At 45.3% G+C, this 72,089-nt stretch overlaps 1 protein-coding gene and 1 long non-coding RNA gene across 3 annotated transcripts in view; both read right to left on the minus strand.

Moving 5' to 3' along the window:
* Nucleotides 1–27,382: 27,382 nt before the first annotated feature.
* Nucleotides 27,383–35,286, minus strand: LOC108503235. Its single transcript, XR_001876771.1, has 4 exons — nucleotides 35,057–35,286; nucleotides 31,864–32,049; nucleotides 30,121–30,200; nucleotides 27,383–28,072 (listed from the first exon to the last, which is right to left on the minus strand). It is a non-coding gene; the product is annotated as an uncharacterized LOC108503235 (long non-coding RNA).
* A 28,833-nt stretch (nucleotides 35,287–64,119) lies between these two features.
* EDEM1 (ER degradation enhancing alpha-mannosidase like protein 1) overlaps nucleotides 64,120–72,089 on the minus strand; it is a 12,907-nt gene continuing 4,937 nt past the window's right edge. For both annotated transcript variants that reach the window (XM_017827112.1, XM_017827113.1), the window contains exons 5-12: nucleotides 72,056–72,089; nucleotides 71,393–71,567; nucleotides 70,723–70,843; nucleotides 70,130–70,300; nucleotides 69,455–69,528; nucleotides 68,671–68,767; nucleotides 67,747–67,932; nucleotides 64,120–66,825 (exon numbers count right to left, since the gene is read on the minus strand). The exon at nucleotides 72,056–72,089 is cut by the window's right edge and continues 150 nt beyond it. In XM_017827112.1, the coding sequence (XP_017682601.1) occupies nucleotides 66,736–66,825; nucleotides 67,747–67,932; nucleotides 68,671–68,767; nucleotides 69,455–69,528; nucleotides 70,130–70,300; nucleotides 70,723–70,843; nucleotides 71,393–71,567; nucleotides 72,056–72,089 (948 nt within the window). In that variant the 3' untranslated portion in view covers nucleotides 64,120–66,735. The remainder of the gene's footprint in view (nucleotides 66,826–67,746; nucleotides 67,933–68,670; nucleotides 68,768–69,454; nucleotides 69,529–70,129; nucleotides 70,301–70,722; nucleotides 70,844–71,392; nucleotides 71,568–72,055) is intronic.

Genomic DNA, 72,089 nt, shown 5'->3' on the forward strand with positions numbered 1-72,089 from the left:
ACAAACCTAAAGTGACACGAGCTTCCCAGTGGGATGGTTTGTCTACACTTAAAAGGTGTATTTTTGGGCACTCTGTTAAATCCCCTTTAGTTCCATACAGAATTATTTTGCTGCCATAAATTGCATTCATTGAAATGCAAGGTACAGCGTTGCTGTCCCCACGCTGCAATAAATACACAAATTCCAGTTAAGAGTTCTCCCACACTGGGAGAACCTTTAAGCCTGGACCAAACTTCAGTACTTTTCTATTTATCAGATTTTTGTCCACAACACGTTAACCCCTGACCATTTCAGAAACATGGATATTTTTATGTTCATTATCTATTACTATCCCTACTTCTACACACAAAGAGAATGGAGGAACAGAGGAATAAATGACATGATGATAAAGGATCAAATATTACAGTGTAAGCTGTAATATTTGGGCAACTGAAAAAAAAAAGTCTCTAATTAATTTAGCACTAATTTAAAAATTAAATCCGAAAACAATTCCCTAGTAATGGACTATTTCTAATTAATTACCTTGCATCCTATAAAGATTTTTTTGAACCTCCCAGGTATTGTTCATTTTACTGGTGTTATTTTTGTAGTAACTCATTTATCTCAGTAAATTAAACCATTAGGAAGCAGTGCTGACCTTCACCTCTCAACCACACGTGTAGCCAAGTGTGTGTTAGTGCAAACTGAGGCACAGGAGGGAGCCAAGGGTTTTATGAGCCAGGATTTGAGTTTTCCATACAGTGGTTTGTGGACTTTTGAGATTTCCTACTAACTTATTTACACAGCAGAGCAGTGCCTGTCTCTGCAGAGCTGGGATTAAAACCTGCTGTTTGTGTCAGAGAAACTCAGAGAAGGCAACAAAACACCACAAGTTTCTACAGCTCAATTTGACTCCAACTTACAGGTTGGGAACTGTTGGATGATCTCATGTCTGACAGAGGGACCATGTGAAGTCAGAGAGATGAAATATCTAAGCAAGATTTTGTATGAATTAAATGTCTCAGAAAGAGCTCTGTTCCCTGGCAGGGATGTAACAAAGCCTGAAAATCAGCCAAAAATCCTGATAAAAGTACCACAAACACCTCGGGGTACTCAACAGATTTCAGTGGGGCTGTTCATGGGGATAATATCTCTTTGCCAGAAAGGTAAAAAGCACAGTTGGTGGAGATTCTGGCTGGTTGTTTTCTGATCTCATCCCACAGCTCCAGGGGACGGGTCATTCTGACTCACATCATTTTTAATTGGTTTTCTAAATGTCAGCTTGGTCCAGGCTAAGAAATTCAGCATCTCAGCAGTGTCCTGTGGCACATTTATCATCAGAGTGCTCCCAGCACTCAACCAGGGCAGGATTTAATCCAGCACGAAGGGTCTGGTGAAGGGACACATCTGAAATTCCTGCTGGGGCCACTCCTGCACAGGGGTTCTCCACATCCATCCCACTCTGTGCCACCCCTGCCCAAGGGTGGCAACCACCTCCAGCTGGTTCATTCTGGCACTGCCACAGGTTCTCCAGAAATGCACCCAGCACGTCCCCTCCACGCAAACTTCCTGAGAGACGTCCAGGCCCCTTTTGCCATGGAAACAGTTTGAGGGATTTCCCTCACTGATAACTTCCTTGAGAATAATTTCCTCATGACAAAAGGAGGCTCCAGAAATTATTTTGTGAGGCAACTGTTAACCAGTTACAGCAGGATTATTTTTCTCCCAATGTGCAGATTTTGGGGGAAAATATCTTTCATATCAAATCTCGAGAGATGCAATCCCTGTGATTTCCCTGAAGGAAGAGCAGGTGCTAAACCAACAATGGGTATCCCACTGAGCCAGGAGAATTCCTATCCAGCCATGAATTTGCATAGGATAACTGGGAGTACTGGTGAGTAACAATGAGGAAAATTTCTTTCTAAGAAGCACAGTTAAAAGGGCTCCAGTGCTGTCTCAGTAGGCCAGAGCCTCATCTCTCATTTGAGGCAACATGAGTAGCATTGAACCACATTTTCTAATTAGGGACAACCGGAATTCTTAATTGCATTTAGTTGCCAGCAGTTTGCCCATCTCCCTGCATATCCAGGACTAAAAAATGGGGAATTATCCTTGATATTACTTTTAGGCAATGGAGCTGTTCATTCTTCTAGACAGCAAGGATTTACCCCTTTCAGCTACATCATCTGGGAATCTTTTGGGTCCCTTCCAACTCAGTATGTTCTATAATTTTTGGCTTAATTCCATCCCTGGAAGAGCTCGACTCCAGATTCCCATCTCCATCAAAAGGCACGTGCATGCACACAAACCTCAGGGGACTTGGGTTTATAGCAAAGGAACTAGAGAATAAAAAAGTTCCAGAACAAGAGGAGTTATGTTCTTTAGACTCACACAACACACCAGGAATTTTATAGACATGTGTCTCAAACAATCTAATGTAGGAGATCCATAAAGATGCCGAGTTCAGCTCCACTGACACATCACATCAGATACAGAAGAGAATAAACAAGTCAGAGTAAGCTCCTTTATGATACCTGCAGAATCTTCCCTTTCTTTTCAATTACTTTTTCTCTTCTAAAAGATATAACCAGGTTTTTTGCTTGTTTTTTACTTTTGAAGGATTTTCCCTTCTTTAACTTGTTTATAATTAAAAGGTGTGCAAAGTGCCAGGAGATTATTTGTTCTTTCACAAGGGATTTAAAGAACTATCACAATAAATCAATACAAGGGTCAGTATAAAAGCAGGGAGAGACAAGAGTGCTGTCAATATGAAACAGCAGTGAACTGTAAAAATGAGAATTAGGGTGCTGAGCTGTTTGTCAGGCATGTGAGAGATGGCACAGCAAGCAAGAAATTTATATAGAATCACAGACTGGTTTGAGTTGGGAGGGACTTTAAAGTTTATTTATTCCTGCCATGGGCAGGGACACCTTCCACTAGCCCAGGGTGCTCCAAGCCCCATCCAGCCTGGCCTTGGACACTTCCAGGGATGGGAATCCACAACTTCTCTGGACAACTTGTTCCAGTGCCTCACCACCCTCACAGGGAACAATTTCTTTTGTATCTCTAACCTAAATTTCCCCCTTCCAGTGATACTCAAGACACCCTTGTACCAGACAGAAGCCAGAATTCCCTGCAGTAAAATATCCCAGCAGTAGTTCCCAAGCATGGGATAAGGGCAGAGCTGACATCCCGGTTTTCCTCCAGCTCAGTTCAAACCTACAAGGAGTTCCCAAGCCAGGAAAGAACCACTACTGTGTGCTACAAACAGCACAGTAGGATTGCTGAAAACACACCTGGTATGGGAAAATGGATCCATTGCTTTCCCCACAGCCTGTGCAGGAATCCACTTCTCCTCAGTTTTCCCAGTACCACAGGAATTACAGGGGGACAGTCCCTGCACAGGTCAGAGCCTGGCAGCACATGGGGCTGTGTGACCTCCCCAGTCAACTCCCAACAAGTGACAGGGGGTAAATCCTCTGTATCATTATTGTCACCTGCATTGCAGGGGCACCAAGAGACCACAATTGAAACCAAAGCTCCATTGCTGGAGACTTAATAGGTATTTCTGTATCCATACTACAAGAAAAAAAACAAACAAACAAACAACCCTGTTTCAAAGAGTTTACAACCTAAATGTGCAAATAAAGGAAATAGCAGCAACCATTTCACAGAGAGTTGGAAAAGAAAGTCCAGAAATTTGAAATCTAAGTGTGCAGTTCACTGGATTTCACCTGGAGTGCTCTGACCACTTCCTGAGGACACTGACACACAGCTGGGAACTAAACCCCCTCCCAGTCCCAGACTGCAGATGCTGAGCAGCAGATGAGACTTTACCAGAGGACTTGGAAAGCCCAAAGGAATTGTGAACAAGCAAAACTGAAATTCCTTTCCCAATCTGCAATATTCCACTGAATGATAATTAAGCAAAAAACCTCCTCCCATCCTTCTTTCCCATATTTTCCGCTACAGCCACGAAAAGCAATTTATTCAAACTGCACCTTCTCCATAGCACACAACCACCTTATTTTCTTCAACTTCTATTTTTGGGAGGGAATCTTCAGCAAGCCTATAAATAAAGGCAGGTAGTTCTAAGAAGCAGGGCTGGACTTTTCCAGTCCTGACATATAACATTGTTCCAGGACAATTCCCCCTGAGGGCCACACAAAAGGGCCCCCAAAACAGGACACCTACTTGTGCCAGGCTGTGCAGGGCAGGGTTGAGGCTTTCAGAACCACACAGCTGTGAGTAATACATTTAATAAATCTGCTGCTTTCAGACTCAGTGCAAGGTCTGGCTTAACAATGGGCTGTATTTCAGAGTTACTCAGCTGAGTCTCTGCACGCTCCCACCCCACCCACAGCTCCCAGTCCCCCCAAGGACCACTCTACTGCTGCTCTTCTCACAGATGAATTCACTGAGAGCCAGTGAAGTGATTTCCCGTGTGCTTCCCAGGGCAGGGGTGTGCTCAGGTCTCCAGCCAGGACTTTGCCTCACATGGCTTCACCTCACAGGTCTTCACCACATCCTCATGCAGCCTCCAGGTCTCAGCATCAGGCAGAGGATGCTGGAAGACCCCTCAGCCCCACCTGAGCGGGGTAAAATCAGGCAGCAAGGCCAAATATAGTGAGTGTTGCAGCAGATCAGCTGTGCCCAAGTTCCAGCTGCCCACAGGGTTTGGTCACAGATGAGAAACTCTGGAAAAGGACACATTTTGGTGACAGGGCACATTGTCACGAGTGTCAGAGCATTTGGGTGTGTGCAGGTCCCTCTGGGCCTCGAGGGCTTTGTGTTCAGCTTGTCAGGCTCCTCTCTTGGCTCATGATCAGTGGGAACATCAGATAGGCTGTGGGAAATCCAGGCAACCAGCTCCCTCCTCATCTGCAGGAGGCTGAGTAACTGCACACTCAGAGTTTCTTGGGGTTGTACTTCCACCAAAGGAGAACATCTCCACTGATTTAGACTGTTCACAGATCACATTTGAGCAGATCTCACTGATCACAGCATCAAAAGATGGGAAGAAAATTCACTCAATAAACATCAGAAACATTCACCAAAGCCATTCACAGCACACAGGATGGAAACAACTCACTCCATCAGTCCCTCCTAAATGACTCATCATTCCACCAAGAGCCCTGGTTCCCTAAGTCACTCCAGAGGGAAGTGTGTTAGTTTAGTTAGATCTGCTTGCAAATATACAAGTCAGTGGCACTGGAAGTGCTGTAAGAATTTATCCCTTTGGAACACTATGTAAATGAGCAGATTCAGATGCACATCTACAGTATTTAAATTATCCCCCTCCTGTCTGTGGCAACAACTTTACAACAGTGCCTTTGGAACAGGTTTAGATTTATATGGACTTGCTGCTCAATGCTTCAGATCCATTTTCTGAACAGTTCTTCTCCTGTGACAGCAATCCCACATTTTGCTCTTGGCATTTATCACCTTTCCTGTCCCTTGATGCAAAGGAGGAAGAAGTGGCAAGAACAACAGAGGGTTCAGAAGCTTCTCTGCTGCCAGAAAAGGCTGATTTTATTGCCACAGGATCCTCCACCCCCAAATCCTAAAGATCCTGGGAGTGTCAAATTGCTTTATGTTGTACCACATACAATGCTGAACCAGCTGCACTTGGAATAACAGATGATTCCAGGCAGGAGCAGCAGGAAGGCCCCCAGAAAGAGCAGCTCAGAAGAAATAGGAGAAGATTCAGTGAGAGACTCTGTTCAAATTTTGCCTTTCCCAAGACTTAAAAGACAAATGTAAATCACTCCACAAAAATTAATTCCATTCCTCTGCAGTTCACAGGTTATCCCATATTATTTTTCAAAGTTCTTGAGAGAAAGCATCACACACTATTCAGACATGCATAATTCAGCAATAGCTGATGCTTAACAGAATCTTCCATTTCATTCTTTACTCACAATTAGACTTTACACTTATTACTGTGGCCCTCAATTACCAACACAGTTTAACATCATACCTGAAAGAATTTTAGAGACATTTTATCTCCTGGTGCAGCCCCCGAAAAAAGTCCATAATTGCTTGTCACTCAAAGAAAATTAAAAATCATTTTGGAAAGGATACGAATTGAATTGCAATTAATATTTTTTTTTACATTCAAGGAGGAGCCCTGTGTGTTTGAGGGGCCTTCAGCAGAGAGAAGGACAAGAGCTGTTCTGTGTATGAATCTTATGTCATGAATTAGTTACATGAATTTAGATGTTAAATTTTGCCCTCATATGGCCCCCATATGACCTGTACCTAACCATGCTGCAATTCCCCCCAGTTTCATCTCAATGAAGCTGTTCTCTGCTTGTAGAAGCTCCAGCAGCCAATACAAGTAATGAATTAATACATGTGGTAGCCACTCATCCCATCCCTTCCCAGCTGCTGAAATCCTCCTGGAAGCCACAGAGCACTGAATATCATTTCCCTGATGTCACTGGCACAAAATCACAGCAAAACTAATTCATCCTAAAGGATGTGGCTTTTCAGGCATGTCAGGGGAGCCTTCTTGTACTAATAAAAGCAAAACCCAGTGAAAACCCCCAGCTTTAATGCCTGTCTACCTTTCTTTTTTTTTTTCTTTAAAAGGTTAAATCCAGAAGAAACCACTCTTTTTTTTTCTCATAGAACATCTGGCCCTGTAATCCATAAAATATTTTCCTGAAATATTAATATATTGGGTTTCAGAGGGAAATATTTTTGTAATTGAAGTGGTCAATTTTTTTAGTGAAAGTGTTTATATTTTAAAGTGATTTTCATACGTGTTCAGGAATAAAACAGACAGACCATCTAGTTTAAGGCACTCAGTGATTGCAGAAATTAATGCCATGGCATAGCATTGCCTTTGCACTCTCAGCCCCACCCACTTGTGCATCTCATTTCCATGTCTTTAATTGCATCATCTGCCTTTCCCCACGTGTTTCTGCCTCCCTGAGCACATGGGTTGAATCCTTTCTTCTAAATGAGCATGTATTTAATATTTCGGGTTTGCCTCGTTCTGCAGTGTGTGTCTGAGCCTTATCTCCTGCCTCTGTCCAAACACTGCTCCAGAGAAAGAATTTTTCATTTCCTTTGGGCTTTTCTCGGCTGTTTGGCGCTATCTGAACGCTCCACAACATTAATTAAACTGACAAGGTAAGGCAGCAGAATTATCTCCACTCCACACACGGGGTGCTGAGGCAGAGAGGAGTTCAAGTCAAAAGTAAAGCTGGCCATAAACTCCACAAAAATATTGTGGTTGAAATACAAGCTACAAAAGGGAGTGTTGCCTTTACATGGAAGTGTGCAACAAGGACCTGGGCAAGCAGGGGGAAGGCAGTAAAAGCCAGTCAGCCCAGCCTGAACACAGAAAAGAGAAATTCTGTTTAGTAAACATCTTTGGATTTACAGTTCCAGCCTCAAAACTTGGAGTTTGGCTCATTTGCAATAAAAATTAACCTCTCCTGCTGGATGTTCGTGCAGGGCTTTGCTACACAAACACATGAAAGGGATTTGAAGAGAACCAGCTCAAAAAAAGCAACATTAAGGGATCTAAACTAAAGGTTTCTAAACCCCAGTGTTGGTAAAGAAGCAAACTTCACTCTCTGTAAGCTCAGGTCATTCAGGGATCCCTCAGGCCCTGAGGAGGCTCCACTCCAGAGCTCTGATGCCTCCACAGGACCAACATTCTCCAGCTCTTCAGTGCTTTTCATCACCAGAATGAAGAGTCTGATTTAACCTTCCCAGCCCTGCAGCAATGGAGGGATTGGCAGATGTATCACCTGACAGGTCTGTGACAGACCCCAATATCAGAGCAAAGGAAAAGCAAATTTATGTGCAAATTGCAAATTTTCAGAAGTCTGAATCTTCACCCTGAGTGGGCAAGAACCACGCAGAGAATAACCTGTAGGACCTACAAAAATAAAGCCAAACGTGACTCCTGAGGTGGGGTTGCATTTCTTTCCAGGTACAAACAGCCCCTGAGTATTATCACAAATTATTCAGGTCTGTTATCAAACATGATTCTGCTCCTTCTGGATACAATGAGAGTCTCCTCACATAAAAATTCATTGAAACAAGAGAATCTAATCAAAGTAACCCAAATGAGGGGTAAGTGTAGGTGTGTGGTTGTGTTATGCAAGTAACAGATATTTCTGGATGCTGCAATAACTGTGATTTTCACTTGACAGGACAGAGCTACATGAGTCTGTCCTGGAACGTGCCTGGGACACGGTCCCAGAAAATACACTTTCTCCACGTAATTTGTAGACTTTTAAAAGCCAACATCTCCAAAAATAAATGACAAACATGAAGACAAAATCCTTAGAATATTTGCAGAAAGCGATGGTTTAAGGACTCAATCTGCCAAAGAAATGTCATAACAATTTCTCAGAAAATATTATCACCTTATTATCCAAAACCTTCTAATCAGCTCCAGAATCCTCTGCTTCTTTCCCTCTCTACAGCTGCTTTAAAAAGTAGTAAGTTCCTGATTACAGGGATGTGCCTCAACTAAACCCCTTAACAGCGTGTCAAGTGTATAAATATTTTAACAGCTAGTGGCAAATTCCACAGCCACACATGTCTATTTATTAATTTCAATCACCCAGGCCAGGGAGGTATGAGAAGGGCACTGTCATTTAGGGCTGTAATTAATCATCCTGGACACTTCATTGTCAGGGCCCATAAATCAAGAAGCAAGTGTTTCTCCCACTCGAGTGATATGTAACCAGCATTAACAGAGTGACAAAAATCTAATGCTGTCAGGAACTGAGAGATATTTTATCTACCTTTGACACAGGGCTGTTTCACACGAGTGCCCTCCACCTCGGAATTTATTTTCTGGATGTAGAGCACATACTTTAAAAATATGAACAGGGGATAACAACAAGGCTGAGGCAACAAGTTGCCAAATGCCAAGATAAAAAGTTTCTGAAATGAAAGAGAAAAATCTTACACATCAATAAAAGGCAAAAAAAAAAACCCTGTTAAAAATAAGTTGGGACAAATCACTGTTTGCAGGACAGTGTGAGGCAATTCCTAAATTGTCACACAGTTGGAAACCAGCCCCTGGTTTAACTCCATGTGTGCCTATGTTAAGTAATCATGGGTCATTGAGAAAAACATGCAGGGACAAACTAGGCTCAAAGCAGTGCTAAAAAATATGAAGAACTAAATCTCCTTTCCAAAAAAATCTTCCATGAGTCCACAGAATATGTCCATGGTCAGGATATTCTCAGGTGCTCCCCAGTTCCTGGCAGAGCTCACATCATTCCCCTGCTGTGACACTGCCTGTTCCCACTCTTAGACTTCATATGTGCTTTTCACATGAGGAACATGAAATATGAACTATTAAAGCTTCGAATCTTCCCTCTTTTAAAAGACTACGTTGAAGTGTAGATATACAGGAGGATTTATTATCTATAATATTTGCATGGAGCTGCCACAAACACACTAGAAGAGAAACCCGAAACTTCCAGGTAGAGCCAGGCTTGGGAAAAATCTCATTTGGAGAGATACAAGTCCTGCACTAACAGCTAATCTCAAACTCATTCAAAAGCTTGAAATACTTAAAAAAAAAAATTCACATTAGGTTCTGGAAATAGCAGTCAGTTCCATTCTATTTGACAGTTCTTCCACCTCCAGCTACACCACACGCTTCTGGGATTATTGAAAGCACCTCCTATCACAAATACTGACATTCAGCACAACACAAATTATTTGGGTATTATCCTGACCCACAGGTAGGAGCTGGACCACTTTTAAGGCTGTTGCTGGGATCTAAAGCACCTGAGAGGGAGAAAACTGCCCTGGCAGGGGAGAAAACTCAGACACTTGGGAATTTTTTACCAGGGTCAAGCCAAGCTCAGCCCAGCTGAGATAAAAATCACCTGACACTACACACAGTTTTGAGGCTCCCACTGAGAGCTTTAATCTTCTACATCTTTGAGATCTCAGCACTTAAATTCCATCAGTAACAATTCAACCTGTAGCTTATTTCTTTGCCTACTTATTCTCAGACTACACATTCCATGGCCAGAATCAAACCTCAATATACTGATTGCAATCTACCACAGGAAAATGACTAATAAAAATTCCTTATTTAATCACACAATTCTATCACCAACATGTAGAGCAGAAAATAGATGTACAACTGTATTACTGCCTGTAAGTGCTAAGGTGGAATTTTGCCCACAGGCAATAACTGTAAACCCGGGTCTGAGATAATCCCTTTGTAAAACACTGAGCATAAACCACATGCTTTTAGGTTTTGATGGAAGCATTCTTCTCCAAAGCACAATTTACATTTAAATTGATATTGTAGGGAATCAAATACCAAAAGTAAGTGTCAAGGTTTTCTTCTTCACTGAGTTGTTTCCTAATTAGATTCCAATGTTTTGTCTAACCATTTCATACTCTTATTTTGTTCTGAAAACTACAAAAAAATATCCTTTAATTATTCATGATCTCTAACTTCTGGGAAGTGCCTCAAATTGCTTTTGTTAAGAAAATAAGAACAGGCTGTTTACATTTAATAGAAAACGAAGCATAAAAAACTCAACTGATGGAACAGTTCTGATAAAACCCAGCACAAACACACGGATCCCACATCATTTATCCCTCTCCTGGACTTCTCGGTCCAGAGGGAACAGAGCACTCAGGACCCTGTTCCCTGGGAATGTGGTGCTGGAGTCAGTGACCCACCTGCCTTTGCCTGGTTATGTTCCCTTAACACCAACCCTAATAATTTCTTTGAATTCCATAATGAGACACTCTGGACTCCCAGCAGAGGATAAGGACAACAACTACAACATTTAAGGAATTTCTGACCATCTAAACAAAAAAAAAAAGCTTATACAGCAATAAAGTAACAGTTCCCTAAAGGAGAACCTTCTAAATAAATTATACAACTAATGAGGCTGAAGAACATCAATAACCTGGATAAATCTGGTGCTTGGGAAGAGCAGCAAAGTGCCCATCACACTTTGGTTTCAAGGCATTTTTGGCAGGGTTGGTAGGGAACAAGTATCTACTTAATTCTGTCCTTTGATAGCTCAAAGAATTTGTTGCCATGGGTTGTTATAGATACACACTGAACAAATCAATATCTCAAATGGCAGAGAAAACTGTTTAGTGGTTTCCTACCAGCATTTTTGTTTGCTCTGACAAAAAAACATTGTCAGAACAAAGTTAAGTGAGTAACTTTTTTGCAGTTAATGTAGAGAAACAATTAAGATTTCACACAGAGGCTGCACACAGTCCCTGATGGCTGCACTTGAAAATTGCTCCAGCTAACAAAGCACTTTATACCACAGCCCAAATTCCTTCATTTCTGTCCCAAGTACCACAAATGAGCAGGAATCAGACAGTTCGCCCTCACCAAGCTCAGCTGCAGCTCCAGGCTATTTCAAAGCCAGATGTGTTAAGATCTCCCAGACTGATCAGGTTCATTTTTAATTCAGAAAAATCTACTTCTGCACCTGGGTTTTCTCTCCTATTATGCTTCTAAAAGAACTTAAGGCTGCATAGTTTCTGCCAACTTACTCTGCCAAGTGCATGCTGCTGTAAGTCCCTTCCAGCTGATAACATTGCACAGGGAAATTTCACTCATCACATCTCCTTGGAGTTAAATGTGCTGCTAATTTGTGAAATATTCTGCCTGACCTGTCAAGTCAGCTGAATAGTTCCATGACCTTTCTTCTTCTTAGCATGATAACTAGTTCAAAATCATTTATTCCACTTCATTAAAACCAAAGGTTAATCTGGAAAACAATAGTTGGTGGGGTTTACATTGGATCAAGCATTGCCTCCTCAAAAAACAGCAGAAGTCAAAATGTTGTTTATCACTAAATTATCATCTCCCATCTCCAGGGTCATCAGCTGTGAAGGTACAACACAGTCCAAATTTAACCCACCCTAAAAGCCACCAGATATTGCACAACCTCAATCAGCCACTGAACCTGATTCAGCTGTTCTAGTCCAAAAACACAAAGTTATCTTCCCAAAAATTCCAACTCTCAGAAAGCAAAAGGAGCAGTAAAATAATGATGACAGATTCCAAGAAAACATAACAGACTCAGCAAGCTACTAAATACAGTTTATAAATTAAGAATATAAAGCTGAAAGGAATAAAAATAATTTACTTTTATTGGCACAAGGAAAACATTCCCCTTAACCAAAAAGGCATAGCTGGGCATAGCTTAGTTTTATACAAATATATATATATATATATCTGTAAGAAGCTTTAATTTGGGGGACATCTGTATTTTTTATTAGCCCAAATTCCTACATATTTTTACCAAATTATTAAAACCCTATATAATAGATAATATTAGTAAAGAAAAAAGTTTTAGGATGTCTTTGCCTTCTCTTCCCTGAAGAGTGAACCACAAGCACACACCTCTTAGCAGGGTGACAAAGTAGTTGTTAAACCTCAGGCTGTGATAGAAGAAGACTTAAAGTGCATAGAAGTTAAATGTTGTTCAGTTCAGGTTGGATAAAATTCACCTCTGGCATTTGGTAACAGGCAGACACAACCCAAGCCCTGAGAAATTACCTTTGGGAGCTCCTGAAGACTGGACAAGGTCCTTGGCTGCAGGAGAAGAGCAAAGCAGGTCCCATCCAGGCAGGAAAGCAGCAGCAGGAGGCAGGAAGGCTTATATAGGTCTGCCCCCACAGCTGGAAGGGCTGGGAGCAATCCCTGGGGACAATCAGGGTAATGTGGGACAGCTGGCATTGTTTGGGCAAGAGCAAACCCACCCAAACCCTCTGCAGGAGGGCACCAGGGTCAGTGCAGAGCAGCCTCAGGTGTGGGAAGGATCTTGCCCCTGTCCCACCTGGATCCCCCATCCCAGGACACCGAGCTGGTGGTGCAGGGAGACAGGAACCAGCAGCAGTGCCAGCCAGGGCTGTCCATCACACACACCCAGCAAGGAGGGTCTGCCCAGCACCCAGTGCCACCCAACCTCCCCACTGGTGAGCTGGGGGAGGGACCACAGTGTGCTGAGCTCTCTGTCAGCGAGCTCAGAGTGCCAACAAACACATGGAGACTGCGGGATTCCAAGTGACCCTGACAAACCCCAAAACCAGCCTGGAGGGGCAGAAAAAACCAGCACCCAAAAGGATGGGATTCAAGCAAAACACCTACAGGACTGCAAAATCTGGGGCTCATTTAGGACAGTATTCCTGGGCATGACAGAGGCATAACATGACAGAGGGAGCAGGAAAAGAGACTTAGAGCTTAGTTTTAATAAGCCTTAGTGCTGGCTTTGGCAGACCAGCCTTCTGCTAACGCTGATCACACACCTGCTGGTCTGGACAGCCCTGAGACTGTCACCAGCAGCACTCCTTCCCACACGGGCTGGTTCCCATGTGACATATCTGAGGTCATGCAGGAGCCTGAAACAACCAAAATTTTCCTCCTGTCCCCCTCCATCCCCAAAGCTGTTGGCTGAACTCACTGAACCCACTCTGCCTCCCAGGAAGGCAGCTGAGCAGTCACTGCCAGCATTAATGATGCCTTGATTAGCCAGCCCTGCCCTGCGGGATTCCTGCTGCTCCTCAGGAAAAGTTTGCCTTAATAAACACTTCCCATGACAGTTAAGAATGAGAAATCATACATCTCTTCTCCCTCAGCCTCACACATGCATTGATTCTAAACTATGGTTTATAAAGACTGAGCGTTGTGGTTAGAAATCCCATTTAGCATGAGTCAGTGACGAAGTGGGCACCATTATAATAAAAATTGTACCAGGCACGTGGCTTACTCATGGAGCAAATATTTTTATTCCATTTTCTTGGACATTATAGTCACACCCTTAAAACACTGAGTGAGTATTTCTCTGCCAGCACTGTCCTAGAGACTGCTGAGAATCCTCTGCTGCTTGAAATGGTGGCTGTTCATTGACTTGTATAAAATAATTGGCACCATAATTTTATACCTGTCAAAAATGCAATATCCAGCATTGACTAATTGCTATTTGGTGTGCTCAGAAAGGTATAAAATCAATTTAACCACCACAGAAATCAACACATTCTTTTGTGAAGCTGCAGCACAGAAAACATAATTATGTTTACTTCCACCAGTCTTCATTTTCAGTCTTTGGGGGAAGCAGATTTCTTATATCGTATATAATCTTATAACAATTTTGAGACCAATCTTGTAAAGATTGGGGAGAGCCCTGGAAACCCGTTGGCTTCTCCATGAGTTTATGCTTTGCATGACTTTGGAAACTGTGGAACCTCTCAGAACCCCCAGTGACTCCCATTTTCCTCTCCTGGCCTTTGCATCTTCATCTAAATCAATGAACATAAAAAACTGTGAGGCTTTTTAGGCTTTGTACTGTGAGTATGTGGCAAGGTGTGTGAAACATAAAAAATACTGTGAAATACTCCATATTCCTCGAGCCTCACATTAACCAGCCTCATTCTTTGGCATGTACAGAGCATGAAATAATGTTATTTTCTGCTTGCTGTTACCACGCTCTAACACTGCTCCCACTGAAACAAGCAACACAACCTCTCCTCTGAAAATGTTTTCCACTTTTATCAGACCCTGGAAAGAAATGAATGAAGCTGGAAGTGCTCCCATCAAATTTCATGTCTGTGTATTTCAGAAAACAATGCATCTGTCCTAATTTTACAGCATGTTTGGGCAGAGTGTTTTCTTCTGTGAAAATAACCTTTCCAGCGCTGGGGTTTATTGGCAATTGAAGTGGGTTCTTGTAGATGCAATAAAGGCAATGAAAAAAACAGTTCCAGGCTGAAATAAAAAGGGGTTTAGCAACAGGTATCTGCAGAGAACAGTTGTGCTGAGCAACTCTGCCAGCACCAATTTCCCAGCTTGCAATAATTGATCTGCAATAAAACAAACAAGCAGAGGCTCTAATGATCTGATGGCTGAGGAAAATAAATGTCATGTACATTCAGAAATAAATTTGTACATTCTTAAATTGGTTTCTGCATCTGCTACATCAATGAGCAATCACATGCCCAGCAGGAGTTTAAGTTGGCATCAGTGATGCCAACCCAGAGATTGGTGGTTCCATACATCTCCAAGATTGAGTCCAACTGTTCCCCAGCACTGCCAAGGCCACCACTGACCCCTGCCCCCAGTGCCACATCCACAGGGCTGTTAAACCCCTCCTGGGAGGGTGAACTCCAGTGGAAGGGCTCAAACACACCTTGGCAACGGAGGCCAAATAATGCAGAACAGAATTGCCTTGCCCAGACCACCGTCAGCAGCGGTCCCACATTTTTGGAGGCATCCCCTCTTCCAGAGGGACTGGTGTCCAAGAAGAAAACCACATCCTTTTCTGCTCTTTGATGTAACACAAAGCAATCTCCTCTCTTTGTATTTGCTGTCTTAAGACATTTAAGCAATTAATCTCTAACATGACAGAGGCAGCATGAAAACAGACTTAGAGCTTAGCTTTAATAAGCACTAATACAGTTATGCTGGGTTTGGCAGACCAGCCTTCTCCTAACACTTGGCTTCCCAGATTACACCCGTGGGAATTAATGATCTGCCACCAGCCCTGCCTGTGTTCTAATGAAGCAGTTAGTCAAGAACCAGTAAAGTCAGGTGGAAGAAGCTGCCTCTTCCCATTTCCAATAAAGCCTTTATCCCTATTTGGCTAACAAATTAAATTAGTTGAGAGGAAAAATTTAATTACTGTCACGCACCATCTTCGTATCTGTGATCAAATAAGTGTGTCTGTGAGGTCTGTAGTCCCGTGCTCTACTGAAATGAGAGAGAAGAAAGATAAACCTGGCTGAATACAAGGAGAGATTCATAATTATTTTTTTCTCCAAGAAAAAAAAATATTGGGGAAAAAGTTTTATTTCTTTCATTTAGATAAAAGATATATTTTTAGCAGTGTGATGGCAGCATTGCCATGTCATGTCCGAATCAGAGGAACACAAATATATCTTCCAATACACTGTCCTTGAGCCAAGTCCCCCTGCCATGGGCAGGGACACCTTCCACCAGCCCAGGTTGCTCCAAGCCCTGTCCAACCTGGCCTTGGACACTCCCAGGGATCCAGGGGCAGCCACAGCTCCTCTGGGCAACCTGTGCCAGGGCCTCATCTTGGTGAGAAGGGCCAGTGATTGAAGAGTTTGGCTTCCCCAGGACGCACAATCCCCACTTGCAGAACAACATCAGCTGCTTTGGGTGCTGCCCCTGTGGAGTTCATCCCACCCACTGCCACGGTAATGCAATTAAAGAGACTAAACCAGAAATGAAGTATTTACTGCCTTAACAGTGTACTGCAAGGAGAGAGCTTCTAAAATATATCTTCATTTGATCACAGGAATATAAATGCTCTGAACTTCTCACTAGCTTTAATATGCTCATGTACAACACCAAAATGCAGGTGACTGGCACTCCGGTGTAACATGATTGTATGAGAAAATCAGAATTATCTCAGTACACTCTATTGACTGTACTTTAAAATACATTATCCTTTTCTTTACAGTGAAGGGAGGATTTTGCACTCTTTTGTGCCTTTTTCTCAGCAAGCTCGCTTAAAAAACAAACATCCAAACCTTTAATTTCTTGGTCTATAATCCTGTGAAAATATTTTTCCTTAAATCTGGTTTTCAATCATATCCCTTAGACAGTCCCTGAAATCTCAGTCCAGACTTGTTCCCTGTGCTACTGGGATATATATGGAGCAGAAATGTATCCATGCCTGGAAGACCTCGTAGTTTAAGCAGATGTGACACTCTATTATTAACTTCCCTGCAATTGAAATCTGAGCTGTTGAACTGTGCTGGAGCAAATAACAGCACTTTGCTGCCAGGCAGCACCCCCAGATCAGCTCAGCACGGAAACACTTCGCTCCTCTCAGTCACGGGCGGTAACACCTCTGCAAACACTGACAAATTAGCACCTTCCTTACAAAGTCTAGGAACGAGTTTAAGGGCAATGCTGAGCTAAATTCGCTTGTCACCATAGCCCAGAGAGTGGTGGAGGTGGGTGATGTCCTTACCCTGTGGAAAGGGAGAGAGCCACGGGTACTCTGGAATTTGCATCCCCTCCCACCTGTCCTGGTGGGAATGGGGACCTTCTCCCCAGCTGGGTGTCACCTTTGTGTACCAGCAAACAGCCCTCAAGTCTTTGTGGCCATGGTTAAACCAGACCAGGTGATAAACTCCACCTGTCCAGCTTGGTTTATTTGGATAATCAATTTTTCAACCAATAATTTGGCAGCAGATCTCCATGGCCCGTGCACGAGGCCTTTCAGGAAAGGGGGGAGAATAGAAGGGCAATGGAATGACAGTGCTGATAATTTAGACTGGAGCTGCCAACCTACAACATATGAATGAACACAATGTTCCTGCCTCCTCTTGCCATCAGCAGGAGCTCACCAACCCCTGGCATCCCGGGCACAGCCATTGGCATGGAATGCTGGCCAGGGATGGTGACCCACCTGAGCAGAAGGTCTGTGTGTCACCAAGCCAAGTCACAGGGGGAAGGTGAGTAGAGTGTTCTACAAAGCACGGGCTCTCCCAGCAGCAGAGGGAGGGAGGGGTGGCAGGGTGGGCAGCACAGGTTTGCTCCATGCTTTGAAAACAAAACACTCAGCACCCACAGAGATCCCATCACATCCCGCTCCTGCAGCTTCCCAACTCCCATTATGGTTAAACTTCTCATGAATTATTGTCTATGGTCCACTGCACTCAAAATCTGCAGTGTTTCTCTCTACCTGACTACTCCCAGTCAGATCATACATCAAATAAATGCCCAGGGACAATTCAAACCCCATCAGCCTCCAAGAAACTCTGGGGGTTTTTTTCATCTATAACAGCCAGACATCTCTGAAAGTTGGAAAAAGTTAAGCAGTTCTCAGCACTTTTCCTGCTCTGCTGCTAAGGATTTCTTTCTCTTTTTCTCCCAGTACTGATGTTTTCATCCCTCAGATCCTCTCTGTGGGAGGAGGAGCTGTTCCAGGTGGTGGAGCAGAACTGATGTACAACAGAGGAGACACTTGGTGTGGTCCCTTCTGAAGCCTGAAAATTCATTTCTTTGCTTTCTTCATTATTTGTACAGGAAATGAAAAGGGTTGACTAAGATCTGTGGGCTCTTCACATCACTGGTAACCCAGACATCACCATCCATGTGCCTTGAGAACTAAAATAAGCAGCAATCAGGGGCTTTCTCCCTCCTAGGCAATTGGGAGTTTGGTACATAGGAGTTTTTCTCCTGGATATTTTCAATACTTTGCTATAAATGAGTTAACCAAGGACCCTTTTGTTCCTAATCTCACATGTTAACTTCCCTCTGGAAAACTCCAAGAAGCACCTAAAGACTCCAGTGTGCAGTGGGTGCACGTCAGCACTGGAGCCTCCAAAGCTTTTCCTCTGAGCTGTGGTCAGTCAAACACTGAGCTTTTGGGCACTAAAAGTCAAAATGTGCTCTTTACTCTTCAACAGAGTCCGGAAAACCCTGTTCCCATTTACATCTGTGATGATCAGCTCACTTGGACACTGAAAATCAAAGACAGTCGAGTGCAGATGTGGCAGGTCCTGCTGCACCCCCACGGCTCGGCACCTGTTCCAGAGCTTTCCTGATGGTCCCTGTTGTTCCAGCCATGCTCTGAATTAGGAATTTCCCCACGGACCTTTTTCTATGGCATCAATCCTGGCATTATCTGGGTGTTTCATGTGCCTTTATTACATTTATCTGCACAAGAACTCTGTGTGGTAAGGTAATATTATTATCACTATCAAAGCCCAGAATAAAGATCAACCCCCCCACCCCCAAAGCTGGCTGATATGTCCAAGCTCTGAGCACATTTTCAGGGTATTTATAATTTCCTGGCACAGCACAGAGTGCTGTAACTGGCCCTGGTGTGGTGGAGAGGACCGAGGTAAACGCAGACTCTCGGCATCAGGATATTTTTCCTTAGAGCCAACAGCAAAAATTACAGAGAACAGTTCTAAATGAGCTTCCATTCCACCAGTTCCTGGGGGAAACAAACAGTCCAAACCCATCTGTTTTCTAAAAACACCTCTCCCACCTTAAACAAACAGCAGTTAATCCCGACAGGACAGCAAACACTCGGTGTTTACGCACCGGCAGAAGTGAAGCAGTAGGAAAAAAATGGAATTTTTAATATTCTCCTCTACCTCCAGCAGCAAGAGCACAGCAATATATTTTTCAAAACTGCTTCTTTGTGAATATGCATGAAACACGTGTAGCTGTGTGGAACAGGCTCTTCTTTCAACGGGAAACTCATTTTTCACACACAAAAGGGAAAAAAACCAGTGTTATTTATTTCTTTGAGTAGACACAGCACGTGTTGTTGTCTTTTAAATTCAGGCAGAGGATATTGCCAAGCAGTTAACTTTAAAATCCTTAAATTCAGTTAACCCTATCAAAGGTCATAGTTCACAGAATGGGTCAAGTTGGAAGGGATCACAGTGGGGATCTTGTGCAACCTCCCTGCTCTGGAAGGGTCATCCCAGAGCACACTGGACAGAACTGTGTCCAGAGGGTTCTTAAATATCCCAAGTGAGGGAGACTCCACACACACCCTCTCTGGGCAATCCATTCCAGTGCCTGGTCACCGGCACAGGAAAGAAGGTTTTCCTCATATTCAGGTGGAATTTCATGTGCCTCCATTGCCTCGTCTTATTTTGTGGTTCCCACAAAGCCAAACAGCAATCCAGGAAACCAAAGAGTAATTGCAAATCTAAAAGTTAGGGCCAAATACTAATAAAAAACACACAACTTAAGAAGTAGGCCTTTTTCTCCCAGAACCTTCACCTTTAAATCTCACCCACCTGTGTCCTGCCCAGTCCCTCTGCACCGGGCACCGGGTCTCTTGCCCGCTCGGGAGGAATGGGAGCCCAAACCATAGGAGTGGGAGAGAGGAACCAGCTCAAATCCTCCCACTGCAGCTCCTGGGGGTCATTCAGGCAGTCACAGGTTAAGGATAGAATTTCTCTGTGCAGTGTCACCTGGTTCCTTCAGCTCCTGGCTGTTCACAGGCACAGCTGCCCCAGGAAGGTGCCCCAAACACAGCCCAGCCTCGGCTGTGCTGGTGTCACCAAGGGGAGTGACACCAGGACAGGTGACTCTTGTTCCTGCCAGGGATCTGCTCCATCAGCTGGGTAACACCAGCAGCTCTGCTCCAGACTCGTTCTGGGGTGAGAGACTTCACCCTGTGATTTATAACAGTCATTACAGCCAAAGCAAATAGTTGCCTGGATACATACGGAAAAAATCCCATATCCATCGCAGCTCAATTATCCACTGTGCCTAAAGCACTCTGCCTTTCTGGCATTTTTCTTGTCCCCCTCCTCAAGAGTCCTGCATGTAGAATTCCACAAGTTGCTTATTACTTGTACATTGTCATAGTGAACCAAACCTGAGGTTTTCCTTTTTCTTATTGTTCCTGCTGCTGAAAAATGTTGCTTTGGTTGTTTGTTTGGTTTTTTTAATTGAAACAAAAGTTTATAATAAATTGCAGGTCACCAGAACTCAGAAATTCAGATCTAAAACCTTTTACCTGTCACAGTACTGGACTCCCTGAAGATTTCTCCATCCTCTGCATTTGGGATTCCAGACCAATCCTTACACACAAAGGCTCCTAAATCCTCACCACTGAAGTCTCCAAGAATCCTGAAGTTTTAATGTCTTCAACTTCTGCCTTTTCAGCCTCAAAAAAGATCTGTGCCACAGACCAGCTCCAAATCAGCCATAACTTACTGGATACCTTCAAGGCTCCTCCTCTCCATGCACCTCCTCATCCTTATCATCCCCCTCCAATACAAGTAGTGTCCTTCAGGTCCCCAAAAGATAAAGGTGGTGGATTCTCCTCATCACAAGAATTTCTGGAAAGGAAGGAGAGCTCAGGAGGACAAACTACCTGTTTTAGGGGTGTATGAGCTGTTTTCCTGAAAACTCTGTTGTGTTGTCACATACCTAAAAGAGCAAACAAAAATCAAACAAGCAGGACATCAGTTTCAATGAACATGTTTTTAATGTCTTCTAATTTCAAGCAGGTGATTTAGCAGGAACTTATTTAGGAGAAAGGGCCTTTAAATTTTTCGCTTCACAGTGAAATGCATGGCCTTGATTTTCAGCTGGAATTGATGTAATGAGGGCAATGAATGGTGGCTTTTCAGAAATCACCTCAGAAACTCCGGGAAATTACTTACTGGAAACACTTCAGCCATTGTACTTTATCATATAAAGAGCTGTTCATGCAATTTTTAAATTCCATTTCATTTAACCAGTCACCTCTGAGAGGTGCCCTGAGCCCTCACTGCCCGCTGGGGAGGAGCAGTGAAACCCAGGGGTGATGCTCTGTCACCTCCCTGCACACAACCAGGGACTGCTTCAGTCACAGAGGCACTTTGGCATTTGGCAACCACGAGGCAAAACCAAAACTCTGCCTTGATGTGGTTAAAACACCAGGTTTGCCCATGCCACGCTCCCACAGAGCAGGGCAGGCAAGGTACACACCAACCACCAACCTGGACAGCAGCACCTGAAAGAGAGTCCTCCCACCCCAGAGACCATGTATTTATAATCAAGTGATGTATTTATGATCAATATAGAACTGAGTTCCCTGTAACACACACTAACCAGCAGCACCACCAGTGGGGAGTGGATTTTTTGGAGGTGAGAGGTTTCAGGCTGGTGACAAAACCCTCCTAGATCACAGAATTACAGAATGGTTTGGGCTGGAAGAGACCTTAAAGACCATCTCATTGCAACCCCCTGCCATAAGAGAAAACTTCCACATCTGCAGAAATCAAATCATACCTTTGGGATCTTGTATGGCCTCCCAAATAATCCTGTTCCTCGGAAGGAAAACTAAACACTAATAATGCTAAATTACAAACTTTAGGCAAGCAAACCAGAAACTTTTTGAAAGGGTGTTTGACATTGTTATTTAAACCTTATTATTCATTTGTTAAGGAAGATGTTCAGTCGCTCTGTTCTTTGTAGGGAACAAACATTCCATCATTGTTTCTGCTCCTCAGATGGAGAAACGACATGTGGCAGTTGTAAAGATTAATTTGTGCTACATCTCAGCGCTGCTGCCGGCTGCTCCTCGGGGAGGGCAGGGAGGGGAGAGGGATGTGGGGGGGGAAAACATCCTGAAACATTCCAGTAAATTAATTAACAATGGAATGCGAAAATCTAATTAAGAAACCATCAGCTCTGAATCTCATTTGTGCTGATACTTCCATGCAGTGCATTAGGAGATCTCCAGTGAGTGGGGCCATGCAGGATCACACCCCTGGTGTCCCCTCTCATGTGGTGACACGTTTTTAGGACGCTGCTCCAGCCTCCTGCCAGGTCCTGTCACTCCCAGCTCTGACCTGCCCCTGACAAGGCTCATTTCTCACAACAGGCATTGGGAAAAATAAACTTAATTCTTGCTGAGCTGGGCAGATATTGAATTTTCAGGCTGTGGGTGCTGAAGTGAGAGTAAGGCAGTTTTCAGAGGGAGGGTTTTAGACCAGAATTCCCGATTTACCCCAGAATACATGAACAAGAATTAGGTTCAGTGACACACATTCACACCAGGCAGCGGAAGGACACACAGGTAACAGGCACATGCTTTACACCAGGCTCAGCCAATCCAGAAATCCCCATGCAAAGCTATAGGAAAGCCTCTCCCTGCCTCCTCTGCTCCCCAGCCCTGCACTGCATCTCTCCCTCAGGTGCTGGTGCTTCCCATCTCGCATTCCTGTCTCGCACTGGCTGGATTAACCCACTCCCTTTGTTAAACACCAGACAGATTGTTGACAATTGGTATTAAATTTTTGAAAGCACCTCTTCGGTATCAAAAATCTCTGGCTTACTACCACTGAAAACATTTTAAAAAATCCTCCTCAGTAAATCTTAAATCTCATCAAAGCAACCAGAAGTATTTACTACCTCCAGTCTCAGCGATCAGTTCCTCCAGTGGCAGTTTCAAACCTCCCAAGTCTTTTCAGTCTCGTTCTCCTTCTTTCCAAGCATCCTAATTCCTTGTATTCGCATCCTCTCTCTCCCTGTTCCCAAAGCCAGGGGAGGAAAACCGGGCAATGCAGCAGCTGGTTTTGCAAGAAAATCTTACAACAGCTGAGGCCAGATGCTCCAGAGGTTTCTCTGGAATATTAATGCCATGGGGCTTGTTTGGAGGAGAATTACTCAGTGTTGGGAGGTGACAACTCACCCTGGTTGGAGTTTCACTGGCAGGAGATGGATGAAGCTTCTACTGTGGAATTATGGAGCTAAAAAATGGTTTGGGTTGAAAAGGAACCAACCAAAAAGTTCCAACCCCCCTGCCATAGACAGGGACACCTTTCACCAGCCCAGGTTGCTCCAAGCCCTGTCCAACCTGGCCTTGGACACTCCCAGGGATGGGGCAGCCCCAGCTCCTCTGGGCAACCTGTGCCAGGGCCTCCCCACCCTCATAGGGAAGGATTCCTTCCTGACTATGGAATCACAGAACAGTTTGGGTTGGGAGGGACCTTAAAGATGATCTTATTCCAATCCCCTTGGTGTGGACAGGGAACTTTTATCGTGCAGCTTCCAGGAGAAACACCTGCAAAATTCGGGTCTGAGGTCCTTGCACAACAAATGTGTGAGTGGAAGTGGCTGCAGATGGAAGGATTAGCAGAAGCTGACTCTTGCTTCTTTTTTGGATAACTAAGAGTGGTTGAGAAGCACATAAACGTCCTCGTTTGGGTGCCAGCAGCCCCCAGGACAGGGTAGCAGAGGACAACTAGAATTAGAGAAGGTTTCATGCCAGCATGGTAAGAGAATCAGATTAATGGATAAACTTTGGTTTTGAGCAACCAGTGTGAAATCCATCCCTCCTCACATGAAAACCTCTACACACTCACCCAGCTGCCCTGGCACACCTGGACCCACGGCCAGCAACGCTCCCGAGGTCAACAATGGATCCGATCAAAATTTGGATGGAAACAGTTATCCCAGGAACCTTCGCCTACAAGGGACAGAAAAATTATTCATGCCTTTAAATACTAATAATCATGAAATCTAAGGCAGCCTTGAGGACATGTTCCAGTCACCAGCTTTTTTCCAGTAAATAAACTGACAAAATGCTGCTGCACTGGTTCAAATCGGTGCAAGTTCCGTGGAAATGCACCAAATAAGCATCAAATTTAAAAGCATATTGAAACTGGACACGACCTTCAGCTGTGCCTGTGCTGGCAGCACTTGGACAAGACACACAGACTGACATCTTGTACTCAAAAAGTGCTCAAAACCTGGGTGGAAATACAGGAAAATAATAGCACACCCCTGTCTCCAGGCTCCTGCTGGGAATGGACTGAGGTACTTGAGGCACTTCTTGACATCCCACTTTGAAACTGTGACCTCTGTGGAGATGCAGGAGAAGGGTTGCAGACACGTCTGACTGCACACAAGAATCACAGCAATTAAGTAAATGAAATAAAAATGTTCTTTTCTATGATCCGAAGCCACGGTTAGTTAGGAACTGGTGATTTCACTTCAATAAGAATTACATGTTTTTTAATTGAAATATTCACGGCCAAGTGGTCAAATGGTAATATTTTAGTAATCTTTACATATTTTCCTACGTCCTCTGTGCTTTTTCAAGTCCACATTACTATCCATTTGGCCTCCTATTTTTCCTGTTACTTATCCTAAACACAAGTTGTTCTGAAAGATCACCAGTGATTTGCATAAAATATAGAGCTGTTACTTTTCTTTTCTTAAAAGAAGCATAATAATTGCAAACTGCAACTACTGGAGCTGAAAATAACTCTCCAGACAGTTGCACATGCAGAATTAGATTAAAATGAGCTCATTTTTTTAAATGACCTGATAATTTGTAGGGGAGAAAAAAATAACTATCTAACTATTTTCATCAGCAGAGAATGTTACAGCCATGGAGGGGTGCCTGCTGCATGCAGATGAGGCAACCACAACCTAGGGAGGCCAAATTAACTCATCAGAACTGGAGGCTTGGAGACTACATTGAAATAACCATAAATCTCTTCTCCTGGAAAAAACAACAGAGGGGCAGATGGTGAGACATCTTGTACCACTTCAGGGAGAAATTCTATGGACAACCTGAGCAAAATGTTATGAGAAAAGGGTAAATACTTGAGGTGCCAAGCTGAGATCAGTCTTTTGTTCTCTCTCATCTGGCAAGAACCTTGCACACACCACAGCCACCGTGCCTGGCACGAGCAGAAGCTGAAATCATGGAATCCTGGAATGGTTTGGGTTGGAAGGGCCTTAAAGACCATCCAGTGCCACCCCCTGCCGTGGGCAGGGACACCTTCCACTATCCCAGGTTGCTCCAAGCCCTGTCCAACCTGGCCTTGGACACTCCCAGGGATGGGGCAGCCACAGCTTCTCTGGGCAACCTGTGCCAGGGCCTCCCCACCCTCCCAGGGAGGAGATGTTTTCAGATCAGTGGTTTTCTCTGACCGGGAGAGCAAATATGACCAAGATTTGAATTTGTTGGCCAAATCCAGTAAGTTTCTCTAACTTTACTGAACCAACAAAGGCTTCCTAATTTCTGGGAGACAATTTAGAAGCCAAATACAGAATGAGAAAGTCTGTTAATCTCAGTTTCCAGAGATGACTATAATGAATTACCATCACAGCCAGGTACAACTCCCTGCCCTAGTAAATTCGGACTAGTTTTATGGTTAACCTGTAGTATTGACAGTATTACTAAAACCCCCTTGAGTGGGCTTTGCAGGTTTATAAATATATCCAATTATTATGTTTTTGATGAGATTTAATTTAAATCTAGCAAAAAATATCCCCAAGTGAGTCATCTATTATTCATAACTTGAGATGAATTCAGCCTCCGTATCACAACTTTTCCTCCTCCTCCTTTTTCAGACCCATTGCTTCTACATAAATTAAATCATTCACTACATACACCCAAGTCAGATTTCCTTTTAGAAAACCATGTTTCAGAGAAAGCAATTACATTTGGTCATTGATATATCACCCAAGCTATCAAAGCCCCCCCAAAAATAGAAGAGGGCTTCAGATGTTAATGTGAACAAATTTTACACTTTGATAATAACTCACTGCAGAGAAGAGGCTGCGATATCAGATGAGATAAAGGAGATCATCAGCTGATGGAGTGTCATCCACTTGAGATACAGTGATGGGAGGTTTGTGCATTGAACAGGGCTGAGCTGTAGGTGCCAGTTGTCCCCGTTCTCCATGACCGGAATGAATCGTGACAATTTGCGTCAGCAAAGTTCCACCCAAATCACGAGCAACTTGTTGCTTCACCTCCAAAGCACTGGGAGAGCGGGCACAGCTCGGGCTGTTCTGCTGACATTCAGCCTCCTCCAGGCCCTGGTTTCTGAGGTTCATTAAAGGTGCAGCTCCAGAAGCCTCTGCTCCTCTGCAGGAGCTGACATTTGGCGGCTCAGCCTCGTGCAAAGCGCGCCGGGCGCAAATCACTGACGGTCGTTCCGGCCCCTTCCCTGCGGTACTGGGAATCAACTGTAGCGTGGCAGGAAAACACAACCACGTCTGATTGAGCTGGGGGAGAGCAATTTCTCAGCAGGCTCAGAGGACACTCACCCCCGGTGAGGAGGGAGCGTGACTCGCTGGAGGAGCCGCACGCAGCAGAAGCCGCTGTTGGTCTGTAGCCCACGGGCTGGTTCCATTAATGATGCACTCTGTTGCACGGATTTGGGGATGAGGAGACAGATCATACAACAAGCTGCTTATCTGGAGTCAGGCCGGAGGTGAGAGGAGGTGATGTGAGCACAGCAGCTCCATCCTCTGGCCTCACCTGTGGAGGGGAGGGGAACAAGCAGCTAAAAACCATTAGTTTTGAGCTAAAACCCACAAAACACCCCATCTTCTTCCTTAGACCTTTTCTTCCTCTTTTCCTCTCATTTTCTGTGCTTTGCACGTGCTTTTCTCATTTTGCTGTCCCTGTGCCCTCCCTGCCCTTGCCATGGCTGCCCATCCAGCCCCCACCGAGGCTGCACCACCTCGCATCTCCTGACTGGGGACTCTCCTGATCTCTTGACTGAAGATCCCCTCTGGCTCAAGCACCAACCCAGAGCAAGTTAATTAACCCTGGTGCCCCCCAGGGATAATGCTCACCTAAGCTGTGGGAGACAGGAGGGTTGAGAGGCTTTATTATTATTATTATTATTATTATTAATTAAATAGTGCTACAAATGCCTCGTCCTCGAGAAAAAGAGTCACTGCATTCCTGTAGCCTGCAGTCACCCTGAATCCTGTGCAGATCCAAGGGGAAGGAAAGGGAAAGAAAGGCAGAGGAAAACCCCTCCTGCCCCCCAAGTGAGTGGTGTGTTCAGCAGGACAAGCCCTGCAGTGGGGCTGAGGGAGGTGACTCCCCCATGGGAGGTGGGGCAAATAAACACCTTGCTATTCACTTATATTACGTTTTTTATTAATTCATTTTTTTTCTGAGCTGTAAATAGCTCTTTCTCTTACAGATCTCCAACTTCTTTGGTCCAAAGGTCCTGGCCAAGCTCTCGGTTGTCCCTCTGCCATGTGGGACTGCTCATGGCTCACCATTCAGCTGTCCCACCATCACAGGGGCCTCACGTGGCCATGGGGAATCTCACCACAGAGCTGTGGCTGAGCTGCTTTTGTGGTGCCAAAGGTGCAGGATCCCCACGGCCCCAACCCACTGGAGAACACTTCTCCACCAGCAGACACAGACCCAGGCACACGTGGGCAATGGAGAGTTGTTCAAGAAAAACACATTTCATAGAATCATAGAGTCATTAAGGTCAGAAAACACCTCCAAGATCATTAAGTCCAACCTTCAACTCAGTCCTGACTTTGATCACCAAGTCCAACCTTCCAGCAGCTTAACACAGTGACTCTTCCTTTGGGTGACTAAACCCAACACAGAATTTGAGCACGAAGAGCTGAAGGGATGCAGGGTTTTCAGATTAACATCTGCCCAGGGATGGGCTCGTCACAGTCCGTGGTGTCCAGAGCACAACTCCCAGTCTTGGTGGGGTTCAGCCCCCCAGGATTTGTGGGGGGCATCACTATTATCAGAGATGCACAACCACTGAGCACCACAAACAGGTTCCACTGGCCCAGGCGTCACCCAGACAAGCTCCATTTTAAGATCTAAGAGCAGAGGCACATGGATTTCACTAACATTAAATCACAAGACAATTAAATAAAGGCAGAAACTATGTGCTTTTTGATGATCCTAAATCAGAGGCAATGATTCATTCTCAGGCCTCTTAAGTGAGGATGTTTAATGACATGGTGGGAAATGAAGCCTTTTTGTAGCAGGAAAGGAAACACTGCGTTCTGTAGCAGCAGTTACTGAATAATTAACCTGCACCCCTGTTATTACCTAAGAGTATTTGCCATTAACCCAATAAAAAGATCATATGAGGCGTGAATGTGAAGAATAACAATGAAAATGTACTGCTTAGAGCTTGTATAACTGATATAATGCTCAAATTTCTGTCTGAGTCTAATATGGGATAGGTGGTATAAGTCAGTGAACATAAACAGACAAAACTGGTTTGCTGCTTATTCCAGCTTTGTTTCCAGAGCTGAGAAGTCTGACCCACTCGTGCTGCCATTATCAATCATCCAAAGCAGGTGGCCTTCCACTCTGTGACCAGGAAGGTCAACTCATTTGTGCTACACTTGACCAGACATGATTTTTTTTTTTTTTTGCATGCTGCCAAAATTGCAACCTTTTCATGGGAAGGGAGGCAAGAGCTTGGTGGAGAATGTCAGCACAGGCAGTGATGATCCCTGACACTCTGTGAGAAGGGCCCTCTGGAGGCATCTCCTGCAACTCTCAAACAACCCTTGCTGGAGAAAAGGTGTCATCTTCCCTTTTCCATAAGCAAAGAAGCATTTTAAAATTATGGATGAAAGGCCTTTGACTGATTTGGCCTTTTATTCAGCAGAGCCTACAAGCCCTCACAAGGAGAGTCTTTTTGTCATTGGACTCACTAATCTTCACTTTCTTGATTAAAAAATGGGTAAATTAAAACCTTTGTGTCTTATTTACACATTAGCTCAGTTTCCAGAAGTTTCAGCTCAGACAGGGAGTTCAGAACATACAGAAACAACAATTTTAGATGTTTGCAGGCTGAAGTTAGTTATTATCGAGAAACACACAATCAGTAAATCAAAATAAAAATTAACAAACCCCATGGGTAATTATCCTTCAAAATTGATGCCAGACAAACCTCATTGTGTTGTGCCATTCCAGGCGGTTTAAGTGACCTTCAGTGTTGCTGTTTAAGGTGGCCTGATAATGATTTGATTATTATTTCATGCAAATTAAGAGTTACCTCTCCTAAAAGAGCTGATTTTCAATTTCATCCCTATTTGCACACTGCAGGAAACCATGACATTTCCGAGCTCTCCAGAGTCTTTTACACTGCCTGGCACTATTAGATGCTGTTATCCAACTCTTTTTTTCTCCTTAATTTATTTCCTAAATCATTCTTTGTTGTCACCACGGCTGAATGGGTCCATCACCCAAACACACACCCTGTCATGCAACAAACAGCTGGGTTGTCACAGGGTCCTGGCCAGCAGCTACACAAGAGACACAAGGTCCATCAAACCACAGTGTAGACCTCCAGCAGTCAAAGCACTTAAACACCACCAACATCTGCTTAGGGAAAAGCAAAACTTACCCTCCCACTCTTAAAATAATAAGAAGAAAGGGATTAAGAGAGAGGCTGGGGGTCCCTGACAACACAAAACCTGACTTCTCTGCACGAGGTCCCCAAATGCAACATCTGCTTAGTGGGTTACATTTTTTGTCTGGGTTATTGGCACTTGCATTTGAATAAGAATTCAAAATCAAGCAAAAGCTTCAAGGTCAACAATCTTTTTATAGAAGCAAAAACCCATGAGAGAAGTTTAAGCAATTATTCTTAGCCAAAGGAGCAGTCAGTTCAAATAAATGTATCAAAGCCTCCAAATTATCAGCAATAAAATCTTATGTCATCTAATAACGACAATGATGACAATAATTACCGGGACAATGATTTAAAGCTCAGCATTTTTATAGTACCTAATTTAACAAGTACAGGTTGCTTATTTATGCCTTTCCAGACTGAAAAAGAGGTTGTCTGGGTTTGTTTATTGTCTAAGTTTAGACTTCTGGAAGACAAAAAGCTTCTAGAAATTACCACACAAAGTTCCTACAGAAGGAGATGCTGATGGAGGCACAATTTTAATAGGCAGAAAGTTTACAGACATCAATCTGTACCTACAAAGAAAATGGAAGAAATAAGAGCAGAGGAGTGGCAAACTGATGGAAAAAAAAGTCAGAATTTAGAAAACCAGCTCAACAACCATCCAAGTTGATTTCTCACATGGAAATCATCCAACCTTATTGATTCTGTGATTCTGTGGAGAGCAGGAGAAGGACTCTGTGATTAGTAGAAAATCCTACAGGAGTTCTGCCCTGTGTGCTCCCGTTTGCATCCTGGTCCACGTTCTGTGTCACATCCCTGAGAGGAAAACTCACTTCTCCACATGCACAGTGTGCAGAGATTTGTGGTGATGAGCAGATCCTGCCTTTGGCCCTTTGCCCACTCCAGGAAGCACAGCCATTCTTTATCCCAACCACTGGCTTTCCCTAAAACAGAATATCAGCTCTGATATTCCGGCGGAACCTGCCGGCTCCTGTCCTTCTGAGGAGTTGATAATGACATGGACACGGTCCATAATAACTCACTCACGCCAACACAGTCATTTCTATGCATAACTTTCACATTCTGACAATCTGCAGGACAAGACCTGACCCAGCCCATTTTTCAGGCTGGGAAAAGGAGCACAGTTCTACCAGGAGGTGTCAGTTCTCTTGCCTGAGTAAGGGCTGGATTCAAACCATACCAGTGTGGGAGGTCATCTCACTATGTGACTTATTAAATTAAAGGTTTACCCTTCCCTGATAAAGCTGGAGGGCTGTACAACCTGCAGTGCCCCAGGACACAGACTTCTCTAACAGATTCTGCATAAGTATTTGATACAGTTTTTATACAAATCCACAACAGGTATCTGATCACATGGATGGACAAATCAGCACTCTGTCATACAGTCTGGGGATTTTCAAAACCTCAGCTTGACACCTGTACATACATATATATATATATTTTTTCAATATGATGGCTGGGCAGCTACAGTTATTTTTCTGGACAAGGAACATACTAATCTTAAATTTCTGTACAGGTACCAAAACAAGGTGCTGGACAAAAAGAAGCTCCTAATTTGCCATTTACCTTTCCTATTTCAGCTGGGGGGGGGAGGAAGATGGAATAATAAATTCAGTTCTGTGTTTACAACTCTAAAATACTTGTGAGATTCTTGGAATCAGTGGAGCCTGCAGGTCACTCAGCATTTTTGCCATGGTGTGGTGTGTGAGAGACCAAATGAGTCGTACCATTGCAGAGCACAGGGCTGTAATTATGATAAAGGAAGAGAATTAATCTGTCACCGGGGAATTAATGCAGCGGACAGACTTTCTTTTACAAGAGCTCCAAGCAAAGTTCCTGGATCAAGGCCTGGAGCTATATTTGATATTAACAGAATGCATGTTGTCCTCCAGTAGTTACTCTGAGCAGGAATTAACCCTTTGCTGGTGGCCTTGAGCCCAGCACCAGGGGAGGGAGGAGGCCTGAGGGCAGAGCCCGGGTCCTCCTCTGCTCCAGGAGGCTCCAGGGCTGCTTCCAAACATGGGAGTAAATGCAGAAAATGGAGAAATCATTTCATTACCATTAGTGGGATGTGTAGGGAAAACACCACCCAAGGGGAGCTGCCCTGGAGTAGAGTGACCTGATGGAGCAGCCAGGGGTGTGACACACCCTTGGGAAGGACCAGCCTTCCCCACCCACAGGAGAGCTGGAATAACACTGCTGGATTTTACCCACCTGGGGCAGGCAAAATGCTGTTTGAGTGCCTTCATGCCATGGCAGGGTTGTTGGAGCAGAGGCAGGAGCAGCGGTGATGCTCTGGCACAGCTGGGTTATGAGGTGGCTGTGCTGGCACAGGAATTTACCCTGCATTTCACTGCACACAGCAACACACGTTCACAAAGGGCAGCAGACAGAGGAAACCTAAAATAAAAAATTAAACAGCGTTATTACCACAAAAAAAAAAATGGTAAAACCCAGCAGAAAGTGAGAAACAAGGCTACGAATTTCTGCAGCAGTGAAAAAGGATTTTATAGCCAGTTTTCCTCAAGCCCCAGACATGTTTTACACAGGGCCATTACCGGATATCTTCGTAGGAAAACAAAACGCAGCTCGATTTCCTACAGCAGTGTTGATGCAGTGACTATCAGCTCCAGAGATTTCTCCGTGCAGTGACTGGTGGTGATGAAAAACGATCTGTAAGTTGTGTCAAAACAAAGGCACAGTTTGAGCAGTTTGTGTAACGAGCAGCACTGATGACACCACGGAGGGGCTGCGGCCAACACGCTGTTTCCAAACACGGAGCTGAATCGAGACCTTTATTGACACCAGATCAGCGTGTTTGCCTCGACTGCAAACAAATATTTGGCACGTCCTGAAAACAAGGCTGGCAGGACCGTGCAGAGAAGTTTCTCTGCTCTCTCAGGAGGGGTTTGCTCAGAGGATGTGTCTGATGGCACAGCCCAGCCTGGCTGGCAGGAGCACACCAGCCTCTGAGGGAGGGTATTCCCTGAGCAAACATTCCCCCTGAGGAACACATGTGGCACTCCAGGAGATGGTTTAGTGGCCTAGGGGACATTCAGTCTGTCTTTGGGGTCTTTTCCAATCTTAGTTGCAAGCAGAGGTGAGCGATGGCTGTTCCTCCATCAGGAAAAGTTCTTTAACCACTCCTTGCAACCCAGGCAGGTGGTACAGACCCACTTTTCTGTAATAACATATGGATGAAGTGTTTCTGATTCCTAAGGGAGCAGAGCAGCTGCACTGAGCATGTCACATGTGCTCTGCTCCAAACCTCACACCATCACTTTCTTGGGTTTGTTGTATATTCGATATTCAATATCTGACACTCTATTTATGGACTGTTTCCACACACTCTTGCTATTCCGAAGCTCAGTGTTTATAAACAGACACTGGCCATCAGGAACACAAATTAAGTTCAAAAACCTGTTTCCCAGTCCTCAAGAAACAACTGGACCAACCTGGCACTTCATCCTTGCTCCAGCAGCTCTCCTCTCACCTGACATCTCTCAGCCCTCATTTCAGCACATTTCCATGAATGACAGAAAATGCTTCAGTGAGGGCATTTTCCTCATTTTATCCAAACAAGACAGACACCAATGTTTCTCAGAGATTTCAGGGAAGCTTCTGCAGTTGGGTTGTTGGGGATGGGAAGTGAAGCACTTGTAGAGCCAAAATCCTTGGATTTGGCTCCTCTCTTCGACACAGCCTTCACCCTTCTGGCTTTGCGAAGGATCACTCCCCTGTATTTATAGATATAAATATATTTTTATATTCTGACAGAAAGCACACACAGGAGGTTTCCCTCATGTTGCTTTTCAGTGAACACCCACCCTGTACCCACCCCATGGAGAACCCCACACCACCAGGTACCTCCACTGTGAGCGCCTGCCCTGTTCCGTCTGCACCTTCTGCTGCCCCCTCCAGGCACCATTTCCATCTCCACAGGATTTCTGTGTTTCCCTGTTCCATGTCAGGTCTGAGGGAGGCACAAACCCCCTCCTGTGCTCCCTGGGCTTCTCTGCTCATCAGTGACCTCTCTGAGCAGAGACCCGCTGGCTCCATCCAGCAGCAAACACCCTTCCACAGCTCCCTAACTGATGGAATGTCACGGTTCCCACAAGCACTCTGGCAAACTGTGGCTTTAGTCATGAATCATGTGATACATTTCAAGCTTTTATTTCAAATTAATGGCTGCAGCAGGTATGGCTCAGCAGAGAGCAGGTCCAGCAGCTGAGACACCAGTCCCAGCAGCATTCCTGGTCTGAGGGGCCTCTGCAGGGAAGACTAAGGATGCAGCAGCTCTGATCCCTCCTGGGAAGAGAGCTACCCAATTTAACAGTGCCCACTGTTTTCTGTAGTTAATGATCCATCTGTGGCTCAGCCAGAATTATTTGGGAAGGAGAAAACCTGCACAAAGCAGCATCAGAGCTGGCCTTGGGAAGGGGGCTGGAGCCAGGGAAGAGCCCCTGAGGTCAGGAGGGAGAGCTGGGCTCACATCCTTGTGTGAGGCTGAGGCACATTCCACCCTCCAGAGCTGCTTCCCCAGTAGGGACCGACTGCAGACCAACAAATTATGAACTTCTTACATTGAGGAGACACCACTGACATCAAACCTAGAGTGCATTTCCAGTGCCTTTGGCACAACACATCCAGGAGAATCAGCAAAAGGGGGCTCAGCCACTTTTCCAACCCAGCCAGTGCCTGGGAGCCATTTGTCCCTGGGCACTGAGGCACAGAGCTGAGCATCCTCATGTGCTGGGAGGCTGGAGACTCCTCCTGTATCCCTGGAGATGGGACCCCCATCCCTGGATAACCTGTCATCCACAGCACAGCGAATCCCCCATTTGGGACACACATTTTTTTCTTTCTTAATACTTTTTCCCATCTTCATAGGTCAGGATTTTTCTGAATTCTCAAATTACTCCTCATTAACACGAAAAAATAATTTCCATTTGGCAGCATTCCCATGAATAAAACATCCCTGGGATAATAACCTGCTTGGGGCAAGAGGTGCCGACCTTCAGAAATGAGGACAGATCTTGACTTGTATTCAGGAGTGAAAAAATCCAGTGACTTCCAATGTTCTTCAGTTTGGAGGAGACCAGGGAAAATTTTCCATTGCTGAATATTCACATTTCAGGCGTTTTTGAGCTAATCATTTGGGTTCAGAATTTTTGCACGCTGACTGCCAAAAATAAATTACTATGAAAATGGGATGCTGTGTGTGGATGAGCTGGGGAAACGCTGCACATTTTGGAGGTCACTGCAAGAAAAGGAAAACACCAGCAGCCAGCCCAGATGAGGCACTGGCCCCACATCAACCTCTGCTCACGGGAGGCTCCAGCACGTGGAGAGGAGGGGCAGGAATGAGGAGGGCAGAGGGTCAGCCAAGCATTTTAAGAGGTCTCACCTTGATTTTTGGCAGGCCGGTTGAACTGCAGAGCTCGATATCCTCTCTGAAATATTTATCACTCGAGGTTTTCGTACCACATCATTTGCAATCCTGCTTTTGAGGAGCTCAGCACAGTGGGAAACTCAGCTATTGATTACAGGCTGTTTCTAATTACCGTGGCACTCTGATCCTCTCCGTGTGATCGGGCTCCGTATCGGAAAAGGCTCCGTTCCTTCACTTTAAATATGGCTCTGGTGGTGACTTTCCCTTTGTTGATGCCAACAGGCACACACACAATTGCTTTTGCAATTCAAGACAACGTACACAGAGGTTCACACTCTGCTCCTGGCCCTGGGCCACGTTTCCCTCCAGTAATAACATTCTGTCTAGAAACAACCAAGCCGATAATTTGCACCCATCAAGCCCCTGTAACATAATGTGCCAGCTATTTAGGACTGGAAAATTTATCACTCAACAAGAGTCAAGGATCTTGTACCAAGCAATACTCCCACTTCCCAGTTCCTGTCATTCCACTTGCTCCACACGATTTGCCAAAACACCTCCCTCCCCCGTCTCGCTGCAGATTTAGGACCAGTGTTTTTATACGTGTTCAACTGGCCACAGAAAGCCCAGGATAAATTTATCTCCCAAAGGCAGCTATGCAGTGTGTCACAGAAAACTCAGATGGGAGTAATATGTACAAATGGATATAGATATTGGACTCAGACACCAGGGCAATTAGACGCTGTCACATTAACAACACCACCCCCTCCGTGGAGGGGAGGGAAGGGAAGGGAAGGGGAGGGATTTCCTCCTGGATGGGACTCTGGCCATTTGTCACACAAGTGGTGCAGATGACCAGTAACAAAATGTGGGAAATTCATCATCATAATGAATGACCATGAATGCAATTCCTTTTCATAACATGTTATCATTGCAGTAATTAACTACCTGGCTGTTCCTTTGTGTCCCCGTGGTGTTGCACATAATCCATCACAGTTTCCAGTGGTAACAGCACATTAAACACACCCTCAGCTATGAAATTCCACAGCCTCAGCATAGAGGAAGTTCTTTAACACCCCAGCATCCCTCCCAGCCCATGTTTAGTCCCTCACAGATGCTACATGATCCCCACTGCCTGTGGCACATACAGAGCTGCCTCAGGATGTGGCAGCAGGAGCTGAAGAGTTCCCTGCCTTGTGTGATCACAAATATATTTAAAATATTAAATAATACGCCTTCCCATTACAGTCAAGGACTAACAGGTTTACTCTAAGGGGCAGCACATTCCTGTGCTGTATCAGTACAGATGTATTGCTGCAGGCAATCCCAACAATTAAACTCTAATGATGCACAAACCTGATCCCAAATTTCCTAAATAAAACTGCAACAAACATTCCAAAGTGAGATGGGTCAACATGGGACAGCACAGGGGTCTGTGGGGCATAAATCCACTTGTGTTTTTCCCTTTATTTGTGGAGGACACAGGGGTGGGGAGAGGGGCTTTGGGCAGGTGAGGAGGAGGAGGAGGGCTGAGCACACAGTGCTGGGGATGCTCACAGCTCCAGCCTTTCCATTCCTGCATCCCCACCTGCACAGCTGCAGCATCCCACAGCCTGGCAAAGCACCAGAGAGTTCAGTTAAAGTTTTTTCCTTCAGGTAACGGATGGAAGGTCAATGACTTTTCTCTCTCACAAAGCTGCTTTTCTATATTCCTGTTTTGTATTTGAATTCTCTGTTTTCCCTCCCAGAAGAGGGGGACCTGGTCACGCCCCAGCTGCTGCTCCAGCTTCCATTTCCTCCTCAGCCATGAGCTTCCCAGCTCCTTCTTTACTCTAATTCTCTCTACTCCTTCCATCTCTAAGACAATCCTTCATTTATTCTGATGAAAGGATTAACCTGGAAGAGAGGTTTTAAATATCCCAGGCTCCTACACATCTGCTTTATTTCCCATAGCACTTCGCTCCACCTCAACAGGAGGAGTTCAAGCCAAAGAAATTCCCAAGGGACAGACAATAAAAAAGCTGGGATGAGGAGGTGGTTGTGTAAAAGCCCACACAACACAGCTCCACGACTGCCAGGGATGAGAAAGGAGTTGGTCACTGCAGACAAATGAGATTAGCACAGCAAGACACTGGATGATTAAAACACTTGTCCTTATGCAAAATTCAGCAGATATTCCCAAATGTCAGAGCCAGACAAATTGCACCATCTGGTCAGTGAGATAAAGTCTTTAAACAAGAACTTTGTAGGCTGAAGGTTCTCAACCACGGAAACAGGTCATGCTGGTGCACTCTGATTTTCCAAATCGAGGGCAATCTCCTCTTCCTCTTCTCTCCTACTTCATTCCAGCATTAAAAAGCACATATGGTGCATTTCCCAAAGTGATATTGTCCAAAAGAATAAAGGATCTCATCTTAACTCTCTCTCCTTTCTTACACTGATAATTCCCTATTCTGCCTGATTCCAGATACCACCATTACTGTTAAAACACCATTTCTCCTGTTAGGAAGCCATCTAATTCATGCATATATATATCAAATACATTGGATAATAAATATATATGGTGTATCTTCATATATTTACCATATATTCAGCAGGGTCTGAATCCCTTTTAGCACTGCCTGTGTAACTACACAGGAATTTGTCACATCATGTCTGAAATGAGCCCAGGAACCACAAGATCCTCCCAAAGACCCCCTAAATGAGCCATTCCAGGCAAAGGCAGGAGTAATCCCTCCGTTTATCTCAACCCAGCTGGATCAGGCCTTGATGCAAGAACCCACTGGCCTTCCCACATCAAACATCTGTAAATGGGGCATTATTGGGGCATGTCTAGACAGAGCTCTTACAAGGCAGGTGATTACTGTAGAGCATGAAGGCTTTACCCCAGGCTGGTAAGGCCAGAGGGCCTCGAGACAGTGCAGGAGTGGTTAAATCTGCAAAATTCATTTTGAAGAGACATGAACTGACATTACGTAATAATCTCAGCAGCTGAATGCCAGGAGCACTGCAAGAAAAAGAACCAGCTTTCTGTGTGGGGGAGATCTCCTGTGTCAGTATGGGCTCAGAAATCTAATGGCTTTAATTACTGTTTTATACATTGTATTAATTTCCTTGATTGTGCCGTGAAATCAAAACACATAACGAAGCCCTTTTCCCCCTCCAACAAAAGCCCTCAAAGTAAATAAATATTCATACCCATCTGCCCCTTTGAAACGAAAGAATGGATCCCCATGCCCCGTTAGCCGAGATTTTGATGTGGAGTCTGCCTTTATGAAATCCTGTTTAATACAAGTTTAAAAGTCAGACAGGCATGGTGCACTAAATCAAATCTGTTTTCTAGGCTGCATCACATGGCAAAATATCCATCTGTTCCCTTAATAGCACATTGCAAGCTGGTGTTTTAACATTCATGGCAGAAAAGCTGTTGTCAGACAACCAGGGCACAGCTACAGCAGAGCTGTGTCCATCAGACACCTGTGTGTATCCCCGTTTTTATGGGCTGAGCAAGTTACTACAGGTTGGAGACCAGCCCTGTGCACAGCACTGGGTTTGTCACCCTGGCAGAGGAAGGATGGGAAGCACAACCTGAGGATGGATGTGGAGATCTGCCTCAGAGAACGTGGGCGGCCTCGATTCTGCTGATATTCCTCAAGATTTAGGGTGCAGAGAGGTGACATTTAAGGAGGCATTTGAGAAGAGCAGAGAGGCTGCAGGTGGTGCCCGTGTTTCCAGGCCATGCAGGGATGGCAGACACAGAGAGCTGGGAGCATCATCACTCCTGGAGAGGCTGCAGGGGCAGGAGGATACTTAAAAATTCATTTGCAGTGCAAATCTAACTCCTCTTTGTCACACACAATCCTGTAATGGAAACATACGCCCGGCGCCGGGGACGAGAGGGAATAATCAGAAAGGTAAATGCCACTTGTGGGTTTTTTTCTTCTCATGACATTTGCAGTAGCTCGTCCTCCCTCCAGCTCACACATCCCATCAGGGCAGGAGCAGTGACTGGATATTCTGCATATCCAAACTGCTAAAGCCTCCCAGGAATTCGGGGGTAATGGAGGGAGGGGGGTCACTGGAGAGGGGCAAAATATTAACAAAGCAAAGGAGAAAGCCCACGGGACAAGTAGGACTTGCAGATTCCCAGGGGAAACCAATTCCATGTTACCACGTGTGTGAGATGTCCCAGCAACACATCACTGCCAAACCCTGCTGGAAACCAGTGAGTCCAGCAGCCCCTCCAGTTCTGAGGCAGGGCGTGATTCCAGGAGTCATCAGTGAGCAGAATGATCCGTCCAAAACCCAGGAGCAAACACTCCATCTTGATCCCAAGTTTGCAACCAGATGCACTGGAAAAAGTCAGGAGTGTCAGGTTTATTAAAGCAATGGTATGGGGGATATATATACATATTTTATATATCTATATTCTCACATATAAAGACCTCCAGAAAAGGAAAATCAATCTCATTCAGAACCAGATGCTGGACATAAATTTATTAAGATGAATGAAGCTACTTCATTCCCCTCTAATGACTGGAGGTTGAAAACTCAGGCAATATTCCCTCTCCCTGGCATCAGAGCACTCTATTTCTCCTCCCTAAATTCTCAACAATAATTCATGTCTCTGTGGCATTGATCAACCAGTCTTTGAGATCCTATTCTTTTGTCTACACCTTCTCTTGTACTCAGCCCCAAAGACCACAGGGAAGAAAGGTTTCTGGCAGAAAAGATAAAACCTATTTATTGTCCTGACCTTTTTGATTAATAGATGGAGTTAGGTATAAAATCATTTTTATCAGGTGAACCTAATGACTTGCAAGACAACAAAAGGGCATTTCAATTTTTTATCAAAAATTTAGTGAGAGCACAATCCCCCAAGGTGAACTTCGGGGACAACCCAAGTAGCCAGGAGTGAATAAATATCTTATAACTTTAGTGTTAACAGAGAATTGATTCATGGATCAGCTGGGATCGTTTGCAGGGGCCAGTCATTTCTTATCCCTGGAGAGCAGAGACTGGCTCAGAGCAGTGCTGGGAGCGAGCTGAGTCAGGTTTTGGGAGGAGCTCAGACTGAAGGGTGCACAGGGAGCTGCTGCTCCACCAGAGCCATCAGCCCTCTCCAGCATCTCTGCCCTCCCTCCCTCAGGAAAAGCAGCCCTGGGAGCTGGATGGGCCTGACGGGATGGGCATCTGTGCAGGCAATGGTTCAGCTGCCATGCAAAACCTTCTGGGTAAACTCACTCTGGATTTTCTAAATACCACTGTTATCAACTCCACCTCCACTGGACTTCACGGTCTGAAAGCCTTCACTTGAGCCTAATTAAGTAGACATTAATTAGATCACAGTGGTGTCTGACTGTGTATCAGTCTCTGAAAATATGATAGCAACCTTCCATTTTTCCCACAGTGCTCCAGGAAGCCTCTTTCCACAATGTTTATCAGCTACACAAACTCCCAGTGAAATCACAGAACTGCTTCCATGGACCCTGTGGGTCCCTTCCAGCTCAGGGTATTCCATGATTCTGTAGAAACCAAATTAAATATGTACCCACACAGTTAACAATGCAGTTAACAATGCACTGCACAGAAAGGTTTGTACACGTGAAAAAGTACATTTTAAATCACACATTGAATTAATGGGCACTCGGTGTCTGTTAACAGTTCCCCAATCCCACAAGGAGAGAGAGCAGAACACCAGGGAAAGGCACCCACCTGTGCCCTGTGCTATCATCCATAAGATCCAGCAGCACAGGCTGTATTTGGGACTGTAAAACACAGGTATGGAGAAGGCTTGTGTTGCATTAGCAAGCCCATGTTTCACAGTATTTCCCTTCCACAGGGAGATTGCACAGCCTGGGCTGGACCAAAACATGGCAAGGACCTGTGATGCTTTTATATCTGGGAGATACTGGGCAGTTTTTCAGAGTTGAGTCCAGTCCTGGTCCCCAAACACAGGCTGTTCTGTGCAGTAATAATGTTCTTTTAAAAAATGAGACAACCTTGAAAGTATCCAGTCCTGAACATCTCCTCTCATGTCGCTGCTATTACAGCAAATTGAAAAGGACAAAAGCAGCATCCAAAGCACTTCAGCTGCCAAATGTCCCCTGGTACCGCTGGCCCTGAGCGAGGGAGCTGGAGATAAATTCCCCAACAACAAAACCTGGAGCTGTTTTTCTGCAGAGCTTCCCAGGCTCCCCAACAGGGAGAGGAACCGACGGGTACCTTTAACCAACTGCTTGTCTCTGAGCTCCCACCGAGCCACGTGAAGTCTCTCCTTCACATCCAGTGAACCAACACACTCCACCAACAAATCCCACCAGTTCAGAGCATTATCTCATCACAAACACACCCACGAGCACATCAGGACCAGCTCCTGGCAGCAGAGCCCTATCAGCCCAGAGAAAAGTCTTTGTTGTTTCTAGCACTCAGCAGATACTTCCTCGCTACTTAAAACTTGCCCAAAATTACCACTCCTGGCCCGAGACCCACCTGATGGGGTTTGTAGCTGTGTATTCCAAAGCACTGAATTCTCCCAGACTGGAAAACTCTCTGTCTGAGATTGAATTACCTTCCGTTTGGATGCACCACAACTACATGAACCAAAACGCACAGACCTGGCTTTGTAAAGCTTTAAAACTTGACAAGTTTTTAAGGCAAAATGGCTTTTTAAAATATTTTTTTTTAAGCACAGCGTGGCTGAGATTCCAGGTTGTAGTAATAAAGCAAGGATCTTTTTTTGGCACAGGGCTGTAAAGGGCACTGTGTCAGACAGTATTTTGTCATCTTTGTACCCACCAGCCTTCTACAACGAGCAGGAGAGATGATATGGAAAGCAGATCTAAAACAAGGGCTGGCTGGTCTGTAGGCAGAGGGGGTGGGAAGTGCCCACAGAGTATTTGGACCATCCCTGGGGGATTTGGCCTCTCTGGGGTGTTTGGTTCTCTCTGGTTAGAGGTGCTGGGTGTGCTGGAGGTGCAGGGATGGAGCTGCCTCTGCCTCCTGCCCCCCCGAGCCATTTCCAAGTCTCGCCCACTCGAGGGCATCATTATGACGGCTTTGGAGCTCATTCCTCCCTGCCCGTCTCCATGCATAATTTCAAATAAGCCTCCCAGGCAACCAGCAAGAAGAGCTCCACGGAAAACAGTGGCAAGCTTTGAAGTTCGAGTCTCTGTTCTGTTTCCAGACAGATTTTGATTTAATGATAGATTGCATCCCCTGCCAGGAAAGAAATTTTGTAATGAAGCAAGTTATCTGGGTACAAATATAACCCAGCTGCCGAGCTGCACTGTGGAGCAAGGAGAACAGGAGGAGAGGACAGGCAGGACTTCAGGTAGAGCTCAGGTGGGCTCAAGTCTGGGCTCAGCCACCCCCTCAGGCTTTTCCCTGGGGCTAGAACTCTACTTCTGCCTCACTTTCCATGGCTGCCAGGGTAGTGAAGACACCTGAGCAGAGTTATGAGCCAAAATGTTTGTCTGAGTTGTGAGAAACACAGCTCGATGCCAGCAGCCAGCCTGTCCTGGGAGCCTCAGCTTCCACTGGGTTTATTCATTTCCGAGGCCTGCACATGCACATCTCAGTTATTCAGAGTGTGGGATGCCTATAAAATGTCAGCAAATCATTTAATGGCTGTGGAATCATAGAATGGTTTGGGTTGGAAGGGACCTTAAAGATCATCTAATACCATCTTAAAGATCATACAGTGTCATCTAGTTATTATAAGCCACTTTTTATTACTGCCTCAGCAACTATCAATTCCATTTGGTAACATCAATTATATTAATAGAAGCGCCCTCGGTTTGCTCATTATAATTAAAGCAATGCCTAAACAACTCAGTTAAGAGGAAAATGCCTTTCTTATCCCAGCTAAAGCTGGGCTAATATTTTGTCTCTCCCTTGGCAGATTACCAAGCCACAGCAAAGCACACAAAGCTCATCACCAAAGCAGGAGTTGTGACAGGCACAGTTTTCCACTAATTTAAAACACACTAAGCAATTGGAGTGAACAGAGATTTCACCTTTCCAAAGGCATTTTGCAGCCTCCCTCAGGTAGATCAAAACAAAGAGGGTTAAATAGGCCATCTGGGTGGTCTTTGGCCACTGGTGGCTTTAACTGAGAATTTGGGGGCTACCCCAAATGGATCACATTTATGTTAAGGGAGCCTTTCTATTCTCTCTCTGGGGGACAGTTCAGGACGATTTTTTTAAAAGAACTATTATGAAGGAAACAAGAAGTGCTGGTGGAAGTTGCAATGACCAAACCAAGCCAGGCTTACCCAGGCTTTGGGTTTTTCACATGTCATTAATTCTTCAGCTCCTCTCAGCCCTTCTTCACCCTGCCCTGGGGCAACAACTGTGCTTATCGACTTTTTTAAACTGCTTTAGCAGAGGTGAGACCAGCAGTTCATTTTGCCTCTGCAGCCAGATTTGAATTGCAGAATCCAGGGACAAACAGCTGGTGCTCCACACTCGGGGCACGGTATCCTCTCAAAAAGGTTTGTACTCCCTTTTCCCAAACACACAAAAACATTTTCCCCCACTCTATATCCTTCTAGTCGAGCCATTCTTGCCTTTTATCTAAGTTTCCAAACCCTTCACCCTCCCCAGGTCCCAGGGACCACAGCCTTGCTGAGGAGCTGAGCACAGATTGCAGGGCAACTGAACAAGAACAAAGCCAAGAAAACGAAGGCAGATCTTTCCTTCCACTTGCACGGATTTTGACATTATTAGAGCAAATCCCACGATGATGCAAGGAAAAAAATCAGTATTCTCCACCCGAGCATCAGCATCTTTACATTTTAACAGCAATTAAAGGCAAAGCTGTCTGTGAGATCCTTATAAAGGAATTTTTACTGTGTGCTCTCCTAGCGTTTGTGCAGAGCTGGGACAGCCAGAGATGTGGCCGTGCAGGGACAAACCTCTCTGCAGAGGACCTCCACAGGGGGCTCAAACAGCATCCTCAGTGTCCAGCAGAGCCCTGGAGCCCCTACCCCCCTCACGTTGCCTGCCCCTCCATCAGCTCCTCGGGCTTCCCTTGAGGACTTGGAGAAGCAGAGAACTCACCAGGGTGGCGCTGGCAGCGATCCCGTGGCCGTGGGGGCTGTCCCTGCTCTCCTGTGCCCATCACAATATTCCATGGCCGTGGGGGCTGTCCCTGCTCTCCTGTGCCCATCACAGCACTGCTTCCTGCAGAGGGACGGGCCAGCAGCACATCTTCCACCTTCAGCTTTAATCACCTTCCATCAGCTGAGACTAGAAAGCTTCTTTAACCTATTTTGGGGCAAATAGCCCAAGAAACAGAAACTGCTGCACACAGACATCTCCCAGCTGGTTACATCAGGTGCAGAAACGGGCTGGGAAGAAAACTTCTCTCCCAATTCCCCACTTTTCCTCATCCTCAATTGTGTGCAGTTGTAATTCCATTTGACCTGTGCCAGTGTAAAACCCACTTCCTTTATCTTTAAAGATATATCTTCCAGTTTATTCTGGTGGTGCTGATATTCATCTCAAATAACATCAGCAAGATGAATCCACCATGACTTTTCTTCCTCAAATATAATATTCCTGTCAGCAGTAGAGAGCTTAAGTGTTCTTTCTTTCACACCTATTAGGTTGGAACAAGTTTTAAAAGCATAAATAACCTTCCCCATGACATAATGAAAGACCTTGTTACAGCCTGGGATTAATTTTTTCTAATCTATTTACAAGCAAAAAGGTCGAACTCAAACTTGACAGTGAGGAAGGGAGGCAGGACTCATTATCTCCAGAAAGACTCGAGAAAATGGATGAGCATAAACATATGATAGTTTTGGAGCTTGAATCCCTTTCCTGGCTTCTAATTAAAAATTATCCAGCAAAGCACTCCATTGCAGACACCATTAGCTACAGAAAAAAATGAAATTCCTAAGTACTAAGCAAAAATGTTTTTATCTCAACAATTTATTTATTTATTTTCAAGTCATCTTAACTGCTCAAAACTGTGTTCCATTTCTATTCCTTCTCCACATAGAACTCTTTATTGTCCTCTCATTATTAAAGGACCATCGAGACACAACCAAATAGAGAGCACAGTTTTCCATCAAGGTGCTCTCACAAACCTCATCTTGCTGTCCATGAATCCCATGGAATTCCCTCTTGCTGTGGTGCAGCTGTGACACTGGAGGCAAAGCTGGAGGAAGGACATTCCTCAGTAACAGCCTTGCTGTTACAATTCTGAACAACCCAAAAATGGTTGAACTGGTTGTAACTGGTCACCATGAAGAAGAGGGCTATGAAAAGGGGACAAGCTCTACAATTCCAGCAACTGTTCTACCTGGATAGAGGGAAACTTGCTGGTATCAGCCCGAATAATGTGGAATCCTTGAGAGGGACAGAGGGCTGGGGCAGAGGGAGGAGATGCTGCAACACACTCTTAGGTGGGTACCCAGAATGGGCATTTTTTGCCAAACAGAACTCATTCCAGAGATTTGAGGTGTCTTGGTCTGTTCAGCCTGGAGAAGAGTGAGGGGAGACCTCACTGCAATTCCAGCGTCCTGGGCAGGAGCAGAGGAGGGGCAGGGACTGAGCTCTGCTCTGGGGGGACCAGGGACAGCACCCAGGGAACGGCTGGAGCTGTGTCAGGGCAGGCTCAGGTTGGATCTCAGTGAAAGGTTCTTCCCCCAGAAGGTGGTTGGCACTGCCCAGGCTCCCCAGGGCAGTGGGCACAGCCCCAAGGCTGCCAGAGCTCCAGGAGGGTCTGGGTGATGCTCTGGGGCACAGGGTGGGACTCCTGGGGAGGGTCCCGTGAAGGGCCAGGAGTTGGACTGGATGGTCCTTGGGGGTCCGACCCTTCCAGCTCGGCACATTCCGTGCTCTGGGAAGGCTCTGCCGCCGCTCCGGCCGTGCCGTTCCTGGGGCTGTGCCTCCCTCTCCAGGCAGCCCCGGAGCCGCAGCGCTCCCGGCCCTTCGCAGCCCGCGCTCGGAGGGACCGGCTGGCTGTGCCGGGTCGGACGGGCTGCCATGGGATGCTGCCATGGACCGGGCTGCCGGAGCGGTGCCGTGCTGGGCCGGCCCAGCTGCCAGCCCGCGGGATGCACGGGGTCACTCCCCACCGCTGGCATCGGAACCGGCTGGTTCTGACCTTTGTCGAGTCTCCGGGATGTTACCCGGCAATGTCTCAGTCACTGTGTCCCCACGGTGTCCTCCCCAGTGCTGCTCTCCGGAGGGTGCAGGGCAGAGGCACAGCACCCATGGGAGGCTGGGATATGAATCCTGCCAACACACCCCCCTCTGCACCAGGAATCAGGATTCTTTCCAAGTTTACCATCCCAAAGAATTCCTTTCCATGACAGGGATGTCACAGAACCATGGAATGGTTTGGTTTGGGAGGGACCTTAAAGCCCATCCAGTGCCACCCCCTGCCATGGGCAGGGACACCTTCCATTATCCCAGGTTGCTCCAACCCCGTCCAACCTGGCCTTGGACACTTCCAGGGATCCAGGGGCAGCCACAGCTTCTCTGGGCAACCTGTGCCAGGGCCTCCCCACCCTCACAGGGAAGAATTTTTCCTAATATCCTATCTAAACCTACTCTCCTTCAGTTTGAAGCCATTCCCCCTTGTCCTGTCACTGCCTGCCCTTGTAATTATTTTCACTAATATAACACTTGCATTATTTGCACTGATGCTCCTTGAGTAGCTCATTACCCTCCCTGGACATCCTAAGGAGTTCATGTACAGAGACAATACGTATTTATTCAGTGTCTTAACTGTATTTGTACATGTTTATTGCGTTTATGTGTGCACTTAATGTATTTACTTAACTCTATGAAAAACAAGCCAGGAGATTTTTCGGTTTGTTTCCATCCTCACCAACTGTAAATAAACCCAGTCTCGTTAGGAACCCTGCACAGAGCACTGCTCCCATTAGCACTCAAACTGATGCTGCCAAAATTGATATTGTCTTATTCCTGCCACAGGAATCACATGAAATTACGCTGCCTAACAAAGCAAGAAATAAATGCAGTAGGAAAATAATGTCCAGCGGTCCTGGAGTTATCAGTGCAACCTGTGCAGAACCAAGCACACCATTCCATACAATTCCTACTCTAAGAAATATGCAATATGCCACTTATTTTTATGAGATGTGTCTTACCAGTGTCAGGCTGTGGGCACTGGGAGCACGGAGGATGCACATGCACCTCAGTGAGCTGCATTCTGTGAGCAATCCGGGGAATCATATCCATATAGACCAGTTGCTTCTTATATTCTTTTTAATGCAAAGAAAGAATATTTCACTTGCTTGAGCAGCTGATCTTTGAAAAGGGTGGGAGAAGATGGCTCGGTCTCAGCTGAGTTTTGCCTGAGAAGTGGAAATAAGGGCCATGAAGCAAGAAATCCAACAGCTCCAGGGAAGAGCTCAGGGAAATCAATCCCCCCTCAGCTGCCCGAGCACAGCCCATCGCTCACCCCCCCCCTTCCTTCCCAAATCCACATCACTGCAAACACGGAGCGTTTGGGGCAGCTGAACCTCACAGAGCAGACTGAAGACACTCAAACCCACGAGTTTTTACAGACTGTGGGGATGTGCTTACATGGGACATCTCCCTCCTTCTGCCTTCCTCGGGCTCTTACTCCCAGAGAATTGAAGTACCTGGAGAAAAAGAAGAGGAATTCAGCACTTAGTTCTCTTGCAGAAATGTTGGGGTTTATTCTAAATCACGTTGGGTTTCATTCTAAATAGCTCTTGCAATTCCTGAATGCTAAAGAAAGGAGGAGAAGGAAAAAAGAAAAACAGAGATCATGAGGACTTTTCTACCCCAGACTAAATAACCACGCAGGATTATGCAGGATTATGCACACTGCCTAAACCGAACAGGTTTCCTGCCTGGGGCGGGGAAGGAAAGGAAGGTGAAAAAACCTTCCTGCAGCACATGCAGTGGCATAAATCCGAGCAGCTTTTAGGTACAATCTGTTTTTTCAGGTTCCACACATCCCTGGAGTCTCGAGTGTGGCCCCACGGCCGCTTGGCTGGGCATGGAAACAGGTCTGGAACCAGAGAGCCAGATTTCTGGATCTGCTGCAGAAACTGTACTTTTGAAAACTTCATCCCTGCCGTGGGCATAATCAAGGGATAATTAGGACTTAGTGAAGCCTGCAACCTTTCTGCTCTGCTCTTTCTCTGTTTTTCATGAAAGGGAGAAGATAAGAGCCTGCACAGCATGCAAACCCTGTTCCTTTGTTTTTGTTATCACCCTGCTGACTCCTCTGTGCTTTCCCTATGAGGCTACAAACAAGGCTCCCTTCCACCTCCTCCCCACACCCTTCCAGTAAAAAACTACAGAGTGTACAGTGGTGTAATCCATTATTATTATTATTATTGTTATTATTATTATCATTATTACAAACACAGCATGGAGCTGGGGACAAGGATTCACTAATCACTAATGGATTGGGCTGGCAAGGCTGGCAAAGCAATTCCTCCCCAGCCCCTCTCCCCATCACCCTCGGGCAGCTGCACTGACTCCAGCACTGCAGCAGGAAGAGCATCACCACCAATCCACGATCTGTGGAGCACGGAATGTTTTCCCAAACATCTGCGAGGCAGACAAACAACAAATTAACTTGCTGTAATTAAGGCTGATAATGTGATGATTTGAGCACGACCTTTGTAAAAGGGCACAAAGAGTCTCCCATCACTCATTAATGTTAATAAAGCAGTGGAGCTCTTCACTAAATGGGTGTCCATCAAGGCTGCTCTGCCAAATTGCTACACAAGGAGTCTTAATTAGTGTCTAGCAGGGCAGGTCATGCTACGTGTGGGATATACAGTGATGAAAAGTTTGGGGTTAGGCATTAAAAATTGTATTGATATCAGAGATGACATGAGAGTGTTTTCCATCCGGTTTATCCCCCAAATCCAGATGGAAATGCCTGAGGTAACGCCCCACAAACACCCTCAGAACAAATCCAGGGGGAAACTGCAGCTCAGAGGGATGGGAATTAACTGTGGGAGGGAGCAGGGCGAGGTTTTACAGAGGTGGCACCATCCATCCAGTGACCAAGCACAGCCAACTCCAACCCTGGGCAAACAGCTGCTCAGATCCTGCAGGAAAAGCCTTTCCAGGACTTCTTTACAGGTGCCTTTGAAAAAAACCAAAGAGATGGGACTCTGTTTAGATGTGTCACAGAGCATTTTAGGAAGAGGACAGAAATCACCTGGACTTCTCCTGCATTTGCCACTCTGGGGAAGGTGCCCTGGCTTTGGTGGAGACCCTTCACTCCGACCAGGGGGTGAGAGCCACGAGGAGCAGGCAACCAACCATCAACACATTATACCTGTGGGAGCCAGGAGACCACCCAAACATGCTCTGAAACGATGCCAGCAAAGCAGAACTTCATCCATCACCAGGCTGGGTCCGAGGGCTCCTGCTGCCCTCCTCTGGGCAAGCCCTGGAACACGCTTGTCAACAGAGCAAGGAGAACAGATGGTGTGAAAAAAGCCCTCTCTGAGGTGCTGTTTCACTGCCCAGTTCCTCGGGTTTGGTGCCCAATGGTTTGGCACCACGAGACCGAACTTTCCATTTGCCTGCAGAACCCAACCAAAAACCGTGGATTGCAGAAATCCAGAGCCCACCAAGAGACACCGTGACTGCTTTGATTGATGGCAGGATCCTCTCTCCATTGCTCAGTTCTGTGGGACAAAGAAGTGGCTTCAATGTGTTTCACGGGTGGGTAACTGAGGAGAACTACCAAGTTATTAAAAACCCCTTCTCTGTGCCCAGGAGCCACAGAATTCCGGTCCTGGCCAGCACATCATGCCAGGGAAGCAGGATTGTGTTGTGAGACAGAAAAAAGGAACCCTTTAAACCAGGACTGTGCTGTGGAGGAGTGCAGAGGGTTCATAAAACCTGATTTCCTCACAAAACTTTAGCTGGGTGAGCAGACCCGAGGTAGAGCAGACACTCCCCTGTCAGAGTGATCTAATATTTGTTACTCACCATTGCTCTCGTTTTCCTGTGGCATTTCAGTGCAGGGCCATGGTTATAAACAATAACGGGGCTTTATGGCCAAATGTCAGAGCTCTCTCACCTTTTTACTGCCAACGTTTCTATTTATCCACTGGAGGGGGAAGGAATTGGAGGTGGTGGCATTTCCAGCACAAACACAGCACTAAATTCACCTGAGAACCACCAGGCTGGAGTCAACGAGGGCTTTAAAGTAAGAACGAGGCAACAAGTCTGTTAAAAAAAACAAAATGAAATTAATTTTGTTCAGAATGAGAAGAAAGAAGTTCTATGGAAATTAAATAGGTTCATGGCCTGAGGTGGAAAACAAACCCCACCTTTAAAAGAGTGACACGATGTATAAACCTAAAATATTATTTTAAATTATTATAATTATATTTTTCTGTGTTAATGTAATGGATACCTTACCCTAGAGGGCCCCTCAGAGGTCTAAACAAGCCAAGTTTTATTATCCTCTATTTAGAATGGTAACAAGTCTCTGATCTCTGATTTCACAGCAGAAACACGACCAAGGCCAAGAAATCCCTGCTGCCTGGAAGCCCTGGAGCATCTGGAGCTCCAGCTGCCTCCTGGGGCCGAGCCAGAAGGAGATCCCTGCTCCACAGGGCTGGGCTGCACAGCAGGGCACACCTGTCTAATTTAAAAGCAAACCAGACCTTGGCTGGTGGCTCAACCCTCTTTCCATCACTGCTGGGATGCCCAATTCCTGGGCTGTACTCCAGCAGGAGGGAAGGACCCATGTGCTTTTTGCCCTGGAAAAAATCAGGAGAACATTTACAGATTCTAAATATTGTTTTCAATATTTCTATTCTTTCAAATATCTCTTTTCTGTGCAGGCTTTTCCCACCCCAGAGCCCGGGGAGTTCCCGGGAAGGGGTCTCAGCATCTGCACCAGGAAGATGCTCCATTGCATCCACTGACTTTGATGACCCCACATCCAGCACCACTGCCCATAACCAGAACATCCCCCACTAAAGCCACAGCAAACTCCTCCTTTGCTGCCTTTCATCCCAGTAAATTCCCAGGGACAGCCCAGACCCCCAAACCACCTTGGCTTCGGAACCAGGCTGCGACGGAGAACAGCAACCAGTTTGGGATCAGCAGCCTGACATCCGTGGAGTTACATGCTCAGGAAGAACCCCCCTGAGCCACCTGCAGCAGGAATAGGTGCTCCACCCTCCACCAGGCACAGCTAATAAATATATTTATCTGTTTAGAAAAGCGAAATGAGTCTATGAGCCTGTCCTGTATCATTGCCCTCCCAGAGTGTTTCTCCAGATAAATATAAGGAAGTTGAAAGCTTTTCATCTTTGTAGCTTGTTAAGAATCTAGATTTTTTTTTTTTAAGAAAAACTACTGAAAAATAAAAATCCCAGGGTCTCTGCAGGGTTTTGTTCTAAGGCTCACTCACTGCAGGAACATCCACACACAGCCCTCTGCTTTCCCCTGCTTTCAACTTTGTGAAGCATCTCCTGAGTGAGTTTGTTCATTATTATTATTATTATTAGGTTTCAAAATAATTTATGGAAAGAGGATTGTGGATGTAATAATTTATGGAAAACAGGTCTGTGGTACAGACAAGATTTCTCTGCCTGTGGTGGTGACCCAACCTGCTTCTTCTCAATGAAGGATAAGGTCTGGTGGCTCATCCCCATCTTTGGGGAAATGCATCAAGTATTTATTGTAAAAGGTGGCAAAAAGAGAACTTTTATAAAAAAGCTAAAGTTTGATTTTTAACTCCTTTAAAGCAGCTTGTCCCCCCAAAAATTATCCAAACAAACAGGGCATAAAAGTAACTGTACTCATATCCATTTTGTCTTCAGGAAAGGACTCCTGAAGACATTAGCCTTGGATTGGGGATAGAAAACAGAGGGAAAACAGGTTTCCTCACCCCTTTAAGTGTACTTGCCTTCCACTATCCCACGTTGTTCCAAGCCCCATCCAACCTGGCCTTGGACACTTCCCAGGGCTCAAAGGATAAGGTTTGCAGGGTGAACATCTGTTTCCACCTTCAATTCATTCTCTGTGAGAGAAAAGAGCCTGGTCCTGCAATGACAAACACACTCAAACCACTCAGAAATGCATTTGTTTGGGCAAGTTAAACCATCTGTTATTAATGTGAGCGAACCAACCAAGTTCCTGAAGTTACTCAGGAACCAGGGGGTGCAAATGATCCCAGTTTAACTGAGATGTTCCAGCAGAACTGTACAGTGGAGAGGGGCAGATTCCCCTTCAGGTGAGAGGGGACACCTGTCCCCCCAGTGTCCCCAGCTGTGGGTGGGAGGGGGGTGATGGGCCTGCCCATGGATGCCCACCCCACATCTCTGGGAACCACTCACCAGGGGCTGATCAGGCCAGTTCTACTGAATTTTCAGTGTTACCAAAGGCTTGGTGGTTTGCATGGTTTGGCACCATCAGCAGGGAGTTCAGCCACGGAGAGCCAGGACCAGCCAGACCTGCTGGATGCTGCACCAGGAGATGCTCTGGGAAGGTCTGGAGGCTCCTCTCACCCCAGCCAGGACTTTGTGTGCTCAGAGCTTTTTAAAACATGCACCTAAATAATACATTCCTGCAGAAAAGATAGACCTACATAATTATGTGTCCTCTGCACTGCCAGGCAATGTATATTAAACAGTCTGAATGGAGAATTCTGCTGTAAGTCCAGTTTTGAATTATTTTTTACCTCCTGGAAAGCACATAAACCAGAAGTGAATAGAATAACCAATAAAAGATAAAAATTCTCATCTTCTTTCTTTTAAATTGAGGTTTACTTAAGTTACACAAATGCAGCATTTTAGCAGCACCTTTTACACTTCAAAGGATTTCTATGCTTATATGAAAACCTTGATCAGTGGGATTTATTATGTAACTAATTCCATTTGCAGGAATGAACCAGAGAGACAGCAGTCTCCATTGCCTGGGTTTTTCTCCATAATATGCTTTGTCTGGAAACAGAGGGAGGGAAACCATCAGCCACCAAGCCCTATAGGTCATTTTATCAACCTCAGAGCTTTGACCAAGTGTCAACATCCTACCCTGAGAAATGTAATTGATACAATTATTGATCAATCTACCAATTGTGGAATGGTTTGGGTTGGAAGGGACCTTAAAGCCCATCCAGTGCCACCCCCTGCCATGGGCAGGGACACCTTCCACCAGCCCAGGTTGCTCCAAGCCCTGTCCAGCCTGGCCTTGGACACTCCCAGGGATGGGGCAGCCACAGTTTGTGCTCTACATTCCCTGCTTAGGGAAGCAAGTCCAGCTCACCTGGTTCATGCCCAGCAATCCCACTGCGGGGTTGGGGTTGCAGATGTCACTGGTGGTGCCACAGCCTCCAGCATCCATGGCCAGCACTGGACAGTTTTGCTGTAATTATATATCTGAGAGAGTAAACCAAAATCATAGAGTTGTTTATTATTTATACTAAGCTTTTTGTTTTGGTTTGGTTTGGTTTTTTTTGGTATAATGATATAAATCTCTAAAAAAACTAAATCAAAACCTACCTAAGCCAGAACTTAACAGGGGTAGGTCAACGAAGCTCAGCTTAGTGCAATGGATCTTACTGCACCTGTCAAGGCTTTTATTAACTTTAAAATGGCCTGTTGACCACAACATGACCTGCTAACCCACTTTCTCAAGTAGGTTGTCAAAAATGTCCCAGGGAATGAAGTGCTGAAGTTCCCTGAGTCTCGAGTCACCCCTTTGCTCCCTGTACACAATGAGAGTCCCCCTGTACTGGATCCCCCAAGAGTAAATGATGAAATACCAACATTTAGTTGCCCCTGGGTCAGATCTTTCCTCTTAGGAAAGTGTCTCCAGGCAGGATTTGCCCTTGGAAAGGTGGTGCACGTGCAGAAGTCCTTCCCAGCACTCCTCAGGAGGTGGCTGGTGCTCATTCCCTTAGTCATGAACAAATGTTTCCCCTGTCCTTGAGATCTTCCCGTTAAATACATCCCTGTCTCTTGTAGAAAGCAAGCTTGACCTTTCCCATGGAATTAAGAGCCAATTTATTACATATTTTAAATTTATAATGAGATCAGAAGGGATAATGCTGAGATGACCTGGAGATCAGCCCAAGACACGGGAGATAATTGTTTCCTTAATTGCGATGCCTGAATTAAATTACTTTTGCACTCTGTGTACTCAGATGAGATGTAAAATGGGGTGTCAGAGCCCGTGGTCATTAATACTCCCCTGGCAGCTCCTGCAGGAGCAGGGGAGCTCCCCTGGGGCTGTGGGTCAGGTGGTCACATCCCTGTCTGTGCTTCACTTTCTGCTCCCATCGCCTGCTCACGGCACAGCCACGTGTGCCAGGGCCACCAAACCCCAGCCCGGGGCAGCTGCATTCCACACTCCATTCCTAGGAATGAAATTTTATCCAGACTTTGCTCAGGTGAGGGAAAAAAACCTCACACAGGTACAGTGAGAGGTGTTGGGAGAAGGACCAGAGGCTTCACCCATCGCCCACCCTTGCTTAGGAAAGACAAATTTTAATTTAATTTGAGAGTGACACCTGGAGTCATTCATTTTTGCTTGAAAAACACACAGACTTCTTAAAAGCAGCCAACTGTTCTGTATCAGGGAAAACAAGCCCCATTGATTGTGGGGCAAGTTCTTTTCAGCAGCACAAATATCTCCCAGAGAAACCCCTAAATTATTTGGCACCCATGGGCACTCACCTGGTGGAAGCCACGTTTGCTTTGTGAAGTCTTGATAAATCCTTGTCTGAGGTTTCAAGGAGTGGGAAATCCAAGGAAACAGGTTGGCTGGGTGCTTATGAATGATGCCAAGGGTCCTGCTGGGGCCCTCCCCACCCTCTGCAGCACGTGGGGCACTTGGTGATGTGTTTATAGCACCCATGGACTGTTTATTAAACACGTGCACTTCTGTTTTGCAACTCTCCTGTTTACCCAGGGAGAGTTTAATAAACAAGGAGGGAGTAATTTACCACTGGAGAGCAGACAGATCCCACTGCTGAAACTTCTTCCTGGAAAACAGGACTCCGGGGGTCACAGCCACTGGTTTTCAGTTCATCCTTTGAAAGCTGGATCTTGATCTTTGCAGGGATCCTCTTTCCAAACCGTAGTGAAAAAACAGAATTATCACACAGACTTGCAGGTACAAGCAAAGTGGTGTTTTAAACCCATCCCTACCAGGTGATTTGCTGATATTTGTTGGGCCAGCAGTGTCAAAATGAGAGGATTTGGCTCCATGTGGAAATCAACCTCCAATCAATGCGCTTTAGTTCATGCAATTCCTAATGAGTTCATAAGCACAAGAGTAACTGGTGAGGATTATGGACCTGTACCTGACACCTCACAGCAGTGTTACAGTCACAGAGGTTGAATAACCTTTTAACATCAGCCCACTGCCACGGTCCTGGGAGAGGGAAGGACCTGCAAAGTCATTACTTTTAACCTGTTATTCCTATGGATCATTTGCACAAGGAACTGTTTGTCCTGGAAGGAACATCCTCTCCTCACCAGGGGCACCAGGACCACAGTCACCCCGGCAGCACTTCCATCACACCACGTGTTCCCCAGAGATCTGTCATAAATCCCTGGGGATAGGAATTACTTGGCTTCTTCCAAAAACTTGGCTTTCATTGACCAAACATCCTGAAGGTCAAACATCCACCTCTGAGACCTTTGGTTTCTGCTTTGCCTGCAGAGGAACAGCTGGACTGAGCTTCAAACCTGACGAGAACATTTTGGATCTGAGAATCCCAGAATGGTTTGGGTTGGAAGGGACCTGACAGGCAGGAGCTTCACCTTTGCCCACAGCCCCCAGCACATGTTGCCATGAAAAGGTGGGAAACACACTGATATTGCTTGTTACACTGCTTTTTATACATTATTTATCAGTGGCTAAGGAATTGGGACTGTTAGAAACATCAGCAAATGTGGATGACATTAATTTTAAATAGCCCCTAATAGCTATCAGGTGGTTACAGAATTTATTATAAATAACTTACGGATTTGCTGAGTCCTCAGAGCTGCACAAACAATTGATCATTGAATAAAAACATTAATTTGAAGTGCAACTGCAAGTTATTAACCTCCATATGAAAACCTCTTTAAACCTTATAAGAAGACCCAATTAAAGATAGAGAAGACATAACAGCCTGTCGCCGTAGCTCCAGTGTAGGTGATTCAAGAAATAAAGAATGAGAAGATAACGTTAAAATGAATAATATATTAGCAACCTCTTGCATATGCCAGGTCCCAAGCTCACAGCCAAATTAAATCCATGGAATTGCATCAATTTACACCTTTGTGAGGGGGTTGGCCCCAGACAGAGGCAAAGAACTTCACACCCGGGCTCCCGAGGCAGTGGGAGTGCTGGGGGGAAGGATAAGGTCAGGCAGAGCCTCAGGTGGGAGCTGAAATGCAACTTCCAGGTGGGAAGAGCTCCAGGGGGGTGACAGTTATGGGGTGACAGCCAGGGCTGTGTAAGTGGCTGTGAGAGGAAGACAAGGACAGTAATGAGGTAAAAGGACCAGTTCATCTTTCCTTATGCAACAGCACCTGGGCAAAGGAATAGGTAGGAAAAGAGCACTGGAAATACAGCCATGGAGGCTGCTCTGGAGGCAGCACCGTGTCCCCCCTCCATGGGCACAGCCTGGGCAGCTGTGGCACCAGGGGGCACAGGGACACCCCAGCCTGGGCTACACCAGACACAAATGGGTTCCCTCCCTCCCTGCTGGGCTCATCCAGCTCAGCTCCTCTTTGGGAGGCAGCTGCAGCCCCCCATGGTCTCTGTTTCCTTGGCAGTGCCACCCAGTGACCAGGAATGGGGTGGATCCAGTGGCACAGGAGCAGCCAGCAGGAGCAGGGCTGGAGGAGGAGGAGTGAGACCCGAGGCTGGCATCACTCAGCACCTTTCTGTGGGATCCTACAGGCCAATCCCTGTCACCTCCTGGGTTTCCAGGGCTCTGAAGGTGCCTGTGGCACTGTGTGCACCCACAGCTCCCTCTCACACCTCACACTTCACAGATCCATTGAGCACACACCAAAACACAACCAAGGATCACCCGAACCGCCCTTTTGCAACTCAGAATTGCATTTTTGTTCATCTTCTGTAGGCAAAAGGTTTATTTTTATACACACAGTGGTGGGAGCACCCACAGACCTGCGTGTTCCACACTCCCACCCACGGGAGCTGATGAGAAACCACCCAGATGGAAACAAGATCACATCTTACAGCTAGCTGGGTAAATGGTGTGCAAAACATGGAATAACAAACCTGCAAGCTGGCTACAAAGAAGGATTAACAGCAAGTAAATTAAAGGGTTTGTGGGAGGCTGATCAGGGAAAAAAGCACTTGGATAACTACCATTAAAACATCCTCAAAGCCTCGACCTGGAAGTTCAGCTTCAGTAGAGGAAGGGAAATCACAACAGAAAACAAGGTTGGTGTTGTAAAGAGTGGAGAAATCTGTTATAAATCAGATAAAGATGCTGAGGTCCCCAGGAGATTACTATTTCCTCACTGACCATAGAGAAGAAATAATTGCTTTGGAGGAGGTCAGGGCGGAGCTCTTAAAAACCCAATGAGCAACATAAACCACATTAAAATGGACAGGGACACCTTCCACTAGCCCAGGTTGCTCCAAGCCCTGTCCAGCCTGGCCTTGGACACTTCCAGGGATCCAGGGGCAGCCACAGCTTCTCTGAATAACCTGTGCCAGGGCCTCCCCAGCCTCACAGGGAGGATTCCTTCCCAATAACCCACCTAACCCTGCCCTCTGGCAGTGCAAGGCCATTCCCCCTTGTCCTGTCACCCCATCCCTTGTAAAGATGTGAGACTCCAAGTTCTCTCAGGGAGCAGCTTTAGGCACCCACATTTATTGTAACATCATCTAATTTTGGCCCACCTGTATTTGCAATGTCAAGAGAAAAAATTATCTTTTTTCTAGAGATTTGAGTACTTTTTACCTCAGATATTCCCTTCACCACCAGCTGCTGTCCCTGGGCATTCCCTTAAAACAAGTCTTGTGACTCCATGGAGGAGCAACTCCAGCCAAGTCTCCCAAGACACCAACTCCTTCATTGATCTCACTGCATTATAAATAATTTCCATAGAAACTGGAAATATTCCCTAAACCAACAGAGGCTCCCTTATTTCCAGCAATTATCTTAAGGTCTGATTTGCATTTTAAATGTCACCTGTATAAATTAAAACTGTTTACTGCTCACACTGTCATTATTTTGAGTCATCTGGCAACAGCCAGCTACAGACAGTCTTTGTTTCCTCCCGAAAGCTCCACGACAAGAACAGCCCCTGAAACACTCACTGGGGCTGCCTCCTCTGACACAGGTGCCTGGCTCCTTCTCCAGGCAGTTAAACATCCCATTTTCCCCTGAACTCACTAATTCTGCCAAGGAAATTATTCCAGAGCAGCACTCGGGGTGCATTTTGAAGCTGCTGCTGCAGATCCCGCAGCTGTTCTTCTCTCCTGAAGGGATGCCCAGGTAGCAACAGCCTCACTTATTTTCCAGCACTGCTTTGGATTCTCCTACACTCGTTTTTTGAAAACTTCGAGCCATTTTTAGGTTATAAATAACTTTTTTTCCCTTATACTAAACTTCAATGACAAACAGAACATCTCCCCATTGTTTCAGTAACAACAAAGTCCCTCGAAGACAAGAGAAGCTGGAACTGCAGGTCCTGACCACCTGCAAAGACCTCCTGCTAATTAGTCATTAATCACATCACCTGAGTCTCGTTATGTCGTTGGAACAACTTGCAACAATTTTCTTCAGTTCTCCCGCTGGTTTTTTCCATCCTTCAGACAAATTCTGGCAGTTGACCCCGACTACACTCGGGACTAGAAACTGGAGAGGAGCTGCTAAAATCACAATTCCTTCCGGGAAATTAAAAACTGAGAAGAGAAACCCACTTCCCTTAAATATTCACCAACCAATCCTTTCAATTAAAACAAAGCAAAACCAAAAAAAGCAGAAAAATTGAAGCTCCAGGGAACCCTCCCACAAGGTCTGAGCCTCAGCACCCACCCTGAGACAAAACATTCCCGCTCCTGTCTCTCAAAAACAGCAGCTCATTTTCCATCTCTCTTCCCAGATGCAGCACACGTGGGCATGGGAGCCCCACAAGGTTACCAGCTGATGTCCTTCAGCATAATTGTCCAGGAAAATTGTTATTCTAAGGAAGTTTATGAAATTGTTATTTTGTCCAACTTTCCAGTTCAGCTTCGAGATCAATCTGGGTGAACTAATTTCATCTCCCTAATGATTAAATGCTTCGTATTAGTCTAACCCTGAGAAGGAGAGTTCAAGAAGGCTGGTTTTTTTCATTCCCTGCAATAATTAGATCTCGAGAATAATTCTGTACCTCCTTGGCTTTCTCCAAATTTATTATTTCTTATAAAAGCTTTCCTGCCCCTCCTGTTGCCATCTGTCCTTATGGGCAAAGGCTGAGTTTAACTGTGCCCAGCAAAACCATGTGTGGATTTACAGACTGAATACACTGGGAAAGCAGTGGAGAGCCAGGTTGGAGCTGGAGTGATTCACAGCAGTGCCACAAAGCCAGAAATCCTGGAATTTCAGCTCCATCCAAGCTATAACCACAAATGTTTTGACACGAGAGGGTGAAACACATAAAAAGAGAACCTCTGGATTTTTCCAGCATTAAAACCTACAAACTGCTCCTGCAACAATTCCCTGAACTTTTATCACAGTGAATCCCAGTGAAACCCCTGGCCCTGGGCAGAAGGAAGGAAAGGCTCTGGAAACACTCCAAAAACAAAGTTTTATCCTGGAAAACCAAGCAGAGCCTTGTTTTATCCCATCCCTCCCATTACACAGGAGACAGATTCACTTCATCCAGCACAAACCTGTTCCCAACCTGCTGGGACCAAAGGGACCACAAAACATGGACACAGGGAAGGGTTGGATGCATCCAGACTGTGACAATTCTTCAAAATTGTGGGGTTTTCCCCAGCCCCTTTGGGATTGAGGCAGGTCTTGCCCCCACTGGAGCCTCCAGCTGCCCCAAGCTGGGCTTCCCAGGGTTCTCAGCCCCAGGACTGGAACCAATTCTTCATCTCCAGAGAGAATTTTTTCCTGTGAAAACAGGTATTCGGTGTCTCAGGCTGGACTTTTTTAACAACAATAATACAAAATGCCTGGAACAAATTGATTTTGCTGCTCCTGTATTTATTATGCAGGAAGAGTTGTCCCTAATTAGATAATATTAGATTTCTTGGCTCACATAAAGCGATTCAAAAGAAAGAGATTCATTATTGATGGGACAAACCATACAAAGAAACAGAGCAGGGTTTAATAACGTGGAAAAATATCAAAGGCAGAAAGGGTTTAATTCTTAATAAGTAGATCCATGGGTTTCATTAACCAGCATTCAAGGGGTTTTTTTTTAGGGTCGCCTTTATTACCTAATTAATTAAAGCCTGACCAATAAGATAGATTAATCTAATGGAATCACATCTTGTATTAATAGCAATACTAATTAGTCACTGAGTGGAGCATTCCTCGTGTGCCGAGGAGAAATTTTTTCCAGTGCGAAGCTGGAGAGAACACTGGGAAAAGGAAGGGAAAGGGTGTTCCATCTCCACATTCCCAGGAGGAGGGAGGCTATGGATAAACCAGGACTGCACTGAGACACAGGGCGTCCTGGATTATTTTAAAATCTCCAGTCACACACAAACTGCCTGAATTCCAATGAATCCCAGATTTGACATCACACCTCCTCTCCTCCTCCCTACCACACATTCCCAGCCGGGCCAGATGCTGGGACTCCAGGATGTTTTTAAGGAGAATCACTGGGAGCTGAGTCAGTGCCCTCATCAAAGCATCAGGAGCTGCTTTAGAGCCTCTCTGGGCAACCTGGGCCAGGGCTCGAGAAGGAGGAGGAAGGTGGAAAAAGGAGGAGAAAAAAACAGAAGGGGAAAAAGGGCGAGAAAAGGGGAAAAAAGAAGGGAGAAAAGGAGGGGGGGAAAGAGGGGGGAATAGGGGAAAAAAGAAGGGGAAAGAGAAGGCAAAGAGAGGGCAGGGGAAAAAAAAGGAGGAAAGAAGGGAGAAAATTAAAAAAAAAGAAAAAAGGAAAAAAAAAGAAAAAACCAACCCCAACTCTTTGGATCTGATGTTCTGTTTTTTCTGTCACCAAATTAAGGGTGAATTATCCTTCCTGCTTCTCAGCAGGTGCCCCCCCGGGCATGGCAGCACCTGGCACTGCCCAAAAGCCCTTTGGTGTGCAGAAAGCTCTGCCATGGTTCATCCACGCACTCAACTGCAGGGATGGAAGCAAAAGGGAAGGTGAGGGAACCATTTGTAAATAAAAATTCAAAAAAGAAAATCTACTGCTGCCACATAACTTGTTTTCTCATTAAGCAGCGTCAGGAGCACGGGGGTATTTGATCTATTAAAAATGCTTATTTAAATACTCCTGCTAGAGTTAATTTTTCCTCCTGAAGGCTGCTTTCAAAAAAAAAAAATCCATCTCCTCTGCAACAGAGGAGGGAAAAGGCAATATTTTTGCAAACCGGAGCTTTGTATTCCAACTGAAGTTAAGGAAAGGCAGCTCTGTGACAAAACCACGTTGCTGGCACTGCACCACACCATGGTGATGATGATTCATGGTGCCCTCCAAGAGCTATTAACATTAGGAATTACTTACTCCACCAAATGAACATCATCAATAATTAATAGTATGCAGATTGCCATTATTGGAAAGCCTCTGGGCCTCACACAGCGAGTCATTTCAATTATTCAAAAGTATTAATAACGTAAAATAGTCTCTTTTTTTTTTTCCTTTTAATTTTTTAATCTGTTTTTTACATTTTTAAAGCACCTGCCTTGAGTGTGCAAATGCCAAGGGAGTGCTGCCCACGATGCCCAAATGCCAAGGGAGTGCTCCCTGTGATCTCCACTCTCCCCAGGGCAGTGGGGCACTGGAGCTCTCCCAGTCACACCAATTGCTCTTCCCTCGCCCCAGTAAATCCACACCTGATCACTAAGCCTGGCCTGGCTGGTCCCAGCTCTCCCAGTTCACCCAGTCACCACGGCAGCTCCAACACCCAGTGCCACTGGGAGTGTTCCCAACTTATGCAGGAGGTTGGAGCATCTTCACCAGCTCCAGGCTGGGACATACAGGTGCCTTTTCCCCCTTCTCAGCACTACCTAAATAAAAAAATAACTGTCCAGAAAGCCACAGAGTGACTGTTTTAGAACCAGCCCTGCCACCCCCTCCTGGAAAACGGGAGCAACCATCCCTGGGACGCCAAGTTGTGCTGGTGAGGCTGGAGCAGCTCCCCCAGGCTGTCCTACTCCATGGCCATGCCAAATGTAAGGCAACAGAAATCACATTCTCTTGGGGGAAAAAAAAAAAGATGTTTTTCAGTAAAATTGATCCAATCCAATGGTTTTATCATCAGTGTGAGGGAAGTGGGGACAAAGGGGGACAAATAAGGCAGAAGGGGAGAAAAGCAGCTCCCAGTGAACACTTGTCTATCTCTTTAAGTGTGTAAGTGATACAAGTGGTGATCAGTGAAACAAAATTTCTAAGAGCAGCTTTGACCAAGGATGAAGGCAAATAATCTCTAGGAATTAGAAGAGGTGATTTTTCCACGCTGGCAGGAGCACAGCTGGGAACACCCAGCTTTGCCTTCCCCACTCCTGCAGTGACACTTTGTAGCTCCCCCAGGGAATTATAAAACTGCATTTTCTCCACGAAGCCGTAAATCTGCGTTTCCCAGCGCTCCACCTTCAAGATGCTGCGGTTTTCCTGCTGCTGTGCCACAGGCAAAGCTCCAAACCGTGGCACAAGAGTGGTCTCTGGTGGAAGGACATTGGATCTACAGCACTGATCCCAACTCAAAGCCCTCTGCCCGAGCCACCACAAGGCTCTTCTGCTGGAACACCAGGTCAGCCCCACGCATCATACCCTAAAAAGAGGGTTTTCAGGAACACTTTTGGACTTTAAAACCAAAAATGGAAGAGTGGCTTTTTTTGGGATAATTTTTTAAACGTGGAGAAACTTGGAGAAGCTGTCATCAAAGCACTCAGTCCCACTTCAGAGCTGGAACACACCAACCAACCCTCTGAGAGCAGATAAGGAAGCAAGAAAAGATCAGGAGTAACAGCAAATAGTAGCTCAGGGCAGTGACACCACTGCAAATGTGCAACCCCTGTGAAAACATGAGAGCTGTGGTTCTTCCCTCAAAGTCAGGGTATCAGAATTGGCACTTGGAAGTCTGAATGCAGCAGAAGTAGCACGAGATGATGGGCAAAAATCTCACCTTCCAAAAATCCAGAGAAACTTTAAAAACACTGCAAAAATCTGACCACCAACGTTCCACAGACCTGTCCTTGGAACTCGGAGTTTGATCAAGACAGACACAGCAAAAGTCCTGTCAGCTTCAAGAACCTTTGGATCAGGACTATAAACCAGGAAACAACACAAGAGAGAAAGTCAAACAAACAGAGAACAAATGCAGGAGGGAAAAAGAGCCAAAGAAAAGCAGTAAAGTGATGGTCAGACAGCTGTTTCCATGGTTCTGTTTGCAAGCACAACGAGCTGTGTTCCAGGGTATTTGTCCATCGACTGGAAAGGGCCCAGCAAAGGTTCTCAGAATTCCCACCTGCAGCAGGTTGTTCATGGACTGGACAGGGCAGCATCAGGAACCACAGGCAGGTCAGGACCTGCTCAGCCTCAGGTACCAAAAGCTCGATGCTTGCAGAGTTCAGTGCATCCCACAGCAATCCCTGCTCTCAGATGCCCCTCAAATCCTAATGCAGAGAAAGTGGAAGGGGGCAGGGGGAGAAGGAAGAGGCCTGTCGGAGCCATTCCTTGATCTAACCACAGGAAAATCCAGCACACGGAAGGTACAGGGGAATCCCCTGCAAGCACCATGATGGCCTTACAAGAACTACCCTATAAAGACAAACACACATGAAAGTGGTCAAACACACTATTTTTTTAATGCAGATTTGTAAAATCTAAGCCAAGTTTTGAAAATTCAGGACATTTCATGAAAGTATATTTGGTCCTCTCAAAAATCTCCTGTCCTCCATTAAATACCTCATGGATAAAGAACAATTAAGCATACATGGCACTTTTAATTAGGAAAACTTGATATTGCACATGATACTACAAAATACAAAAGCCTGTCTCAGCAAGTCATTCCAGCAGTGTTATCAATTTTGTTTGGATATCATTGACTTACACAAAAGTTCTCATTTTAGTGCATAACATGTGCCCTGCTACAGAGTAAAAACGGACCCAAGCATTTTTAAAACAAAGAGGAAGAAATGGCTCCTGAAGGAACACAGAGTCTTTTACCACTTAGTCAGCACCAGCCTCCTTGAGGATAAAGACCATTCCTACTGAAAGATGACTGTCACATCACCTGGCAACACAAATTCCAAAGCAATTCCTAACGGGAAGCTGATCATATTTGGCTGAAAGGCTGAAACATCTGCCTGTGCTGCTCCCATTCCACAGCCTCCTTTCACTCTTTCTGGCAATCAAACAAGGGAAAACACGATGGCAGAATAGTTGTGCAACTTCATCACAGGAGTGGAATTCTCTGAGGAAAACTCTGGAACAGATCTGTGCATAACACTGGGCAGGACCCCTCCCCTGGGTCCTTCAGAAGGCACAAAACACTGAGAGGTGATGGGAAGGTGTAACACAGACACTCAGAGCTGAACTGGGAGTCAGGGACAAACCAAAACCTGAAAATGCCACCACCACACCCAGGGCATGTCCATCCTGGCATCTGCTACTCCATGGTTTTAGCTGATTGCTGTGAGATGCTGTGCTGGGCTTCCACACTACCAACACTTCTCACTCCAGAGCTGGATTACAAGTCCTGGCCCAGGAGAGGATTTCAGAGCCCAGACATCTCTGCCTCCTGCCTCCCTGGGTGGGCAGAAGTCCTTCCCTCCCTTTATCCATCCTCTGCACTCCCTTAGCCCTGCACAGACCCGAGCACACACAGCGAGCACGGGGCAGGAACCAACACCCTGAGCCTCCCCCAGCACCTCTTGGGATCACAACACCTTCAGTTCATGTGTTCCTTTGAAACAGGCAACTCAGACATTCCAGTGATATGTTTGCAAGTCCAAGTCTACAGGAGCTGGAATTGCCAGCTGCTCAAACATCGAGGCAACCCATTCTATTGCAATGTTTTGGGAAATTTTAACATATTTCCCTCTCCCCCCTCCAACTCTTCACCCCTTAAAACAACACAATAAGACTGAGAAGACTTGATTATTCAATTTTTTTTGCTAGAATGAAAGATTCAACTCTCATGGAATAGAAGATTCAACTCTCATGGAATAGAAGATCCTACAACCAAGTCCCTGAGATATGTCTGTATATTAAAAGATTCCAATAACCTCTTCAGCATAAACTTCATATTTATTAGAAATGTTTTGAATTGCAACACGTGGTTTATGAAAACCAATGCTGTTGTAAGAAGGTGAAAATACAGACCAAGTTTGTCCTTGTATTTAAGCTTCAATTTAAAAAATAATTAACCCAAAAGTAACATTCTGCTACTACAACTGTAGTCAAAAGTTAAAAGCATGTAAGCAACGGGGAACCACTGGAAAAAAAACCTGTTACATTTAGAACAAGTTGTTTTGGCCTCAGTTTTTTGCCATCCCTCAATCCCTTAACTGCCTCCTTCCTGAAGGTTCACAGATGACATTTTTCCAGTATCTTACAATAAAAAAAAAAGAAAAAGGGGGGGAAATCATCTCTTTTTAAGTGGCTTTGGGTTCCTTTGTATCTTGCAACCAGCTCATTAGAAATACTGTATCCATCTTCCTTAGGAAGCTGAGTTTCCCCTGCTAGTGAAGAAAACGTAAGGCACTAACACATCAATGCTGTCAGGAATGTGAAATAGTTTGTTCTTCATGTACTGTTACAGCAGTTCTTAGCAGCAGTCTCCTGAAAAGGCACTAAAACATGGCAAACAAGGAAACTTTGGGAACTTCTGCTCAGCTGAGTGCTCAGCTGCCTGAAAAGCTGAGTGGCTCTGCAATTTCCCCCTTCCCTCCCCCCATTCCCTTACAAAAAGGCACCTGGATTTGTTTTCTCACTGGTTTCTATAGCTACAGGCTCTTGCAACACTGCAAGTTCCACACAGCTGTATGAGGGATATCAGACTATACCAAGAGCTTTTTACACCACCATGAGTTATCTTTTCAAGACTAAATGGAGCATTTTTGTTTCAGCAAAACCCAGTGGGCTCCTACCTGAGTAGTACTTAAGGTTGTGTATTGCTAGTCAGAATAATTCTATAATTCAACTTGGTGTAAGAAATTGCACTTTCCCATTCCTTCCCCAACCCCGAGATCACTTCAAATTAAATAGCAGACCCTTCTCTAGAGGGACATTTGTAATACAGCTACAAAGAGGTAGCTAAGTGGCATGTGCCAATTTGCTTTCTTTTTCTTTTAAAACTTATTCAGCCTTCATTTGCAACAACATTTTTCATAGGAAGTCTTAACACTCTGTTCAGGTGGCCTGTGAAGTTACCACAGTTCAGAAGGTTGAACTCGATCTCCCTTCATGTCTAGAACTGACAACAAGCACAGGGGATACCCAGGAGACTCAGTGGATTCAGGTGAGTAGCTGAAGGGGGAGGAAAGTCTGCAGATAAATCCCACACTCCTCCTGATCAAGGTTTCTCTGGAGAGCCCCTCAGATCAGTCCCACCATCTGATCGATCTGTCTCATGTAGTTGCTCTTCAGTGGCAGCAGGTACCTCCTCTCGTCAGGAACTCTGTTACACTGTTAACAAAACGAGAGTATGCTTAAAAACTCCAATCCAAAACCAGGCAAGCCTACCCCCTGCTGCAATCCTTTCAGCAGATTTCCTCCCAGTACAGAAAACTGTAGCTCTTTTTGTCCCACCTTCCCCTCACTCTTCTCAAACTTCCATCGCAAACCCCACAAATGAGCAGCAAGTGTCTCCTCAGTGCAGGCTGCAGCTCCCAAACACACAGCACAGCTTGTTGTTCAACTGAGACCTCCTTCACTATGACAACTGTGAATGTTTAAAATAATGCTCTTTTTCTGGAGGACTGGGGGGAGGAGGAAAGGAACTCTCCCAGAACCTACCGGCAGGGATTTAAAAACATTGTTCTGTAACCTGGGCTAGTGGAGGGTGTCCCTGCCCACGGCAAGGGGTTGGACTGGTGATCTTTAGGGTCCCTTCCATCCCAAAACATTCTGTCATTCTACAGTTAAAACCAGATCTGTTTTGGCTGGTGATTGGCACTGGGGCCATAGCTCTGTGCTCAGTTGAGGCCTGGCTAAGAAAGGTCACCTTTACAGGCCTCAAAACCACTCTGAGGAAATAAAAACTTCATTTAAATGACCTTCTGCTTTTCTCCCCGACAGCAAGAGTGGAAAATTTTAAGGGCAAAGAAAAGGGGAAGGGAAAAATAACTGGAAATAAATTAACAAAGAAGAAAAAATTGCTGCAAAATATTCCAAAGGGAACAGGTTTCATCTTCAATATAATCACACACATGATCCCAACCCATTCACTCAGCTGCTGAAAGTGCTTTCCACAAGGGAGTTTCTTAGATATTTAACATTTATAAAGGAAACACTGCAGAGCTCTACAGTAACACTTCCAAATGGCTCTTTTTCTACTGCCTCACCCTTCCCCAGCCCCCCAACAGGACCAGCCTGTGCATTGCTTACGTTGGAGCTGAAGTTGGCTGCCTTCAACTCATTGGGTTTGGTTTTCTCTGCGCTGTCCTCTTCCCCAGGGAGGATGTCTTCCCACAGGGAGTTCCGAAAACGTTCATCCACAGACACAATGTGCCCCTCAGTAGTAAACATAAACTTATTTCCAGATTTATGCACTGGATTCTCTTCATCAAACAACTAAACAAGAGATGGGAGAGACAGGTATAGTATGTGTGCAACATCTTTCATGTCCCAGCAACAAGTTAAAAACACACAGAAAAACAGGTTTTATTGCTAAATAACGTTAGGGCAAATGGAAATAAATAGTCTCAATGCAAGGGAATGATTTTAGCAGTGAAAAATCAAAGGGGAGCAGAAGCAAAACTTCTCACGCAACTTAAACTGCCCTTGTTTTTCTAAGCTGCTCTGTGCAGGCAGTTCTAGGCTGGCATCCACTGTTCCTGCTCAGTCACAGATTTATTTGGTTTTCTGCACTAAAGGAGATTCAGAACAGCTCAGGCAATGTCAGCCCAAATGCTTCCTCCTGTGACTGCCAAAGCCCAGTGGGGAGAAACCAGAGGCTGCTGTGAGGCAGGACACCTACAAGCAGCCATTTGGCTCAGAGCTGAGCAGCACCTTCCTTCCCTTTGCTCCCTCCTTCCAGCTTTCTCCCACACCACCTGCAGCTTCTCCAGGTTCAGGACACCACACCTGGGCAGCTGCCAACCCTCAGAGACTGGGGTGAGATCAGAGCTAGAGGAGCACACTGACACCCCCCAACAGCTAAACCCCTCCCTTCCCCAGAGCCCAGCAGCTTCTCCTTAATGATGCCCTGCCTTGAGCCCAACTGTTTCTAATTAATAGTCAACAACCTCCTGCCTCCTCCCTCTGCCATGGTGGTGCACAGCAGCCTGGAAATGAAGAACATACACATACCAGGTACAAATATTTACAGGTTTCACTGAGGAAAAAGCTCTCCATTCGATCTTCCTTCGTCTTCTCTACCACGTGGTGCAACGTGGCATAGCCACACCTGCAAGATTTAACATTGGGCTGGGTTTAGTTCCCACCTATTCTGGTCTCAAAGTGCTCCCCAGATATTGCTCTACTTCAGACCACTCCAGCTGTCAGGGGTGAAGTTCAAATGAAACAAGTCTCTTGCACTCCCTGATTATTGGTTCTGGTGTTCTGATGGGTCTGTAATCATGTGAACCCCACTTAATTGCAAGGTTTTAATAGTCCAACAGTTAGTACACGTTTGTCTACAAAGTGAGTAAATTAACAATAATGAATTAAAAAAAAAAATCACTGTCTTCCCTCTGAGTCTAAGCTCAGAAATGGAAGCTGCCTTAGAGGTCATACCTCCAGTTTTGCTAAATGGGGCCATGGGGCCATGAGGTTAGAAATATTCTTGAAGGATCCATGGGAAAAATCCCAGCTACTATTTTCACCAGTTTTTAGCAACTAGTCATCAATAATACATTTTCAAAGGCACTTATAAAATTCTGAATGTAAAAGTTGCCACTGGACCATAATTGCACTTTCAGATGGGAAAGAAATAGTTGCCCAATAAATAAATCATCAGTTGTGGCTTTCATGGAGGGTTGGGTTTTCTGGTTTACCTACATGTGGCAGACTGGATTCTATATAATATTTGTATAATAAAATGTATATATATATATATAGCAGTGAGAGAAGACAAAGAACATTGAAGACTGACTTTGCTTTTGTATATTTTTCCAAACTCTGCAGAATATCCATTCCCACATGAAGGTAAAACGGGTTCTTTGTGGCCTAAATAAGGAAGACAGACAAGAGTTAGAGTCAGCAGTTTTGAAATCTTGTAAAAATAACACTTACAACAAAGGCCTCGTGGTACCAGAGTCTCGTGTATCACTGCAAACTTATCTTTACAAGAACATGACTTGGATTAGTCTGTGCAAGCTTCTCACATTTGCTCTAGTGCAAATCCTAGTAAAACCTGTAGTAAATCCAAACTCTTTGATAACTTTCTGGTAGCCAGTTATTGTAGTTTACTGCATCTTCTGCCAGCTGGAGACTGTGCCTGGACAGTATTGCAAGGAATGCTATTACATTTACTTTCACAATTCTGATAAAGAAGTCACAAGTCTCTGCCTTGTAAAACTCTGCCAGCAGCTTTTTGAAAAAGTTTAGTCTCATTTTTGCCTGTCTTATAGAAAAGGCTATTTTTGAGGCAAACAGCACAGCAACTACATTGCACAACAACCTGGTGCCTGAACAGAGACCTCCACATAACAGGCGGATCCAGAGGCACCAAATTTCATCTGGCTGGAGGTTAAGGGTGGAAAAAGTGCCTTCTAAACAAAACCATTTTTGCCAAAATGTGATTTGTAATGTCAGAGGAGTCACTTACCTGATAGAGAAGATATGTGGACTCCACCAGCTCGGGCCTCAGAGGGTAGAAGGGAACGTCGGGCGCCTGCAGCTGCCAGTTGTACCTTTCTGGGAGAGCTCCATAACGTTTCCAGATGGCATAATAAAAAGCATGGAGACAAATAGCATCTTCCACATCTCCTATCAACACCTGGGCACAACAACAGCCATAAACATGCCTGTTAAAGCTGCAAGCCAGCAAATCGCTCTCTGCTCTGAATGAGAATGCGGCACAGAATTAAACACTCCCCTCATAAGAGACAAAAAACCCCAACCCCAAAAAAAAGCACTAATGTATTAATTCCTTTGCAGCAAAAGCTTTAGCAGAGCTCAGCCTCACAGCACAGAATACAAATGCTGAGGTTAAATGAGAGAAGTGTAAAGGATCTCCAATCTAGCAGAGCACAGGCCAGGGCTGCCCACATTGCTCTGCTGACGCAGAGGCTGAGCTGACACTTCTCACAGCAGCCAGACGCAAACCCACAGCTGGAAGCTCAGCTCACTCCCAGCCCAGGATCAGAACAAGCCTTTCTGACATCCCTCTACCTGGTGTTGAACAGAATGGAAGCTTACCTGCAGCCCAGGAAAAAAGGCTTGCAGAGAGTCAATCCAGGTGTTCATGAGCTGGCCCGTGTACATGTTCACGTTCACGTAGAGGGGAGGGTCACCCTCACCTTCATTGCAGGCCTCTCGACTGCCAGGAACAGGAAGGACAGGTAAATACTCTCTAGTCTAGAAGAACACAATGCATGTTCCACTTCACAGCTCTGCCACCAGCAAAGACAGAGCTTTGCTGGTGGCAAAGGAGCCACAGATTTACAGTGCTGGGCTCAAAGTAATTTTGAAAAAACATCAGTCATGCCCTCAGAAAAATTAATTCATAAATGTTTGTATATCAAATCCTAAAGTTTTGTCCGAAGAATCTCTATCAGAAAGAGCCAAACCAGCCAATTTAACACATCTCCTTTGCAGTGCCACAGCCTTCTCTGAGCCTAACAGTTAAAAACTGGGACAGGAACCAGTTTAACTTCCCTGCACCCACAATGCTGCACAGATCAGCTGAGTAAGGAGTAAAAAGAGCATTAAAATTTATTTCCACTCTGACTACCATGGAAATAAGGTTTTCTTTTTTAAAGAAAAAAAAGAGAACACAGATTTTCTAGGGCATGACACAAAGCATTATATCCAGTCTTGCTGGAGTATTCACTGCTTAAGGAATGGATGCTGAGATGAAATAACATACCCTCTTCTTAAGTGGTTCTGGATGTTCCGATAGGCATCGTTGAACATCTCCAAGTCTTCCTTTTCTCCAAAGAGGATGTAGGACTTCAGCAGGTACTCATAGAATGAATCTGACCCTGCTCCCAATCCACTTTGCTTTCCAACCCAATGGCCAGTTTGGATATTCACAACATTTCCTTTCAGAAGAGACAAAAAAGTTTAGCCTGCAGTTGCCCAGTACACCAGAGAAAGATCATCATGAGTCAAGACTTGGAAATATTACGTGTTCAGAAAGTATCGAGGAGGAAGGATCAAATATTAATATCAAATAAAGTGTTACAGAGGATTCAACCAAGGAACATCCACAAGTGGAGTTGTTTTAAGTACTTTTAGTCATCTGCCAATCTAAATTATATGAATGGGGATACAAATCAGGACCTTCAGTTTCACTACAAATTTATCTTTGAAAACCTGTGCCCTAGGGAGTCATTCAGAGGCTATTTTTCTCACAAAGTGCCACTTGATCAACACAAACCACAAATACACAAGGAGAACATGACTGAAAAGCTACAGAGGAAGCAGATGGACAAAGCTGATGATACAGAAGAAACCTGTAGCCTGATGGCACGAGACTGAGGCAGGTTAAACATGGAGCCAGTCAATACAGCATCACCTCAGGGATTACCTAACAGTCCAGTGTTATTGCTCCTGAGGCTCCA

The sequence above is a fragment of the Lepidothrix coronata genome, unplaced genomic scaffold, assembly GCF_001604755.1.
Source record: "Lepidothrix coronata isolate B3197 unplaced genomic scaffold, Lepidothrix_coronata-1.0 Scaffold134, whole genome shotgun sequence".
Classification (NCBI taxonomy): Eukaryota; Metazoa; Chordata; class Aves; order Passeriformes; family Pipridae; genus Lepidothrix; species Lepidothrix coronata.